The sequence below is a fragment of the Cyprinus carpio genome, unplaced genomic scaffold (genome assembly GCF_018340385.1).
Source record: "Cyprinus carpio isolate SPL01 unplaced genomic scaffold, ASM1834038v1 S000006762, whole genome shotgun sequence".
NCBI classification, from domain to species: Eukaryota; Metazoa; Chordata; class Actinopteri; order Cypriniformes; family Cyprinidae; genus Cyprinus; species Cyprinus carpio.
The window spans coordinates 428,591-500,679 of record NW_024879359.1 but is presented as its reverse complement, the minus strand read 5'-3'; the positions used below and the strand labels follow the sequence as shown (position 1 = coordinate 500,679).

The window sequence follows — 72,089 nt, the reverse complement described above, 5'->3', positions numbered from 1 at the left end:
AATGTCACTAAAAAAGTCAACGGTCACAATTCACTTTCATTTCTAAAACGGAAAAAAAAGCAGATTAAAACATTGTACTACACTCGATACCACTGAGTTTTCCCTAAAAAAGCTTTCATGGAACAGTTCTCAGTATTCTTAGTGTAAAAACATTTTAATAATTGAATGTTTTCCACTATAGAAAGAACCACCTTTTTTGTGCAATGGAAAGATTCTGTTGATGTTCAAAGTTCTTCATGTAGTCACTGATGGCCAATAAGAGAGTTTTTATTTTTTAAGAGTGTATAACTCGTTTCAAAACAGTTTCAGTTTCACAAAGACAAAAGTAACATGAGGGGTGCATAATGGTTGATAAATGCGACACACACTTTTCATTTATGGTCGAACTAACCCATTTAAGAAGCTGTTTCTGTCTTCTGAATGACATTTGGGATTTGTGACAGTGAAAAAGCAGTCTTTGTTGAGGTTAAAATTCCTCTTTTTGGCTGAGAGCTACATCCGTAGTCCATATTTAACCCGATTTACCTCCTTTTAGGTCAGGATAAAAGTTATAGTGAGCTCTTACATCTTTGCCATGGATTTATGTATAAATAATTACTAGCCAGGCGACAAGGCAACGAGTGGCGGGGAGCCTCAACATTTTCAGAGGATCGCCCATCTTCCTTCCTCAGGGTCTACTATCGATTCATTCCCCCTTTTTTAATTCTGTCATTTGTGACTATGGGGCAGGGACAAAAAAGGATAGTAGCTCCCAGCTAAATAATTGCCATTAACTGAAAACGCTAAGCCAAGGGGCATCCATTTTATTATGGTTTGGTTTCTAATTCCGTCAGACCAGCTTGTTGTGCATCAGTCGCCAGCCTATAGCATCACATAATAAAACAAAACAAATAAAAAAAAGACCAAGAAAGTTAAAATTTTAAGTATCTGGCTGCAAAGGCAACCATAATTTATTTATATATATATATACAAATAATAATATCGACCTCAAACCAAACCCAACACAGCCATACAAGTGAACCGCTAAGGGTCCAAGGGTTCAACAGTAATCAGGCAGCTATCTAAACTAGATTTTCAACTAATCCCAGCTGGATGTATGGCAACAGCCTGTTAGATTTGCTTCAGATGAATCCTGAGAGCTGTGAATGGATGAACAAGAAGTAAAAAGTTCTAGTCAGAACAGCGTTTTAAAACTGTAATCTGTCTGTGGCCGATCAATCAATCTAAGCTCTGGCCGTCGTGCGTGTGGGCTGTAAGGGATGTGAAGAGGTGTGGGAGCTGCCTATTACCACTGTGCGGAAAGAAAAAAACTATTTGTTTAAACACTAAGAGGAAAAAGGCTCAGAGGGCGTGAGTGATGCACACAGACAACTTCAGAATAGTGAGTACCAGGGATAAGCTGTCCCTGATACCATCTCATAGTGACTGCCAAGATCCCTTAGCCACAATCCAAATACGGTTTTTTGAGGTGTGCTTGATTCGAACGCTGTATTGGTTTTGCCAGTAACCATGGATGCCGATATCTTAGCAGTGGAACAGTGGTCAGGCAGAGGACACTTACCTCCAGAGCATGTGTTGGCAAGCTGGTCGATCTTACCGAACCTGTAGGGCTGTTACTGCTTTTGCAGAAGCAATGAATCTCCAATGGCAAGAAAAGGGCACAGATAAAAGCACTTGCACATCGATTTAGTGCTCGGCAACCATTTGGACGTACGATTTTGTTCTTGTGTCTGAGGGCAGTAAAACACAAATAAACTGGCTTGGTCTGATTACACACAAATTCTAATCGAACATAACGCTGTTGGTCATGTGACTACACACTAGGATCGAAACTGTTGCAATAGGGATTATAATAATAAATACTTGTAAAAAGATCACTACTCCAAAATCCTGCCACAACCACTTTGGACAGGACTGAGAACAAACAGTTGGCATAATAACTGGCATGTTGGCAGATGTTCTTCAACTCAGTGTTAACTGATTTTTTTTAAGTAATATAATCGATTTGTTAATTTTTCCAGAATGTAATATAGATATGCTTTTTCTTAATAATATGAAATTTAAACAATTAAAATAAAATACATTTGAACCAAGTAAAATGAGATACACGACTAAAGTCTCTCACTTTGTTTCAATTTACAAGCAAACACCGCTCAGGATACAACAAAGACGTACAAAAAACAGGAAAAAAACAAAAAAATTTCCATTTTCTTGTCGCAGCACAGTCCAGGTGCATTTGGAATAATTAACGCCTAATACTCAAATCCTGCCAAATGTAGCATCGTTGAGAAAATGCAGACACTGACAACAAGGAAGTTTTTTTTCTTTGTCTAACCTCTACAGCCCCCCTCCACTGCACTCCCAAGTCTTTTCCGAGGGCCTGCCATGTCTCTTTCTGAAGATGATGGCAGCTGGACTCCACAAGTTCTGTCTTTAGTCTCAGATTTTAAGATTCTTGGGAACAGCAGAATTGTTAATACTCGTATTTTCTTTCATGATGTGCCAAGTGCTTGAAGATTCAAACTCAAACATTTCGTTGCATGTTACCAGAAAAAAAAGTTCAGTATCAGTGATCGAACGAATGGCAATTCCTTGGAGAACTTGCCATTGTATCCTAGCTCCCATTTTTTTGGAAAAGTGGCTCTGTCTATTTCAATTTCAGCTGTACAAAAGCTGAAGCATTATCTAACCACTTTCACTCAACCAGATGCAAATAAAACACAGACTATCTTTGACAAAAACCGATGGCATCAAAGAGAAAACAGAGTGTTTCAAACCACACCTTGTCTCTGAAACTGTGGAACAAATAACCACTATGATCATGATGAACAAACATAAATACCATATTGACTTTTATTTCCATCACAACATTATGCTGGTCACCAAAAACACATGTCGAGCAGCCTGGCAGAGGTTTCACAAAAACCTAGGTTTATGGCATACATATCAACGACACACATTCCTGAAACGATAAACCCACATTAATTAAACAAAGTGCATGATGGCAATATTAAATAAAATTAACAGGACAGCATTAATCTAAAAAAAAAAAGTTCTTATCTTCTTTTTTGTGCAGTTTTTTTAAGTATTTTTTTTCTGCATAAGTGTGTAGCACCCAATGGTGGTAGCAACAAAACGTGGGTGCTAGTTGAGGCAAGGGACAGATTTACGCGCTTCTTCGTGAGCTTGTCTATTTAAAGTTAGTGATACAAGTAATCGTTTTTTTGTGGGCTATGTTACTTTTCCAAACAGTTTTTTGTTTTTTTTTTTTTTTGCGGGGGGGGTTTGTCTTTTCTTAAAGCGCGCTTGTCTTTTTTTTTTTCCCTTTCCTTTTTTCCATCTTTTTTGTTTTTTCTCCTTTCTTTCGCTTTTTTTTCTCTTCCTTCTTTTTTTTTTTTTTTTCTTGTTTTTTCTTTTTTTTTCCTCCCTTTTTTTTTTATCTCCTCCCTGTTCCCCTACTCTTCCCCTTTTATTCTTTTTTTTCCCTGCTCTCGCCCAATCCTTCTTCTGCTCACAGGGAATTGGAGATGGCGTGCCCTGACCCGCTGGCAACAGTGCATGAGTTTGTCACTATTAGGGAGCCTCGATCCTAGAAATGTTTCAGATGTGTTTCCCTCCTAAAAATATTTGGATTATCTTTGAACGAGCACATCATCATGTAGTTCTGTCTGAACTTTGAATGCTGAGGGTATGGTAAACCCCCTTGCAATAGGGGTGCCATATCGCAAACGCAAATGCCATGCCCCTGATCTCGTTGTCGACTTTGAGGCACTTTGTTTGCAACATCGCTGCTTTCAACATTTCCGGTCCATATCATTTTCCCTCTCATATTATTTTTTACCATCGTCTCCCTCCCATTCCGCAAATCAAATCAAATGTGTCTTTTGGCTGCTTGGGTTTCGCTTTCGCTTCTCAATTTGCTGCTCTTTATTATGCTTTAAAAAAACCAATTGCAGAAAATGCTGAACCTCTGGACAACTGTAATCCCTGTATCGTCAGCTTTTTATTGATTCAGATACACATATTTACACTAAATCCTACAAAAGATTTGGACAGGAGAACAGTCACATAAACCTGCACTTTGGCAGATGTTTTTTCCATTATTTCAACCCATCTAACTTATTTGTTTTTGAATTAATCAATTTTAATTTCCATTTATTGTATATGTATATCTTACTTTATATGATGTAGTCTATTAAAACTATTTATTTATATTTATTTTTTTTCACCTTCAAGATCCAACAGGAGCACGAAACTGATGCATAGAATTGTATGTGAGACAGAGAGAAAATAAGAGTACTTGAAAGTGACGTCAAAGTCATTCAAAAGGTGTACGTTTAAAACAGTAGTTTTTATGATTTAGAATTTAAAAATAAATTACAATAAGTCCATAATTATTGTAAATACTATATTGTTTTACTACTTATACAGCTTATTTGTTTTTTAAAGTTAATCAACATTATTTTCAATTAAATATTATACTTGCCTTGATTTACATAAAGCTCCTGTTTCATTAAATAACGGGGAAAAAGACAAAAATAAAATTAAATAAATAAAAAGAAAAAAAATTATAATAGTAATTGGAATAAGCCGGGGATAAGATTGAACTACAAAACAACAATAATAAAAAAAGTAAATTTTCAATAAATAATTACATAAATACTAAAATAAAACAATGAGATGAATATTCAAGCAAAAGAGCTAAAAACCATTGAGCAATAATGGAAGAAGTTGCTGATGGAAGCAAGAGACTACTCTGCTTCTGGGCTTCTCTGCAAAGTGCCCATAACCTCCGGCTGCACAGATGACTGTCCATATTTCCCCCATTTCAAGCTTTGGCTTTTTTTTTCTGCAGAGAGACCTGCCAAACAGCATTTGCGGCGTGACGGAAGGTTGTAGCTAAACATCAAACACTTAGCCGGGTCTTATTTCCACTTTAAAAACTGGCGCTGTCTCTGTCTGTCACACCAAATCTATCTATCGATTTCTAAAGCCCTGCGACAAAGCAGTGCAGATCAAGGGCTATTTTTTTTTTCTCTGTCTTGTGATCTTGTGGCACAATCATGCGCTCAAGCAAACAAGAGATGAAATACTACAAACTACGAGCTCTGCCAGAAGCACTCTGATAGCTATCTCCAGAAGAAAACAGAAAACTCTCATTGAACAAACAGGGCTGCAGTCCAAAACGGCCGCCTGTGATGGAATGATGGTGATGGCTATTGTTTCAACATGGCGAAAATGTACGACCACCCTGGGCCTCTGTAGATTTTCTCTGTAAAACACAGCAGCTTATTTGCAGTTATAAATGATCTATAGACATTGTAGCAATCCTGGGTTTGGTAAAAGCTAGGAAACATGACCTGATGCATGCTGACATTGGCTAGATTTGATTTTTTTTGTTGCCATAGCAATCATCATTAAAGCGCTCCCATAAAGGCTGCATATCTGGATGGTAGTTGGTTAGCTGCAAACAAAAAATGCTGTGCTGTTTTTTCCCTCCCACTTGGCAGAAAGATCTAAAAGGAACTTAAGGTTGAGCAGCCACTTGTTTATATTTTTGCAGAATATACCTTTTTTTTTTTTAAATAGTGCCTAGGTCAGTGGAATATCCCTGAACGTAATTGGTTTTCAAGAAGCCTTATCCTTAGCATTATTACACTGGTGTGTAGTTCACATATTATCCCGATGTGACCATTTGAAAAGTTGGCTTTTTAAAAACACAATTTTTTGTAAAAAAAAAAAAAAAAAAAAAAAAAAACATAAAAAAAAAATATATAATAATAATAATAATAATATAAATAATCTAATATTAGTATATATAGTGATATATATATAAATATATAGATATATTATATATTATATATATATATATATATATACTATAAGTTGAAAGCATTTTACAAACAAAGAATTTGTCCATAGTTTTTCCACTCAAACAAGCATTTTTATAGTTTTATATTTTTGTCATTTTCACCTAGTGCCTAGAATTTTTCAGTTTCAACTGAAAATCACTACATTTCTAAAAAAAGGCAGAGGAAGCTAAGATCAATGCTAACAATCGCTCCATCAGAGATCACAGGCTGGCATTAAGCTTAAATTTGACTGAATCATTACCACTACTGAGTCACACTGGAAAAAGATAGAAAAAGATAATGGCGAGGCAAGGCAAAAGATGATACAGTAAAGTCATGAGCGATTGAAACCCAATTGCACCGAGTTTCATTGAAGATACAGCAAAAATCCTTTGGAGGCCCGTAAACAGAGTCAAGTCACCAGATAAAGACAGGACGCATCCATATTTACAGACTGTCAAAAAAGCATGAATAACATTTAATCAGGCTTTTAGGAGAATAACAGTAAAATAAACAACACGGCTCTTGGACTTCAAGCTTTTAGTCAGGAACATCATTACACCATGAGTCCTTAACCAAGAGCTATGCAAAGTTCCCAGCAATAAACAATTTGCCTATTCACACTGAATGTGAAACTATTGCGCAAGACAAAACATAATCACAGCCAATCAGAAGATAATTAATTTTTAAGATACAGTTGTGAGGAGCAATATCTTGAACCAATGAGATTTCATAATGAGCTGGGCTATGAGAAATAAAAACCAAGCGATCAACAAATACTTTGGGACAGATTTACTAAAGAGGGCAGATTACCTAATGCTCAAGCTAAACAAAATAAATAAAAATAATAAACAAAAATGAAATTTTATGTGGTTCTATATTTTCTGATTAGTCTGCAAAAAACTACATAGATTCAAACAGATTTGGACAAAAAATATGATTTTTTTGTCGCCTGTCAGAATAATTGTTAAAATATCCTGTTTAAACGCTGGGGACAGAGCTAGTTGGGACAAAATGATTTTCATGCAAGAGAAAGTTGTTTAGTGCACATCACTTGGTAGCCACACTATCTTTTTGCTTCTTTCCTGAGGGTGAATGACAGAACTGCCATAAGCTTTGAAGGTGCATTCTGAAGTCAGGCCTTGGGTAAAGTAAAGTAATAAGTTGGAAACTAATAAGGCATCCCTCTCAAGTAATTGGGTGTCCAAGAATAGAAGCAGAGAGGGAATCCATTCATAATGAATGAGTTGGTTTGGGGAACGTATAGGAGTAGTGTTGTGTATATGTGAGCGAGAGACTCAGGTAAAAAGCCCAGAGGAAGCGTCCTGCATCCACCAGCTGCTTCTTCCGATTTCACACTTCATTGGTCTCATTAATGTGGAGCTGAAAACCGTACGCCTGTGGAGACAAACGGCGAGATTAATTCCTCCACCATTCTCCTACTCCTACTCTCTTCTCACTTTTCCTAATGGCGTCTCTCAATCTCACACTTCTGCCTTTCTTTTCGCTTTTCTCCTTCCATGGACGACCACCATCGCGCTTTTTGGAGAAGAGAACTGTGTTTGCAGCCTGTGGAGAAGATCATGGTAAAACATGTGAGCCGGCTGCACACAGGCAAGTTGGCCATTATAGTGAGAGTTGGAGGAAGATCATGCCCTATATACGATCTCAAAAACAACTGCTTGAGAAACCATTCTAAGCAGACACCATCCACACATATTAAGCCACATAGAAATACAGAAAATCTTTTAAAAATCCAACTCTGTGTCCTTAAAGGAATGGGTGTCTCTACAAACTCCTATGACTTTATTCTGTGGAACATAAAAAGGAAATAATAAAAAAAAAAAAAATGTTCATGCTGCCTATCGTAAAACATTGGCATGGTAGCTACCAAGATTCAAAAAAGTACCACAAAAGTGGTCCATATAACTTTAAGAAGCCATTTTTCACACTCAAATCATGTTTTAATGGTGTTTTTGGAGCTGTAACATTCTTCAAAATATCTTTTTGTGTTCCACAGAAAAAAAAAGGAACTTATACTAGTTAAGTTTAATGATGGCAATTTTTCAATTTTGGCTTCTGTTTAAAAGTTCGTAGTCTGTAAGATTTTTTTAATTTTTTTGAAACAGTCTGTTATGCTCATCAAGGTTGCATTTATTTGATCAAAAACAAAGTAAAACAGTAATAATTTGTGAAATATATTACAAGTTTAAAAAAAGCTGTTATATTTGTATATTTGTATGTTTTTTGTGGAAACCATGATGCAATTACTTCAGGATTTGCTGTTGAATAAAGTTCAGAATAACAGCATTTTAATGGAAAGAGATTTTTTTTTTTTTTTAGGTAACATTATAAATGTCTTTACTGTCACTTTTGACAATTCGACAATCAGTTTAATGCATCTTTGCTAAATAATGTATTAATTAATTTATTGTTTTATTCATTTATTAAATTGTAAAAAAAAAAAAAAAAATCTTACTGGTCCCCAAAATTTTGAATGGAAGTGTTTTGCAATTGGTGAGGTATATTTGGTGATATTTTGACATTTTCATTCAAAGCTTCAGTGGATTTAGAAATCAGTCAGGGCTGCTTCAATGGCTATAAACGCTGACACAAGATAAACAAATCCAAATAAACTCACAAGTACAAACAGACATTTTTCCTGGGAGACACCAGCTTTGTCAGCACAACTAATTAGGAACAACTCTTCTTGCAAGTCTATAAAAATACAACTGGGATAGAATTAACAGCGTATATACGTTTGCTTTTCATCTCATCTCATCTAGTCTGTCAGTCACACTTGGACCCCCCAGAGACTGCTGAAAAACATGTTGTCAGGAATAATTTTGCAGTAATGAGCATTTACACAAGATTCCTGATGGATCGATAAAATATGTTGTTTTTTTCTTTACAGGGGGACTTGACCTAAACAAACCGCAAGAAAACCCAGAGCAGCGTTTCCGAGTAGGAATCCTGACGTGATGCTGACCGATGAAATAAAAACACTAAAATCTATAACCATGATGACATGGTGCATGATTCTGAATCGCAGAGCAAAAACAGAATTTTTTTGTCAGAGCGAGCATGTCAAGAAATGCAATGAAAGCGAAATGAAGAGTGGCCGGCTATTTTCAAGCGCAATCACTATAGGTAGCAAGAAATTGTTATTTGCGGTTAAATTCAAAGTTCAATGTCAGTATGGCAGATACAATATATAATACACATCTGAACGTCTTTCAAATTCAGTTCATACAAGTACTAGGAATTCAGAGAAAGCCTAGGTATATGTGGTGGTAGACGGACAATGCTGAAAAATGCACACACACACACACTCAAACAAACCTCAGGCGCAGCAGTGGTTTCCTCTGTACGCTTGACCTCAGCCTCTGGTCCTCGCAGAGTCTGCAGGAAAGAGGGCGGCTTTCCTCTTGCGTTCAGCTTGAAGCTGCCTCTCTTTGGACTCTTTGGAGGCCTGGGCGAGCTTTTCTCTCGCAGCGGCTGCTAACCGGTCCTCCAGCTTCTGTTTGGCTGGAAGAGAAAAGGGAGGAAAGGTCAGACACACACACATTTGTCTTGATACACACCATATGCTCTGACAACTAAAAGCATAGGCAAGGGAGCACATGTCCACAAGTGCATTGTGTTTCTGCTACTAAGCAAATGCTTCTAGACGAGGCTGCTCATGACTTACCTGGTTTTTGTAAGCCAGCGCGCCTTATAAAAACTGCATAGAGCTTAAAAAGCTACAAGATAATTGTGTGTGACAATTTTAATGTTTCACATCTACCGGGATAGAATTATCCCTTCTGACATTCACTCTCTGCTTAGGTGTTAAAGGCTGCCTGGCTACGGATTGTATAACGGTTGATGGTGTCTCAGTTTAGCTAGCTCAAGTAGGCAATGTACTCATTATTTATGTTTTTCAGGGTTTGCTCATGGGAACAGAAATAACAAAAGGAAAATGGGGAAAAAAACAAGTCATTATATTCTACAAGAACAAGAAGAGGGCCCTGTCAGTGTCCGCACTAAAAATAGGCCCCCTGCCACGGACAATCATGTATAACTCAGAAACAAACACAACTGGAGAAAGAACAGAGTCTTCTCCTTTACGTCACTGCAAGTGAGATAATGCTATGTGTAAAGGCCTTTCCACACTGAATCACACATAGCACTGATTCACTGAACAACACTCATTAACTTCCATAAAAAACATTAATAGGATGTAAATAAAACAAATCACTTTTTGTGGTAGACTGAAGGAATGAATTCATACAAGTGAGTAAATAATGCCAGTTTTTTTTCAGAATTTATATATTCCACAAGGTTTCACCTAAAATGCTGCCAAATTTAAAAAATCTAAAATGATTTGCCATTTTTGCATGTTCATGTAGTTGTTACAAGAATTCAATTAGTATAAAATGCACTGAAGTTGCAACCAAATCAAGTCATGTGTAAATCATTTGTTTTTACATTATTGATCACTGCTCTTTTCAAAGCTCCTGTGCGCATCCCTAGATAAAGGACTTCAATAACGTTGCAATACATGTGTGACAAGCCTTTTCAATGCAACCCACAGCACTTAAAGGGATACTCCGTAAAAGCTCTGTTCGTCTTCGGAACACAATTTAAGATATTTTGGATGAAAACCTGGAGGCTTGAGACTGTCCCATAAGCTCCCAAGCAAATAACAGTGTCAAGGTCCATAAAAGGTATGAAAGTTGTCAGAATACTCCATCTGCCATCAGACGTGCAATCTGGGTTATATGAAGCGACAGAAACACTTTTTGTAAGTGAAGAAAACAAAATTAACAACTTTATTCAATAATTCCTTTGTCAACGGTCTCCTCTGTGTCTCTTCATATCACTGTATGCTGTGTATGCTCTTCTGTGTCATCCGCACCACAATGATGCGCTGTTTCTACGTGTATTTAGCTTTGATTTGAAATAAAACAGTGCATCCTTGTGGCGCGGATGACACAGAAGAGCATACACATAAAGTGTTTCTGTCGCTTCATATAACCCAGATTGCACGTCTGATGGCAGATTAAGTATTCTGACAACGACTTTCATACCTTTTACGGACCTTGACACACATATTTATTTGGCAGTCTATGGGAGAGTCTCAAGCCTCCAGGTTTTCATCCAAAATATCTTAAATTGTGTTCCGAAGACAAACTAAGCTTTTACAGGTTTGGAATAACATCGGGGTAAGTGATTAATGACAAAATTTTCATTTTGGGACAGAGTATCCCTTTAACACCTGTAATTTGCTTGTGGCATTTCTAAAAGCAATGACTCTAGTAATTTTCTGCATTTTCCTGCAAAGAAGGACCTGCTTTTGAGGTCCTTCTTTTTCTCATGCATAATTTCTCATCTACACACTTCAGAAGTCAATCTGCAATTGAGGCAAATAAAATTTTGAAACTCCAATTTTGCAATATAAACACAGGTAAGCTCTAACAAATACACAATGGGTGTACATACTTTGCCTCTGCTTTCGAAACCACAAGAAACAGCAGAGATTTGACCCAAAAAACTTTCACTCATGATCATGCAAACTCACTCCATTCAGTAAATAAACTAAATGTAACAGATGGACACATGAAAACAGACTGAGCGTTTGCTGAATCGTGCATCTGTGATTCTTTAACAGCTCATCAATACAGATTATGTTCCTCCGACGAGTCGATAGTCATGCAATCTAAGCTAGTTTGCCACTGAGTGAGGCCTTCTTGGCTGCAGTGCCATTTATTTCACTTCCTCGTGCAGTAAACTTCCTCTGGGCATCTAGTCTTATTACTGTAATTACCCCTGCGTTCCAGGAGCATTACTGCTCAGCCGGAGAGTGTCTGACGTGTGCAGTCCAAAGTCAGTGATGAGATTTAACTAAATTCATTTTTAATGGGGAACAAGAAAACCAATGCAAAGCACACGTTATAACGAAAGGTGCATCTCTTGTTAAACGAATAGTTCACCCGAAGTGAGCATCTGTCATCATTTCCTCACCCTTGTGACGTTCCAATCTCTATGACTTTCTGTCTTCCATGGAAAATGAAAAATTGAACAATATCCTGGCTCTACTCTTTCACATATAATGAAAGTAAATGAGGACTAAGGCTGTCAAGCTCAAACATAAAAAAAAAAAAGTACCATAAAAGTGGTCCATGCAATATCTGTGTACTTATACACTTAGTCTTTCCCCTAGGTGACGATGTTTGGTCATGTCGCATTGTCAAGTCAAGTCACCTTCATTTATATAATGTTTTATACAATACAGATTGTCAAAGCAGCTTCACAGTGTTACAGCACAACTGTTTTCAATATTAGTAATAATAAGCATATTAGAACGTTCCTGAAGGATCACGTGACACTGAAGACTGGCGTAATGGCTACGAACATTAATCTTTTCATAACACATTCTGAAATGTATTTAAATAGAAAAGCATTACTAATAATATTTCACAATATTACTGTTTTTACTTTATTTTGATCAAATAAATGCAGACTTGTTTCAAAAATCTTACTGACCCCAAACGTTTGAATGGTAGTGTAGTTGGTCAGAAAATGTCCTGTTTTTAGGCAAAAACACATTTACAATCTCTCACGCACATCTGCAGATCTCATTTCCAGTTTAGACGTTGTTGGTATCTTTGACTGCGAGGTGTCCTTCTCTTTTTATCTGTGTGAAACACTCCCTCTTAATTACAGGGGACAGTTATTGCCACTAGTGAGCGTGGCCCATATGGGCAGATCTATTAAATTAGATCCCTGGCCATCGCCGGAGTAATTTTAATGTGCTGCCAGTCATCGTGATGTGACAACGATCAGATCAGCTCACTATTTTAAGTCTCTGAGGGTCAAAAGAACAATGAAGTAGTCCTAAAAGTGAAGCAAAATCCGGTAACTCTCAGCTTAATGTGATCATGATAAACTATCATTTTTTAAACTTATCTTGTTACAGTAAAAGATGTCTAGCTTCTGGCAAGTGAGGAATTACATTTGGGCTGCAACAATTATGGTGAGAGAAATCAGCACGAGTTATTTTCGTAATACTCCACAAATGGACTCATCTCTTCTGTTTGAACAATTTTTTCAGAACATCTACAAAAGAACAGCCTTGAAAACACTCAATTACAAAACTTAACTTCTGAACTCTACAGACAGTGAGTCAAATCTAAAACTTGCTAATATGCTTGGCATTTATAAAGACGGACAATAGTCCAGAAAAGATTCTAGTGGCATTAAAGGGACAGTTCAAAACAAACAACTGACTTTATGTTCTCCAAACCCCTTTGACTTATACATTTTGAGAAATACTCTTGCCACTCTTTTCCATATAATGAAAGCGAGCGGCGGAGACTTTGAAACTCAAAAATATTCAAAAGAGCACCATTAAATTTGAATAATCCTTCCTTCTTTTTCTTAATCCATCCTACCTGTCTTCATTTCTTTTCATGCTTCCTTTCTCCTGCCCTTCATTCTCATTCTTCAAATTTTCCTCTCTTCCTGATCTTAATTTCATCCTGTCTCTTCCTTCATTCTTTGATATTTCATATCTCCTTCCTTCCCTTCTTCCTATCTTCCCTCCTTAGCTCCGTTTATCTACCTTCCTTCCTACCTACTTTATTTCCCTCTTCCTGTCCTTTGTCCACCCCTCCTTCCTTTCTTCCTGACTTCTGCAGATTTAAATCTTAGCTAATTTGTCATTTAAATCTATTACATGGCTTCAGACTGTAGCACATTATTCAAATGAAACTTTTTATTGAAGGATGCAATTCCCAATTTCACATTTTTGAGTTCCACACAGTCAAGTCACAGTTGATCAAGCGGGTGAGTAAATGCTGACAGAAAGTTTATTTTTGAATGAAATAATCCTTTAGTGAAGATGTACCTTGTTTGGCTTCTATTTCTTCCTGGGACAGTACTGGTTTCTTCTCCTCGGCCAATGGAGGTTGAGGAGGCTCTCTGGCTGCTTCGACCAATCCGATCGCCAACTCCGCTCCCTCTTGCACCTCCCCCCTTCATCCCGTCCTCATCTGAGTCGTCGTCCAGTCTCACACGATTCTTCTCCAGAGGCAGAAGGTCATTTTCTTTCGACTTTATTGCGAAGCAGATGGGCGCAAAGGATGCTGTGAAGTGAGCGATAATAGACAGGTTTTATCTAGTGACTGTCGTTAACCTTCCTCACTTAGCACAAATCTGCTGCATAGGTACAGTCATTATGGTCAAAGATGTGATTATTACAGTCAAGCCCATTAGCTCATCTATATTTACATCAGCGGCGACACAGGGGTCAGCACGCCATTTTTAAACACTAAGTGACACAGCCTGAGCACAACAACAGCAATTAACGGATGGAGAGACATGGGATGGTGCTGCTACATAGGTGCATGAGGACACTGTGAAATGTTAGTATGGCTGACAAGGATGTTCTGAGGGTCAGGTGGTGGGGGACTCGATCATGGAGCACAGAGCTGTCTTACCTTTAATGAGCTTGCCCTCGTTCTGCTGCTTGTCAGAAGAGCAGTTTGCTGTGCTGTCCCCCCCACTGTTGTAAAGCAGCGAACCCTGTGAGCCCAAGACAACAGGAACAGAGAGAGACAGGGAAGAGAGAGACACGAAGTTACTTTACTTTGCAGACACAGGTTAAGGATGAAAATCCTGAGCTCTCAGTTTTCAGACAAAGGCTCTCTCAAGAGCTTGACAGTATTTTAAAGGACTTTCTTTGTACTGAATGTGTGGTTATTCTGAGTCAGTAATTCCTCTATACTGTTCACAGGTGAAGAAAAGGAGGCACAGGGGGAAATGGAAGGAGTTCAGGCTACAGGCAGAGCCTGAGAGACAATCCATCTCATCCTTAAAAGGCCACATGTGTAATATTTTGATGTTCAAGTTCATTCTATGTCCTCTTTCTTTTTCTTCCCTCTCCTTCCTTACTGATTTCTTTCCCCTTTAACCTTCTTCCTGCTTGTTTCCTCTTCATCTTAATTTATTCCTCTTAATTTTTTCCACTTTCTTCCCTCCTGCTTTTTTCCCTTACTTTCTTCTTTTTCTTTTTTCCTTCCTGCTATCGTCTCCTTCCGTGCCTCCTTCCTTCCTTTTTTACATTCATTCTTTCCTTCCATTTTACATTCATTCTTTCATTCCTTCCTTCCATCTTACATTCATTCTTTCATCCCATTTTACATTCATTCTTTCCTTCATCCCTTCTTTCCATTTTACATTCCTTCATTCCTTCTTTTCATGTTACATTCCTTCCTTCCTTCCATTTCACATTCCTTCCTTCCATTTTACCTTCCTTCCTTTCTATTTATAGAATCAAATAAGTAAGCTTTGTTTGGAAACTAATTATTTTTGCAATTATGTTTTATGCCACAGAAATGACTTCACCTTTAAATAAAGAAAAGTGAAAAGAGCATTTCCCACTTGCTATATGCGTTTCGGTTTGAGCTCTATTAGGATGAGATGCAGGCTTTGAGTATCACTCTGGGAGCTACACTGATGGACGAGTATAATCTCAGGAACGTTCTGCAGCGGAGAAAATCACGACAAGATCCTTCACGGTCATGCAGCCTGAGAGCAATGCTGGCCTGATGCTCATTTGTCAACCATCTGCCAGCAGATTACATGCTCAAAAATGTCTCTCTAACTCCACCTCAATACATGTTGAAGACTGGACTCCATACTGTGGGGTGGTGAAAAACTCATTAATGAGGTACAGTGCTTCCACACTAATGAGATGTTTGTTTTCCTTACTCTGACACAAATCTTTGTGTTTTATTCTTTTGTTTGAATCAGCGGAATAGTACAAATTAATATTCTTCACTGCTGTACGCTAATGTGCATAGCCACTAATAATAAAGCTAATCACACACACTGATAATCCCACATAATCTCACTGCTAGGGGTTTTATATAACAAGAAAAGAAAAGAAAAAAAACTGACAGAGTGAGAGGACGAAAGAGAATGGGTCTGAAAGTTTAGTGTCCCTAATGGAAGTTTTCAATATTTCACAGCTCTATTAAAGAAGTGTCTGTAGACCCTCACTGTAGCCCTGGGTAAGATGAAGGGTCAGGAGGACATTAAACCCAGTTAGAAATCTCTCGCCCAAAGATGAAAGACAAGATGAAGGAATTAAAGCAGGAGATTGGATCTGTGACCAGACACTCGATAAAAAAGTGAAGAGAGACTGTGGGGAGAGTGAATGTTTCAAGTGTAGTCTGTACTCTAACCTAGTGTTGAGAATTAAGAAGGTTTTCATATTCAGGTGTTATTCAGATTCCGTTTTTAAAAAATACCAGAAGGAGAAAAAAAAATTGGTGTCCAGTACATGAAAGAATAGAGCTAATTTTAATTGTTAAAAAAGGGGAAAAAAAAGAAAAAAGAAAACTGTTGTGAATTACAATCGCTCTCCTGAGCAGTCCATTTGTTTCCGCCTGTTTGCTCTGCTTTAAAACTTCAGTGTGCATTGGGTTTCCAAAGAGTCTATGGTTAAAGACCTCTGCTGTCTACTTACATCACCAAATTAATATCAACTGAACATTAATAACAAATCAAGGGTTGTTCTATAGTCTCCCCCTGAGAGGGACATTACTTCTTCAGCCTTGGGATTCTTTATACACATTCTCCCCTGCAGAGATGGTGCCATACAGAATGTCTTCATCTTCTCATATAAAGGCAGTAATCCCTTAATCCTGTTTATGGGTAAAGCCAACAGAAGAAATGCATGCTGATGGACCATGCCATATGGAAGTAGCTCTATAACAGCAAAACACGGATAAGCAGAGTGACTATGGGAGAGTTAGCATGCTGTAATTTAGAGTATGATGGTAGGTGTCATTCATGAAGGCTTATAAAGAGATGTGATGCCATTAAAATATGTGATTCTGCCATTATCCGCCAGAAAAAAATATCTGCCCATAATCAAATACACAGTGATTTGTTAAATCACACAATGTACAATGTACATCTCAGAATATTTTCATTTCTGAGTTCACATTTCAGCCCCAGTCCCCCTGACACCACAGATTCCTTTTTCACACTGTAATAATTGAACAGCGGTATGGTTGCGTCATCAGCACAGACAGCCGTTTAGATCTGTAGCTAGGTAACAAATGCAAAGGGAAGGCAATTAAAAATAGAATATATTATTCACTTGAGTTTTTAAAAAAAAAAAAAAAAAAGTTATAACTCATGTTTTTCTCCATTTGGTGGAGGACTGAAACCTAAAAATCTGAACAGAAATCAGCTGAAGGTTGACCTGAAATTCAATTATCTTAAAATAAAGTTGCTGTTAAACAACAGGATAAAGTTAACAAATGGAAACCGTTTTTACACAGTGATAAGTGAGCACACTAAACAAAAAATTATTAGTAATGGAAAAAAAAAATAAAACACTTTAAAGCAAGTAATTAAAGTAAGTTTTAAGTTTAGTTTATTTACTTATTACTGCAATTTAAGAAAGAAGGTGATGCTTTAAAAGGCATATAATTGTTAATTATTTGTTACACAACAAGCAAAAGATAAAATCAAACCAAAAATGCTTCTTAACACTCTTCCCTCACATGAGGTTACACACCGCCACTCAAAGCAACATCAATTGCAAGAAAACAATGGTAAGTGTTTAAGCAACAATATTGGTTTAGTTTATCTTATTTGAAGAACTGACTGCATTACATTTCAGTCAATATAATCAGTTAAAAAATCTGACCAAAGTTCAATATTATGTGTTAAAACCTGTTGTGTCAAATTGCATGTTGTAAGAAAATGTACACATGCAAAAGCAAATGGTTGTGACCCGCATTACATGGTTACTGCATCTGTTTTGCATCAAAGATACGAAGAACGCTAGCTGTTCACCTAAGGCTGTTTCTGCAGAGACAAGCAGCAATGGAAAAGGCTTTGGCCCTTTGGGACTGATGCTCCGTTTAAGTGCGGTCGTCATCATATACATAATCAATAACGGTTCACTTTGGTAAATTAAACACGAATGTTTTCCAAAACGAATCCGAGACTCTTCAAGCAGACTTCCTCAGTGAGGTTTCCTCACATCCTAACTCAGAAAGTAACTTTCATGCAAACCGAACTGAACAACAGTCAAACAGACTGAAAGCACTAGCGTATCTTATACTGCGAGTACAATGTTCACAAAACAGACTTTTTTTCTAAGCAGTGGCAAAACCACTTTTGTAACATGTTAGGATTGTTGAAACAATTTCAGGTGGCAGAGAGCACAGAAACTGAAAAAAGAAAGAAAAAAAACCCCTTTCTTATTCCAAAAAGTCAGAAGTAAAATAAAAGTACATTCCAAATAAAAAAAAAAATGCTTTGAAGAAACTGGTGACTTGTTTAGTGATGCAGCCTCTGTTTTCTTAATTAATCGGTTTTAAATGAGCTGTTGGAGGCCTTGTGTACAGTTTATTCTTTCCACTAATCAAGCCATCAACGCACTGGCCTGAGGTTATCTGACGAATCCTGTCAGAGCATTCCCCTCCTGCTCACAGAAAAACAGGGCACTACAACAATGGATAAAAAAAAACGACAAAACAAATTGGAATAACAAGGAATGGAATGGTGAGGGAGGAGAGGTGCAACCAAGGATCATTTCCCCAGAGGAAGATACAATGAAAGGCGGCAAACAAAGAAAGCAGGGTGACTGAAGTGCTCTTTGGCACTTCCACCTCTTCAAAGGCGGACCGAATGAAGAGACACAGGCACAAATCAAGAACAATGGCTTTCAAGCTGCAAGCGCAGAGCTAACTAGACTATACATGTAGATATGGTAAGGACGACAATGAAAAAGAAAGACTGGTAACTGACAAGAGCGAAAGATAAGAGATAGAAGGAAAAAAGAAGAAAGAAAGAAAAGACACACAACACATCCCTCAACTTGTATGTGAAACATAAAAACATGTCTACAGCCATGCAATTACAACTGAAGTCTATGGGGCAAGGCATTTACAGTGGAAGTCAATGGGGCAAAGCGTTCACAATAGACATCTATGAGGCAAGGCATTTACAATGGACGTCTACGTGGCAAGGCATTTAAAATGGAAGTCTAGGGGGCAATATATTTAGAATGAAAGTCCACAGGGCAAGGCATTTGCAGTGTAAATCTACAGGGCAAGGCATTTACAATGGAAGATATGGGACAAGACATTTTCAGTGGAGGTCTATGGGCCAAGGGAGGCAGAAATGCAAAGCTCATATTTTTGTTAAAGCACTTCAGCAAAAAAATATGCTATTTGTCCATTAAAACATGCTTTCAGTTGTAGGACTACTGTTGTAGGCGGATGGTCAAGACAAAGTTGAAAAACTAGATATGCACAGATAATATTAGCACTCTCACTGCTCTGGTGTTAACACACATAATAAATAGAGTTTGGTGGATAAACTTTAGGAACAACTGTAACAGTGATTTGCATGACTGTACTGTTAAAGCATGTTAATAGAGCAACACCTCTAAAAAATGAAAATAGTAATGTTACAATAAGGTTCCATTAGAACAGTTGTTAACATTCGAAGATGAATTACGTATAAGAAAACTAGAAGCAAACAATACTTTTATAGCATTTGTGAACCAACGTTAATTTCTACATGTAATACATTTTGTAACATTTCAAGTTGTATAAATCAACATTTGACAATGTATTATGAATAAACATGGAATAGATGAATGAGTGTATTTATAAATTAACAATAATCTTAATAAAAGCTGTAAAAACTTAAGAAAGCTGCTGCACATTAAAGTAAAAAAAAATAAAAGAGTAATCCATCGTTACCCACCTTTACAAACTGAAGGATGAAACTAAACAATTATTTCAAAAATAACCACAGAAACACTGGGGCGCTCATACTGTAACACTGTAATCAACAAGGCTTCGATTAAACACACTGGATAATTCTCTTTACAATTAGGATAGACATAATAAAGGAGGTTATGGAGTACAAAATGCTAGGATTGACGGAGAGACTAATTACAGATACGATCTATAATTGATGAAGCAGACACTCAAAGACAAAGACCTCAGCTCACAGGCTTAGAACAGAGGTTGGGGTTTGCAAATATGCCTGCTTAATCACCACAGAAGTGAACGGGAAGAGCTGCTGTTTGTTCTTGCACTGCCACTAATGGCCTGCCAGTTGCAGTAATTACAGACTGTGCTTTTAAAGTAGGTTCAGGAGAATATGGGAGTCTTGGGATTTGACAGAAAACAGATACACTTGCACCTCAGTTGGTCCTTAAGTGAACTATGTGAGACGTGAGACAGGACAAGATGAGACGCAAGCATGTTGCAAGAAAGTGTTAGGAGTGGCACAAACAAAAATGACAACATCCATGCAACTATGCGTTATACATGTGTTTGCATGTGAATACACATGACAAGTCTTCACATTCATTACAATTAAGGCCATGTCTACATGTACATGTGTATTTTTATAAACAGTTTTTCCTTAATTTGCTTTAAAAAAAAAATCTCCGTCCACATGAAAATGCTAATGCTTGCTATGATGCACTGACAAGAGCATGCCAAGCCAACAGGTGGCGATATAATCTCAACCGTAAAGACATGTTGGCTCCAACGCCACAAGTCAAAAAATGTCTGGTTTCACTGACCTGGTGCTGTGTTTGCGTGTGGACGACCGCCAAACCATGTAGCAAAAAAGCTGCGGTTTTTAAAAATAACTGCGTTCGTTTGGACAGGGCCTAAATAAATTAAAGTTAACACAGAAGACTTCTTTCAAAAAACCTTTCAAGAAACCGTGTCTTAAGCACCAACTCAGCATATTAGAATGATTTATGAAGAGTCATGTGACACTGAAGACTGCAGTAATGGCTGCTGAAAAATCAACTTTGCCAACACAGGAAAAAAAAATCAAAATTTTACATTTTAAAAATAGTTTCATAATACTACTTTTTATTATTATTATTATTATTATTATTTAAAAAAAAAAACGCAGCCCTGCATAAAATACTTTTTTCAAAAACTTAATTTTTCCAAACTTTTGAATGCCAAAGCACAGAAACATGTAAAAAAAAACACAAAATCTGACAGCTATGGTATTCAAATTCAACTCTTTACCAAATCATTCAAATATACAGTACTCTTCAGGTTAGTCCAACACTGATAAAAATGATTTTGTGGTTAAGTAAATACTACATAAAAACAAATGTAATTTATATACATTATTTTATTTCAGGCAAGAAATAATAAAAATATAGTAAAAATTCTATATTACTACTCAATTTAAGCTTTGTAGAAATTAAAGTTGAAATTATAAGCATATTTTACTTGGAATTGTTTTTTATGTTTACAAGGATTCTTTAAGTAAATATCAAAATTATGATTCCGTTTTTTCCCATCATGCACTGGGGCATGAATAATTAAAAGGGTTACAATTTTCACTGTTTTCGAGTTGTATTTACACTGTTTTATGGTTGATTTTGTTTTTAAGATTTAGTAACTTACTTATCTGGAGTAAATTTTCTACTCAAAATGACCCATTTATACTCAAACACTATCCACTGATTGTTACATCATTGTGTATGGTGTACCAAGTATTGAGGTCTCTGTTCATTTGGGTAATAATTATATTGAGTGGATATATTATCTTTGAAGGATAACAAGCTGTCTACTTGATTACTCACATGTTTGCAAGTGAACCACATGCTTTAATAGCATGGTAGTTTTCCAGTGCTATCTTGTTAGAGTAAATTTTATAAACTGTAACTGAGGGAAATGTGAGTATTGCATTTAACTAAATAACTAGTAAAAATATGTACTAAAGTATATTATAATTCATTCAAACTCTTAACTGGTCAGTTGAATTCCGTTGCTCAATTTACCTAACTTAGTTATAGTAGATTTTACTTGCAAACTGGGCAAATAAAAATTTTCAGTGTAATATCCGCTTATACCGCAAAGACAAAATAAGGCCTTTACAAATAAGCGAATTGATTGTTTTACATTCCAAGGAATGCTTTCTTTCCTACACCCACTACACTGAGTCACAGCAACATTCTGATTCATTTTTCTACAAGTGTTCAGTCCTCCTCCTCCACATACTGTCTGTAGTCTGTACTCATTTCATTCACTTCTCTATGCATTGTAAGTAACCAGAAACCAAAGGGAAGCTGCAACCTTGCATGTACATAAAAAGAGAGAGGGATCACTTCTCTATGCATTTGGTTTAGCTGAGGAAAAAGTGCCCCAGAGGGGCTGTTAAAAGTGGCACACTGCTAGAAATGTGCAGACAGCCTTTAAGCGCCACTGTTGTAACTGAGATACTGGAGCTTGAAGGCGTTTCTTTTCCAAAGTCACGTGACATGAGCGCACATGCCATCTGCCAAAATAAAACATGAAGAGATTCTAACGCCCTCCATTTCTTTTAACCACCTCCAGATTTACACCACTAATCCATCAAAGTATTTATAATTCTTTTGATTAAACAAAACACAAGTTTAATTAAAATTAATACTTTTTTTTTATATTTAAACGTTAATTTTCAGAACTATAACAATTTGGAAGATATTTTGAAATATTTACAGAATACATGCAAATGTCCTATTCCCTTACTAAGGCCCGCAAAAAAAACAACAAAGATAATTCCTGTTTTTTCAATAATTTCATGTTTTTATAAGTAGTCTGTTGGATTGGAAAGCATGCCCTCAAAAAGAAAAAAACCCAACTTGGGGCAGAGGGTAAAAAAATACACTTCAAAAATTAAAGCTTTACTTTAATTTACAAAAAACCACAAATAGTGGGAGAGGCAAAAACTTGGAACTTTTTTTTTTTTTTATTTATTGAATAAAACATGAAATGTCCTATGGATTAAAAAATATCAAGTTATATATAAGGGATAATGCCATTCCTTATCACTCTTAAACCCGTCGACAGGCTGATCTTGATGCCAATGCAAATGGGCAGTTCTGTAATAACATTAAGGGGTTTTCTTTGTGAAATGACCAAATGAACAGTTCATTATATGTGCTTTGCCATGGCTATTTATAAATAAATAATAAAATCAAATAAATAAATAAAAAAGGACATGGAAATATTGATCTAAGTTGAAATTATTTTCACATCAAAAGAATGCACAGTCCTATGAGAGAGATGAAACTCAGCTCTCTAGGAAATTGGCTCCAGGGACAACATTCACAATATAAATTTCAAGGGTATCCGTTATAGAAAAATATCAGAATCAAGTATTCAAGAGAGCAAGTGTTATAAGCATAAGATATGCTCTATTGAATTCCATACTGAAACTGTGCAGTTCAAAATCCTTTAATGTATAAAAGTAGTCGCTCAGAGTGGAGGATGAAATGTAGTAGTGTGAAAGAGAAGCAGCGTTTTGATCAATTTTTAATAACATGTTATAATATTGTGGAAAACTATATGTGCATTAAAAAAGAAAGCTAAAAACCTTATATGCAAAGCTCAGTTACCAGAGGTCTGAAACTGCAGAGAATGTTTCCATTTTTCATTAAAAGCAAAACCGTTGATGGCGTCAGCTTTATGTCCTTAGGAAAAAACTCACAAACTGCAAAAGCCTTGATTAATTACACGGAATATGTAACCAAGGGACTTCACCAAATCAAGCAAACATATACTCCGGCACTCGGGGTCTAGAAAGAATGCCACCCAAGAACAAAACTTATCAATTCATTCCAATTAACTTAGAGAATCTGACTGAACATCAATAATTAGACATTATAAGAAGAAGAAACAACCTGTCATGCTATCATCTGACATACTCACCAACCTTTTTTCTTGATAAATACATTAGTGTCCACACTAGACTTCTTTAATGAAATGACATATAAGGCTTGTTCTGCGAAAGGTCTGATAGGAGGAAATAAAACAGGCAATGGGCTCCTAACAACCTTCGCCCATCATTTTCAAAAGACCTTATTAAACACAATCTCTCTTCAAACATGGAGGTAGAAGGAGTAAGGGAAACCGCCCGGAGGGCGGGAGAGCGTGAGGCTTGAGCGGGGCGGAAGAGCCGCGACGGAAGAGGGGGACCGGGACACGGTGGCCAGGGGGGTGAGGGAAAGAAGAGAGAAGAGAAGGAAACGAGCGAGGAGGAGGAAGACGATCGGGGGCACACAGTGTGGAACCGTTTTGGGTCTCTTTTGCCTCGGGTTCCTGTTGCCCCCCCCCCCCCCTATTTTTTCGCTTTATTAGAGAAACCCTTTTTTCGGTTGTTCGCGAGAGATTGTGCAATTAAAAAGAAACTAAAAAAATTATATGAAAGCTCAGTTAACAGGAGGTCTGAAACTGCCAGAGAAATGTTTCACTTTTCATTAAAAGCAAAACACCGGATGCGAGCGATTGTATGTCTTATGAAAAACTCAAAAACGCAAAAAGCCTTGATTAATACCCAGGGAAATATTAACAAGGACTTCACCAACTTCAAGCAAAATCTTACTCCCCACTCGGGGTTCTAGAAGAATGGCCACACAAGAAACAAAACTTAGTCAATTTCATTCAAATTAATTTAGAGGATCTGACTGAACCATGCAAAATAATTAGACATAAGGAAAGAAGGAACAACCAATGTCAGGCTATCATCGACATACTCACCAAACCTGTTTGCTTTGATAAATACATGTAAGTGTCAACAATAGGACTTGTGTAATGGGAAATGACAGAAGATTTGTCTGAGAAAGGGTCTGATAAGGAGAAATTAACACAAGGCAATGGGCCAGAACACCATTACCATGTTTAAAAAGACCTTATAAACCACAATGACAGTTCTCCAAAGTTAGTAAACACTTCAAGAAAAACTGTTGATGATGGCCAAAAGCAGGACCGTTTTTAAATACGAGAATGGGTGCAATTACAAGAATCGGACTGTAAGAACCTGTCAGCTTTAAGGTCAAAACTCCTCACCGACCGTAAAAATAATTCAAAGCGCCCGACCGAACCATTCCAGGGACATACATTACCCTCTAAAAGTCAAGCAACAGCAGTCCCTGAGAGTCTCAAGACACCATTCTGCACCTTGTAAAAGCTTTTAACAACACAAGTTTCTCACCTATATTTCCAAAAAAAAAAAGTGTATCTAAGGGGGGACAAACCCATGAAAGGTGTGGTGTAAATATAAGCTGACTTAAAGCAGTCAGACTTTGCTGAGATGGAGAAATCGTGAAACACAAATGTCGAACTCGCTTTGAAATAGCGATCCCAGAACATCACAAGTGTAAATGCTGGCTGAGACTGACGAATTTACAGGGATGCTGAACTTTGCAATACACTGTCAAGGCAATCCCGGCGTGGACAGGATGCTGTGAATAAAAGTAGAGGGAGGGCTAAAGGAACGTCATGCAATACCATATGACAAAAAAAAAGAGATAGGTTGAGATATCAGATTGTGGTGTCTTCTGAATGCCGTGCGTTGGGAGGATTATTGCTGCCTTTTTATTGATTTGAAACTCTTTTATTCACCCATAAGCAGCATAAAAAAAAGCTTTCAGGCACTTGGTGCGGACATGGGTTTTAATGAGTGCAGCGGGTGTTAGTGAAATATGACGAGACCACATAACTCCCCATGTGTAGTATGATGCTCAAAGCACTAGGTTGTGGGATGGTGTCCTTGCACACAAAAGTTACAAGAATAAATTGATTTTCACAGGCTTTGAGGCTTCCTCTGTCCACTCCTCCAGATTTTCTATCCTGACCGTGCTAAAATAAAAGTCCTCAAAATGAGTCTTAAATGAAAAAGCAGTGACAGTGTGCATGAATGCAGAGGCAACTGCAAACTGCGTTTCATCATGACAGACGCTTTGACAATTGGTTCAGTTCTTTCTTATCAGTTTTGCTCTAATGACGCCATGATACAAACACGCACAATTTTTAAAGATGATATTAAACTAAAAAATACTCATGCAGCAGGCGAAAAGCATAACTTTCTGCAACACCAGCCTTTGAACTGAGAGAAATTTTACTGGCCATAAATATTACAGGCCATGAAACTGTATTTTGCCTAATCTTGTATTTCGCATAAAAGAAACTGGAGCATTAAGCCACATATTAAAAAATAAATAAAAATTAAAGAAAAGTGTAGTACTCTTAGCATTATTTGCTTGCATAAGCCACTTGATTTGATACTTTGCTTGATCTTATGTAATGATATTCAGACATTTTAAAACTGATTTAAAGTTATATTTGAAATTTACTGCTTGTTTTTTAAAATACCTTTTTTGTGTTCCATGAAAGAAATAAACTCATAGACATTTGGAAAATTGACATGAGAAGTGAGTTAAATCTGACAAAACTTTGATTTTTGAGGACGTGAGCAAAATACTGACTCTAAGCAATCCAAGTGTGAGTTCCAATACTTCTTGGGTGCATAACTAATAATCGCTCTTTCAGACATATGCTAGCAAGCTCGAGTCCCAAAAGTGAGCTAAGGATCTCCAGAAACTCTCTATACCAGTTAATTTGGGGAATGCCATTTCGAATTTTATGCACCCAAAAGCAAAGCCAAAGATTTAAGAGTATTTGGGACCCTTTCATTCAGCACAGTTCATCCAGCAGCTGGAATGATTTGACCAGACCCAGTTGGTACTAGTACAAATAAGAGTGGAAGAACATTCAAAATGAATAAACAACAAAAAATTGCACCACTTATAATGCAAAAAAAGTTCGGAAACAACTGAAGGAATTAGCTAAAGCCATAGCCCACACTCTGTCTGTGGAGACGAATATTACTGGCTGGGAAAGAAAATAGAACATCAGATTCTGCTGTGAGACACAGTGCATTGTTGAGTTGACTGCCGACAATGGACATTTCGTCATAAATTTTTCTTTCTAGAAAGCAATTCTCCTTCCTCTTTTTCCTCAATGTTACAAGACTACTTATTCCTTTCATTCCTTATTACTTCCTACCTCCATATTTAGAGAGCTGTAGGCTCCAGATCTAACATCTCTTTTGATCCAGTGATACGCTCCTAAAAATAAAGCTTCCTAAAGTGAGTTTTTGGAGTGATTTTGCAGCGAAAGAACATTTTTCCACTATAAAAGAACCTTTTCCATACTGAAAAGTTCTAAGATTCTTGATTGTGCAATGGAACCCTTTACCACTGCATAAAAGGTTCTTTAGTGCCCTTTTTCTTTTTTTTTTGGGTTATTTGCTCTTTTATCTATGAAAAGCCCCTTTTAGAATCTCATTTTTAAGAGTTAACAACTCTACATGAAACACTGTCTTATTCCATATTTTTCTTTTTCTAACTACATGTAGAACAACCCCTACAGCTAACATATATGACCATAATACAAACCAATAAAACCGTTCAAAGAGGGCTGTCAATCAGACTTCTATTGTATCACAAAATAAGATTAAATAAAAACTAATAAAATAATCACAATTTAAGTACAAATCAGAAGGCATAAACATTTTTTTGAACGCATAAATTTTAAAATAATTCATCATACTAAATTAACATGTTCACTGATATCCCTAGTTAGCAAGAAAACATTAAAAAGTAAGACCTCTAATCAATGAGGTGAACTGGCCAAACCAGCAGCTATCTACCCTAAAAAAACACACTGAGGTATCAAAACAGCCAGAGTTTGCAGGGCAATGACTATGTCATGGCAACAGGGACCAAAAAAGAATTGATTTCATCTAAGCTCCATGCAAAGTCTCTGTGCCTTAGCCCTAGATGAAGCAGTGCAGCACACACAAAACCACACATTTCTGACCTAAATACACACCGACAGAGGCACACAGCCAAAGCTTGCAGCCGGCGGTCTCATTAAGGAAAGGAGGATCTTCAGTCAAACTGTTAATCTTAATCACACATTGTGGAAAAACAGCAGCTACAGACTCAACTCAATGTGTGTAAACTTGTCTGATACCAAATCTTACAATACCATCATAAAAACTCCTTAACCTACGCAAATTAAATTTCACACTGTGATTGGCTGCTTTTTGTTACTTTCTACCCAATAAAAGGAGTTTAAGTCGGCCCCTATTTACAATAAGTACGTCTTCATTTTCATGGATTCGCTCTTTGCTATTTTATTATGTTATGCTTATGTTACCTCATTATGTTTATATGCCCATTAAATTCAAGGTATAGTGAATATTCATTAGGTCATGCAGAAGTTGCCTAGCAACCTTCCACTCATGTCCAGTCAAGTAACTTAATAAATATTCATGAAAGACCCTTTACAATAATATGATTTTTTAATTGTCACTTGATTGACACATATTTAATGTCTTCCTATTAGCCAGTAAGGTAATTCCCGTGGGCAAAGGAAACATAATTAATATTCAGCAACTCACATCACTGTTAAGGTCTTAGAAAAAATAGAATGTGCTCTTTACATTTACGCATTTGGCAGACACTTTTATTTAAAAGCAACTGGTATTGCATTCGAGTTCTGATTCATAAAAAGTGGTAAGTTGTGTTGATTTGTTTTCAGGGTTTTAAAGAGGTTGTTTTTGGTTTTGAGTTGTGTGAGGGTGAGTAATTTAATGACAGAATTTTCAGGTTTTTTTGGTCATGTGAACTATCTCTATAAACATAAAAGCCACATTAACACAACTGAGGAAAACAGTCTGATTACTGCAAACTGTGAATTTAGATCACTTCAACGTTTAAAATGCACACATGGAATATCAATTTACAGCTGAGAAAGGGTCCATTAGCAAAAGATTGATTTATGGAGATCAAGGTCAACGATTACCTAAAGCATGCATGCATTCTACCATACAGATAATATGAGGAATCCTGTCTCCTTTCTACTATAAACATTATCTATCATATGCTTACAAAATTTGTATTAGCCTGCAGCATGCGTGGGAGAAATACAGAAAGGCCACTCTGAGCACTTACAGGCAGATGTATTCATAAAAACCCTCTTATTCTAATTCAATTCACTGGAACGCTCCTTATTTTCAATAACGCACAGCTGCACAGTTAAGTCGATCTTGCCTCTCAATCCATTAAGGATGACCAGTGAGTTAATAAGCAGTAATGACAGTCAAAACAAGTACCATAATGGATTTGCAGCATCACACACACCATTAGAGACAGTATACACATGACAACAAATAAAGTTAAAAAGAAAAGAAAATATGCAAACAAAAAAAAAAAAAAAATGATGGGAATGGAAATTAATAACCCTAATTATTCATTTCCTTCTTGACATCTTTTTTAAATCACCATGACTAATTGACTGGTAAATATATCAAGATGTCATTTTCTGGCAATCAGCGGTCAAGATTGGCGTCATTTGCTGTTTACAGTCTGAAACCAGTCACTAATAAAACTTGGATTAGCCGAATACACACAGCGATGTTAAAGCTGGAAGTGTATAATTGGCTTTACCAAATGGATTTCCAAAAATAATTTGGTATTATAATTTTCCATTAGGCATCAAACATATAGTCCTGCCGTAAACACAAACTACTGGCTGAGTGCATAATTTAGATCAGGGTTCCTCAATAGGCGGCCCGCGGGCCACATCCGGCCACAGAGAATTTTTTTTGGCCCGCACTAATTTAAAATAATGTGGCATGAAATTTCAAACGCAGCATCAGAAAGCGACATTAACTTACATCGTGTCTACAGAGGATGCAAGCTGCGCTATGCAACGCAACAAAATACAATAGAACTTATTATAATCAGTGATGCTGTCTACACTGGATGCGTTGCAGCTCAGTGTGATCTCCCACAGAAAACTGCTGACTCGTGATGTGCAGACACAACGTTCAAATGATTTGCAATGCTTTGTCGCGTCCAGTGTAGATATACGATGTGACCGCAAAAACATGGCAAGTGTGAAGTAAAGAAAAGTGGACACTGAACATAGATTCAAATGTGAATGGACTGAACAGTTTTGAGTGAGTGAGTGACCATCTTTATCATGGATGTTGGTTCGCAGTGAGTTCACAGTTTTAACGTAAGTTTGCTTTAGCCTAATTTATTTTCAAAATCTGAGGTAAAACATCTATTGTTGCTTTCACTATGGCTATAAAGATCACGCAAAATAATATTCAAACTCACATTAGACACTTTTAACACTGAATAAAGCACATAATCGTTACCTGAGATTATCACTGTCATATTTTATGTGTTCCTGCCACGACGTCACAGAACATAAAAACCATTTCTAAAATAGAATTCTATTTCGCTTATTGTCACGTGCCGCTGTCCCGGGTGGTTAGGACAAAAACTACATGGAAAAGATAATTTTTATCGCGTCACGTCATGTCTGGTTGGGACACACGGTGTTACAGTTTGATCCCCCCCAAAAAAATCTAAGTATAAAAATATTAATGCTGACAGATCTAATAATTGAATCTGCAATTAGGGACAGTAGAGAGAAGAGATCCAGTCTGGAGATGAGCAGTAACAGTTGATTTTCATGGCAGAGATTAGGTATGGGGGTTTGAGTTTTAATATTTAACAGGCAATTTTTTTTTTCTGTTTCTAAATGCAAAAATGTTCATAATTGTTTGAATAAAACAGACTACTGAGTGGCGGGGGGAGGGGGTCTGAATATTTATCTTGTGACCGTCTTTTGATTATTTAAAAAAAGCAACAATAATATAATAATTGGAATAATAATTTTATATATATATATATATATATATATTACTATATATATATATATAATATAATATATATATAATATATATATATTATATATATATATATATATATTATATATACACACACACACACACACACACACACACAAACACACACACACACTTATACACATATACACACACAGTAGGTCAGTGGCCCTTGGCTTGGTTTTTTTTGGCAGACTTCGGCACTCAGCGAAATTAACTGAGGAACCCTGATTTAGATGGTTACACATGAAACAGGCTAATGGGCTAATGTAAGACTGAAAATACTAATAAATTCTTAAACATTTTTATTTAAATTGCAGCAAAAAATTTACAACTACTGTAATCATTAATTTTTATCAACTAATCACTTATTATGAAAAATCTTGAAAATCATGATTACACACTTTAACTTTAAAGATTAATCAATGATTAATTCGATGTTAATTTAATTGATTAAGCTTATCAAGATTTTTTAAACATAAGCTTAATTTAATATAAATTTTATTTCAATTAATTATTAAGATCAGACTAAACACACACACAAAAAAAACAGCCAACTATAGCCCCTTTCACACTGCACGTTGGTCCTGGAAAATTGCTGGATCGCCTTCTGTGTGAACGCAAACACATCCAGGGATTGATTCCAGGATCCCGGGTTGGGGACCTAGTAACATTGCCGGGTTCAGTCCCGGAACGAGCTCTGTGTGAACAAAAGCCAGAAGCAATGCTGTAAAGGGTGTGTCGTAGTCATGACGCACATCATCGTGCGACTCTTTCACCAGGTGTTCTGAAGGCAGATCAATGTTCATGACGAAAAAAAATGTGCAAACTGCAATGAAGCGGAGATCAGTTAGCTCCTCACTATCTGTGCTGAAGCTGAGATCGTTCGCCAGCTTAACTGAAAGTTAACGTGCCTAGCGTTTTCGGCTCGTACATTACATGTCACATTCTGATGTCACGTCATTATGGGACCTTTACAGGTTGTGTGTGAACTCACGCACATATTCCGGGAAATCACTGGCAGTGTGAAAGGGGCAAAATCTAGCGACCTGGGAACAATTGCTGGGACACATTACCTGTGTATGTTCCGGAATTGCAGTGTGAAAGGGGCTTATGAAAATTCTTCAAAATTCAGTCAAATTAAACTGAGAAGCATCCTATATTACATCTGCTGAAAAACAGCTGCCAAATCTCTCTATAGTACATCAGTGTTAAACTAGAGCAAGGATCAGCATAAACTGCTTCTGAGTTGACTGCACAAAACCTCTACTGTTTACTAATTGCCCTTATATTACACTCTTTACACTGTTCTGAATTGCCTTATTGAATTACCATTCAACTGAATGGCATTATTGTATTGTACTGCACTGTTTCTACATTACTAAAGAGGACCATAAGGCATTAATCGGCCTACTGCACTGACTTATAATATGTCTACATTAAGCTGGGGTTTTTTTTCTTGAAAAATTATATTTTAGGCTTTGCATCCATATTACAATTGTTTTATCCTACCGGTACACAAGAAACCATCAGTCACAGAAGTTACAGTCTTGAACGGTTGGTAAAACACTACATTTCTCTCAAAATCCATACACTGCATTTGGAATACAGATGATTTTGAATATTTTTACTGATGCAAGTCATGCAGCAATCTCAAATCAAGGCTCTCTCACTGAAAATGTGCGAAATTAATGAACAGAAATATACGGGGGTGAATCAGTGATGCAGAATCCGCAAAAGTGGCCTTGGAGAAGAGCCACCAAGTATTAACAACCTTGGAAATTATGAAACGTGATTATTTAAGTTGGTAAACATCAATTTCTCAAACAAAATGAGTAGTTAATGAGATGCTTAATATGCCATATTGTTTTATCAGCATCTCATAAACATGCAAAACCATTTGTCAGTATCAAAAGACAATTGTCCTATGCCTACTCAGAAGCTTGGTTCACACAGGGACCCACGAGGCTGTTTCCTGTACAATAAATGTATTTTAAAAGAATAATTTGCCTAAAAATGTAATTTAGCTGGCATTTGATTCACCCTAAGGCCATCCAAACTGTAGGCGGGGCTAATTTTGTAGAAATTAGAGAAATTTAGCATTACATCACTTGCTCACCAAGTGCATTTCAGCAAAATTTAGTTTTTTTTTGGGTGAACTATTCTTTTAAATTGACTCTCAGATACACGCATCTTGCTCAGTGAATATACTTCAGTGTTCTTAGGCAATACGAATTTAAAAGAAACAAAAAAAAAACAGTGTGCGAGAAAGGAAAGAAGGAGAAAATAAAAAGAAAGACAACAACACATGAAACTACGCTCTTTTGCACGCTCCGGCCTTCTTTTTGCGCATGAAGTAGTGCTTTTTGAACTCGTAATAGGAGTTGTACTGGTGCCTGGACTGCAGGAAGTCAAACCTTTAAGGTGCTAGGACGACACACACCATCACACATGAGAGAGGATTATAGTTATTACATATTTACAGTGATCTAACAGGAGTGGTGAGACCTTCGTCTCTGAAGGGTGGCTGTTAACGAGCCAAAGCAAAAATTGCTTACCGCGGGTCATTCTTGGCACGCACGGCTGCTCTCGAAATTTCACCCCGTTTCTGGCCACATAGCTCAGCTAGTTTGTCAATGACCAGGCGGATGTCAGGAGGCGGGGGGAATGAGGATGGCTGCGACAGGGGGAGCAGCCGCCGGCACCGTCGGTGCAACGGTGGTTTGAGTAGGTCGAGAACGACTGGACCAAAAAGAAAAATAAAGAAAAATATAGGATTTTTGAAAATGTCAAGTTCTGCAGAAAGCAAAGACAGTATGGTGGCACACCTGGAAGTTGGAGTGGGGCAGCAGGAGTGGAATGTGAGAGCGGAGCAGGACGACGCAGGAGCTGACACCGTGACTTGGACCTGCAGCAGGGGCTGATGGGATTGCAGCCGCAGGATCCAACAGAAGGTGTAAGCTGCCATTGTGGAGTAGGAGGAGACCCGATGCAGGGAGGAGTCCGGCATCATGCCATGGGATTCGAGGTGTAAAATTCGCTTGTCCTCAATCCCAGGAGGCGTCGTGGCAAGGCAGTATGTTGCCGTCCGGGCGCATACATTAGCCATAGTTCATTGCTGCCACCTTAGTTGTGTGAAATAAACCACCACACACAAAAAAAAACACACACACAGAGAGTTACTAAATCAGATGCACACCACACAGGTACTTGAAACTGGTATCACAATATAAAAATTTTTTTTTTTAAATGTCACCCATCTTTGTCACCCAAAAAAAAAAAAAACATTAAAAAAAAAAATGATATTGTGAAAATACTGTGAAAAATTAACTTGTTTCTTATTTCAAAACATTTCGAAAAATGTACAGCTTAAAGATGAATTTTCAGCAACCATAACCCCAGTCTTCATGGTCACATGATCCTTTCAGAATCACTCTAATAAACATAAAAAAAAAAAAACTTGCTGCTTATGTTTTGTGGAAAACATGGAGATTTTTTTTTTCTGGGTTTGTGTCATGAATAAAAAGTTAGAAAGAGCTGAATTTACTTGAAACAGAAATCCTTTTGGAACATTATATATCTTTACTGTCTACTTTTTATCAGTTTAATGCATTTTTTGCTAAAATAAAATATTAATTTCGTTTAAAAAAATATAGATTGGTAGTGAATTTATTTAACAATTTTTATAAATATAATTATGTTTTGTCATGTCAGACTGGCTCATTTTAATAATTCTGAGTCAAAAACCCTTTTTCTTCTTCTGCCCCCATTTGAAAATGTAAGGCAGAGCTTCATTCATTCAAGTTTTTACTTAATATATTTTTGCCGACATTTTGTCGAGCTCTGCATTAAACATCATCAAAAGCTTTTGGTTGGTTTTATTTTTTCTGCTTTGTTTAAACAGCTGGGAGAGTACACTGAAGAACTGTTGCACGCATTAATTAAGAAGGACAAATAATCTACATTTGGATCACTGTCCGCATAATTCAATTTCCTTTTCAAGTAGAAGATAAAAAGCCAGCTGTGGAAAAAAAAAAATTGCAATTTGTTTTGTTCTGCTCCACACACAAATAATTAGATCAAATTGTCCTCCATGTTGATGATGGCAAGCATGTAAAGACATACAGTTCTTGTGAAAAACATTAATATAAAGACTAATTACAGTCAAGCACTGCTCCTCCCTTCAGTCAGCTGTTACAATGGCAAAAAGAAGCATTAAACAAAGCAGCTTACTAGGAAACCAAAAGCAAACAGAGCCGTGAGTTCAAGCTCTGTTCTATTATGCAAATACAGACAAATATCTGTTACATGCATTTTTTTTTTTTTTACGGTTTAAAGGTTGAGATGAACCTGCAGCACTCTGACAATGACGAAACACCTACAAAAAGAAAAACAATAAAGAAATTTAAAAGCTAGGGGAAATTAACTTTTTTTTTTTTGCAATGCCAAAACTGCGGGGTACTTTTGAAAGACAGGGCTGGTTCAGGACCTAGAAGAGACCAATAGTCCTGTTCGTTTTTGGCAGAGTTTAGCATTCTGTCTGACTGCAGCCACACATCAAAGAGAGCTGAAGAGGAAGGGAGGGGGAGGAGGGAGGAGAGGGAATGGCAGGATCTGGATACATTTACGGTCATGACTGACTGGGGATGTGTTAATGGGCATGTGAGTGTTGGGAGAAAAAGAGAGGGGAGAGAGAGTTGAACGTGCGTTTGGTGGAAAAAAAAACAAAAATTATATATATATATATATATATATATAACTATATATAGCATATATATATATATTTATATATAAATATATATATATATATATATATATAATGCAGAAAAATATTAAAACATTACATTTAACTATAATATTTATTTTAAATATACTATTACATAAAAATATATTAAGACCATAAAACATTTAAATACAAATAAATTTTGGAAGTTTTTGGATGTGGAAGTCACAGTTTACATCACAATTCCCTGCAATTAGAATCTAATAATCCGAATGGATGATAATGAAATAATTTTTTGACAGGCCGCGTTAACATCGGAGCCCATCCTTATGTGTTTAACCATATAACTGATTTCATTGCCATCCCTGCTCAATAAAACCCCCTGCAGAATTCACATATCTCATAAACTTTTTGGGTCCTTACTCCACCCTCCTCGCTTAGCAGGCTTCATTTTCATGATTGGATATCTAATCGTTTATGACGTCTTTCTTATATCCCTGTGGAGATAAAAGATGGCAGAGAGCTGTGGAAGATCTGGATCGAACGAGCGTATGTGCTGCTGGATTGACACGAGCGCTATTTAAGAAAGATTAGTCTGAAGAATCCAGAGACACTCCTCAATTCCTCAGGTAACACGTCTCAAACGTAAACCAATATTTAATGCTTAATCACGCAAATAATTGTCTGTGATGTGACTTCTCTCTCAAGGAATTACGGTGTGAAACTTACAACACACCTCAAACTGGCTTAAAAGAGCTGTACCCCACTATTATACTGAGACTGGAACGAAGCATGACAATGTCATAGAACAGGTTCAACTGGACAAGAGCTAATTGGCGTAGAAAGGTTAATGGACAAGAGCTAATGGAGTGGGAGTCACAAGAAATGAAACAATTTTATTTATGAGATTTGTAAAATTTGGCAATGATTTATTAAAATATATACATAAAAAAAATAATTCTCAAATGCATTGTTCATTTGAACTTCTATTCAAGAATCCTGAAAAAAAAGTATAGTTTCCAAAACAATATTAAGCAGCGCAACTGTTAAACACAGATTATATTAATTTCTGAGCATCAAATCAGGCATATAAACAATGATTCTGAAGGATCACATGACACTGAAGACTTGGCAATAATAACTGCTAAAATTCACAAGAATAATTACATTTTAAGATAAATTCAGATAAGAAACAATTCGTTTTTAATTGTAATCGTCTCCCTTATTGATTTCTCAACAGTATACTGTTTCTACTAATTTTTGATCAAATAAATGCAGCACTTCTTTAAAAAAAAATTCTTCAAAAACAAATCTTACAGACTCCAAATGTTTTAAACAATAGTGTATACATACAAAGAGTATGGTAATGAGTAACTTCATTCAAAACCCATTTCAACTGATTCAATGAGAGAGTCATCCGTTTTTGGACCTAGTGAGTTTATCTTTGACTTGTGATGTGGTCTGATGCGTTTAACGAGGAACTGGCTCCGAAGAGTCATTCAACTGTAAGATACCCCAACCCAGCCAAACAATTTCTGCTTGCTGTACAGTAACACTGTCAGTGTAGGTTCATTAAGAGGTGTTCGTATAACAATAATACATTAACTCAATATGCAATTCCTACAGACACGGTTCTAACCACACCAATCATGCCTCATTAAACTAAACAGATAACTTCATTCCTACTGGGATTGCAGTTTTGGCAGCAGCTTAGTATAGTAACTGAGCAGTTTGTTCAAGGGTCCCATCTCTCCCCACTGTCACATATTTATCCAACTGCATTAGTCAATGGTTTCTGATACGGATGCGGATTCGACCGAGGTCTACTGAACCCTGATGAAAACTAAGTGTAAGACTGTAACTGTTCTAACGTGACTTTGAAATGCGAACAGAACGGCACTGCTCTTTTCCGCAGAAGAGCAACGTTTTACTGGAGTTTTGGGCGGAGGGCGATGGTCGCCATGGCTGTGGTGGTGTGGGTTCCCGGGGAGTGACTTACAGGCATTCCTCGTTCGCAGCTGCATCCCCTCGAGCATTCTGGGATGAAGGAGCAGAACAGCGTGAGTGACGCAATAAATCTAGAGTGCTGCTTAGCTATGGGACTGTAAATGAGGTCTTTCCATATAAAGGCATGACCCGGGTGTGTCTACTAGCCATTGCTATGTCTTCTCAAGCCCGCTGAGTGTGCACTTCACATGAGCCCCCATGTGCATCCTGCCGCCAGTAACCAAAGAAATCTGCTTTCATAAAGACCTTTTTGTGCTTTCTGGTCGTACCACATGGTTGGATCTCAGGCTGGGTTTGTAATCTATTCTTTACAACCAGTTTAAAAATTTATCAAGAAGGGGTAACGAAATTCAAACTTGACTCAGGCAGAGAGGGAACAAAGTTTAACCGTACTGTCAAATTTTGCGCCAAGCGTCCCTCAAAGACCCAAATACACAGCAAACCCTCAGATACAAGCCAATGGCCTTGGGAAAATAACCCTCACATTTGGATAGAGATTTTATAGGATGACTGTGGTTAAGCCTACAGAACCCCTTTGTCATGCTGTTAATCCTAGAAAATACACATTTGCAGTTCAAAGTAGCTTTTCTTTTGAGAAACTGGCCCACTGAAGCGCCTTCGGGCAGTGTAATCCTGTGGCACTCACTTCCCTCAAGAAACCAGTAGAGCTCCTCCAGTGAGGCTAATTGAGACAAATCAGCAGTCCCAGCTTGAGTGTCTCACCAGTTAAGTGCTAAATTCTCTATTTCCAATAAAAGGCGAACTGTTTGTTCCCCACAGTACCTTAAATCCTTGCGAGTTAAAGTAAGAGTACCAGCTAACAGAAAATGGAAGTTTTAGCACCATGGGATTCTGGAGGACAAAAACCTGTTATTCTCTTAGGTCAAAATAAATCTGCTGGCACTTGCCATCATAACTTTGGATGGGCAGTTCCAAGTGTTTTATTTATTTTTTTTTTCTGTATGAACAAGTGCAAGGATAAAGCTCTGAATACGTAGAAGGGCAATCAATAAATCAATAATTATGCATTTTTGTCATAAATCGGTCCTAAGGTCCTCTTACTTATTATCAGTTCACACTTAGAACTGCCCCAGACAAATAATAGAAAGAAAGAATGCAAGTCGAAAGAACGAAAGAAAAGAAAAGAAAGAAATCAGAAAGAAAGAAAAAAAAAGAAAGAGAAAGAAGTACTTAAGTACTTAAAATTACATAAACTATGCTGAAAATAACTAAAGCCAAATGTAAAAAAAAAAAAAAAAATGTAACTTAAATAAAAAAAATAAGGAAAAGATGTTGTTGATGGACTAATTTGAGCACTGGTTCACCACTGAATTCAAGCACACATCGAACATGTCTGTGATTGGCTATGGTGTTCAACAGCTGGAAAAAATCAGAGAATGTAGTGAGAATCAGTCAAGTACTGAAAGAAAAACTGCCTTTTACATTGTAAAGTTGTTGAATTAGACACTGACTAAAGATAAGGAGGGCACGATGGCAGTCTGCCCACTTTAGTACTTAATTAAATGAACTTTACTTGCATTGAAGGGTCAGCTTCATTGCCATGTACACTCAAGGACACCCTGAAAATCAATCATCCTAAAAATAATTCAATGATTTGCCACAGTCTTTAAAGAGCTGGAATTGTAGTCCTCACCCACTTCCTTAAAAGGCTCTTCTCAAGAGGACATATGTCTTTGTTCATCAGCATGAGACACGCCAAGAACGACTGACCTCTGAATCCAAAAAAGACAAACAGAACTCCATCATGCTACAGTTTCAGATCGTGTCAAGCTTTATGGTGCATTTTAAGTTTCAGCTCCCTGCAAATGTCAGGCCCATTTATGTTCGCCATGTGTTAAAACACAATTCTGTTCTTTCTGCAGAGCAGCCAAAATGATTAACGGTACACGACGCAGGTGAAATATTATAAAGCATGTCATAAAAGTGCATACAGAAATTTCCATGAATAAGTTAGCTGAGTAAAGGAAAAAAAAATTCTCTAAGTATGCACATTGTGCCTGAACTTGAAAGGGTGTTTTTTTTTTCAGTTACTAATCATATTATTATAATTTTTTCATAACCAAGTCATGTTAATTATTGTCATAGCTTTAATTATTATTGTTGTTATTCACCGAGCTAGGCACAATTTGCATGATATGCATGGTTTTTGGATTTTTTGAACTTCTTTATTATTGTGATTATTAGTGTACTTTATTATTGCGCTGGTCTGACCTGTGCTTTTTCTGAGCACCGCATACACCCGAAGCGCACACGCTAAAGTCTGTCAAACAGTCGCTGACTATTGAACTAAGTTATCTTTTGCGCTAATACTGTCAAAACACACAAGGTTTACATGTAGATGCAGTTGGTTAGGTCTAAAATTAAAGTATATCTAGTTGAGAGAAAAACATATGTGCCTGTATATTAGATGCGTGCAGGTCTTAAAGGGACAGTAGACCTATTAAAAAATGTGACTTGTCATTAAAGGGATAGATCACCCTAAAATTTCATTTGTCATTATTTACTCACGGTCATGTTGTCCCAAACCTGTATTAATTTCTTTCTTGTGCTGAACACAAAAAAAGATATTCTGAAGAATGTGGGTAACTAAACAGTTGCTGGTCCACATTGAATTTGATAGTAGCAAAAAATACTGTGGACCAGCAACTGTTTGGTTTTCCACGTTCCTCAAAATAGCATTTATGTTCAGAAGAAGAAAAACTCATTCAGGTTTTTAAAACAACTTTTGAGTGAGTAATGGTGGTATAAAAAATAAAACACCCATGACATAATTGACAGAATTTTTCACTTTGTATTTTGGGTGAACTATTTCTTTAACGTTAATGGAAAACAACAAAACACAGAGACAATTTACTCGCTGCTCTTGACTGATCAAGAAATTTAGGAAGGAATCAGTTTATATAGTGTTTTATTTTTATATTTGTTCATTCAATTTCTTGGATGCTCCTGCTAAATACACCTATTGTACCTGAAATTAAAGCACTGTTTGTTTTATTTGTATATTTTGTGTAGTTGTAATGTGTATCTTTGTCATTCTTTTATCTTTGTTATTAAAAAATAAGAACAAAGATTTTTATCTTTGCCCTCATTGGCCTAAATATCTGCCATTCTTTTTCTTTTTTTTTTTTTGGTACCTTAAAAGGATTTGGCTTTATAATAGAGAAATTAGTTTGTAGCTGTAATGCTCAGACAACTTGCAAAATAGTAAAACCAACATGACAAAGAATCGTGATAAAATCATGAATCGTGATATTTCTATAAAAAAAAAAAACGTGATGATATTTTGACATTTTTTCCATATTGCCCAACCCTAATTATTATTATTTTATTATTATTATTATTATTATTATTATGTGCACCCATGTGCACATGCTGCACAAAATAAAAACAAAACAAACAAAGAAATATCAATCATCATCATCATGATTCTGATTTTATATTTTATCAAACTGTGCATCTTTTGAGTCGCTCTTCTAGCTTTCTAAATGTTGCTCCAGGACCTTTTTTAAACCATATAGATCACATGTTGATTTTTGCCCATTATACTCACGGTCAGATGAATATTCTGTCTGCGTGGTTATTGCCGGCAACTGATGCTCTTCCTCTGCTTTGGTCGCCATTGCTGCAGCACCATTATTCTCCTGCTGGACTTTTCGAACGAGCGCAGCCAGCGGGTGATCTGGATCAATGACCTGCAGAGGCTATAACACATGAAAACATAAGGTCAATGGGCTGTGCAATACTTCCTTCAGTATATATATCCCACCCACAAAACATGTGTAAAGCTGTTTAAACAAAACAGATTCATGTGCTTGTAAAAACACCATATGAAAGAAATAAGTCAATTAATCAGGTTTTAAATCTACACAGAGCTTTGTGTGGCCCCTTAGAAGTAATTCATTGCAGCACACTGTTTAGTAGTTTTTTTCAAATGGCTCTGTGGCAGATCCTTCCAAGCTTCACGCAGAGTGTTTGGCTGCGTTTAGGTCTTTCCCTTGTCCATGTGATCAGACAGAGCTCCAATTGTGTGTGAGGTAGCCAGTATAACACTGTAAGAATCAGATGTCTGACATATTGGGACGTCTATGTGAAAAAGATTTTTAGTGTGTGCTCTATTTTCTTCTGTGTTTTTTGTGACTGTGTGTGTCTCTATGTTTTTTATAGTTTTTTGTGTTGTCTTTCATCTTCTGCTTGGTGCCGTCCTGCATGAAAAAGGTTTTCTTTTCTCTAAACCCTGTTAGACCACTTTGGTTTTCGATGGACGTGCTGGAACATGCACTTTACTGGATTCCCTTCTGTCCCCTAAGGAGGTGACCTTTTAAGTACCGTTCACCAGACGCAGCTTTTTCAGTCTTCCAGTGCATTTTCTGTCTAGTCTCTACAAATGTAGGTATTATGACGCCATGCCTTTAAAATCCAATATGCTGGACTGTTGCTTACTGAATGACAAACTTTTATTTTAGGATACAACATAAGGGTGAGGACATGATGACGGAATTTTCATTTTTGGATGACAAGCTTTTGCAGCTGAAGCTGAAGTACTGCTTTTCACCACCAGGTGTGCAATATTTCAAGTAAGAGCTCTTGAATATTCATCACATCAGCAGAAATCATTCATCAAGGGCTCATATTTCAAGCTTAATTGAATGAACCCTTTGGGCAAAAAGGTCTACCCTAAGGGTATGAATCTGGCTTCATACCTTACATTTCCATTCATACAGACTAAAGAAAATGTATGAGAAAGGACAAAAGTATTCATATGAAAATCTTTATAGGACCAAGCTCTAAATCAGTAAAAGGAATAAAGCAACAGTTTGTTGATCTTGTGTTTTTATGTATGCTTTACAAACCTAAACATCTGCTTTTTTTTGATATATTGAACATTCACATTGCAATCTCTGATTATTTAAATATGTCAAGGAAGTCATTTAGCTGGCTAATATAAATGAGGTCTTGTGGAAACTGCGAAAATGATTTGTGATAGCCTTCAGTAATTTCTTATTTAAAAATGGGTGAAAATTGTTCTGAACACCTGTAAAAACACACAAAATTATAAACAAACAACCATATGCCATAATATTTCCAGCAAGTCTGTTTATGAATTTATATTTGTTATGGATTTTTATTTTATTTGTATTTTTTATTGTTAATTTAATGTTATTAATGTATGTTATATATGTTTTTTTTAAAATAATTACATTATGATACAACTTTTATATTATAATTATTCTATATATTACAATTGATTACATCACATAGATAACTTTCAAATTTTTATGAAAAATACATATATACAGTATTTCTTAGAAAAACAATGGTTACAATGCTGCATTAATATGCTACAATGTTATGGAAAATATTTTAATCAGTTTCAATGAGATAGATATTTATATATAAAAGCAGCACAAGTCCCAAAATCTAAACTACTAGCCTGACCGACCAAAAAAAAAAAAATAATAACAATAAAAGATAAGATTTTATTATGTTTTTTCACATTGATTCAGGTACTTTTAAATGCCCCTGCCAAAATGCAAAACTTGATAAAGCTGCCTGTGTCATTTAAAAATGCATGAATGGTTATTTGAGCTGCTATTAAGTTATCAATCCACCATAACATGTGGAGGGCATAAATCCTGTTCTCTGGAAGAACTAGAACACACAGGTTGACTAAGCTACAGAAAAACATGACACGCAGAGGGATCTCAAGCGCAAGACCTGAGATGAATGTTCAACAGTCACTCTTCCTTTAGCATCAGAAAACTTAGTCTAATAATTTCTGACAATTCTGGCAGTATTTGACTGTAATAACCACGAATTAGCTCCTTTAAATAAATCAGATGAGTCTTGCAAATAATCGTAATTTTACTAATATTATAAAGTTCATGATTGAAACGCAAACTTTATATGTCAAGGCGAGAGCTGAAGACATCTATTAAGAAGCCAAAACAGATAACATTAGCTTATTTTACAAGCTTTTATCTCTAATGTATCTCTGTGACACTCCAAAAATGACAGAGCAAGTAAGATTTAAGATTTAGAATTTAGTTTGTTGGATGAATAAATGATATATATATATGTTTGATACTTCATATTCTTATTCGAACAAATATATAAAAAGGGAACACTCTGATGTCAGATGCTTTCATATCAGGCCCAGTTCTGCCAAGAAATATAACAACTTAAGAGCAATTTGACATTGATTTTAAAATGTATCGCTTTTGTACACTTATCCATCTAAAAAAAAAAAAATAAAGTATGTTTAAGCACAGTATGCATAGCAGGGGGGTAAATTACATGTCATTGCTCTTTTAGCTATTAAGACATATGATTAAAAAATGTGATTCAGGGTACACGGTACATAATCACAGCCTGAAAACCATCAAAAGTGCATATTATTATTCCTAAGCAGCATGGGGTATGTTTGAAGCCATACCTTCATTATTTCCTCCAGACGAGAGCTCCTCTTGGATGCAAACAAACTTGGGTGCAGGTAGTTTCCTTCCCCATCATCATCATCGTCATCGTCATTAGAATCGTCTGACTTTGATTCTGTTTCAAAAGGGGCAATTGACTGGATTGTTAACTGACTTCAGCAGAGCTCCTCCATTTCTGTTTATTAATTTACAACTGTCAATACTTGATTTTGATTCAATTCAACTTGTTAAACTACTACTCCAGTCTTCAGTGTCACATGATCCTTCAGAAATCATTCTAATATGCGGATTTGGTGCTCAAATTCTTATTATCTTCTTATTATCAATGTTAAAAACGGTTGTGCTTGCTTAACACTTCTGAGGAAACGGTGATACTTTTTTCAGCATTTATTAGATTATTTTTTTGTAAGAATGTGAATGTCTTTGGGAGCAGTCATGACGTAACAGTTGTAACCCAAAGGTCGCGGGTTCGAGTCTCAATACTGGCAGGAAAGACAGTCCCAGGCTGGCAACAAAAAATGCCTGCCTACTCACTGCTGTGTGTGTGCACTTGGATAGCACAAATTCCGAGTATGGGACACCATACTTGGCTACACGGCACATCACTTTACGTTGACATTTTCGATAAATTGAATGACTCTTTGCTAAATAAAAGTATTCATTTCATTTCATCTAGCAAATTGTATTATGAAAAGTGGGTGTTCTATACCATGAATTTACAATTTACAATAATCAAAGATCAATTAAAGTCAAGCTGAAGAGCATCCTATGATTTTCTAGAATAGCATTCGCCCCGAAATAAACTTTTTTGGTTTGAAATGGTGCGCACAAATGAATTGCGGGGAAATAAAGGTGGCCAAAATTTTATGTCAAATTAATAAACTGTAACACGTGAAAAGATTACCCTGTTGTTGGTCCTGCTTGCCCTCTGATGCTGGTGTGTATCTCCCCTCCTTCATAGCTCGTAAAATATGTTTGTAGTAAGGGTTCAGGTAGTGGTCGAACCGCAAGAAATCAAACTGGGAGTTCCCAGCCTGCTTTGCATTCAGCACAATTTCAAATTGAGCCCCCTGCTTGCATACAAAGATGGCGGTGCGCTCAATAATAGCGTGCGTATTGGTGGTCGCAGGGCTGAAATAGATGGCAAAGAAACAGGGGTAAACAAGACTGAAATTCTGATTAAGCTTATAAGAGAATATGCCATTTTAAAAAATAAAGATTAGAAAATTTGTATAGGGAAAAATGGGTATAGAACATTTATCATCAATGACTCCGGGTACAGGATTTTCTAGCTATTGCAGTTCACACACAAACAATTTATGTGTGAGTGTGGGCTGGCGCGCCATGAATCTAACCAGGGATGTCATTTATTCATTTCTAGCTACACATGCAGATTTAAAATAGTCACACATCTTTCAAGCTGCAGACAAAATCATATTCATGTGCTGAGCTGATTTATGGCCATGCCCTATTTTAAATGACAAATGGCACCAATAGCGCTCCAAATGACACACATCCTTCATTAGACGGAAGCATGAATATTGTATGAGAAGAACTTTTCGAAGGGCTGCGCTTTAGCTCCAATGTCCAGGTAAACAGAGAATCTATTGCTTTCAAAGCCCCAGAGACCAAGAGAGTCAAATAATGACTTGCTAATTTGAAGATAAACAACCCAACGTTTGTCTTCAAAATCGGATTCTTTTGTTGCTTCAAGCTATGTGCTGTACAATAAGCAAGGTAATCAGAGCAGCTGAAGATTAATAATTCACAAGGCTCCTTCAAAGAACTTCTCAGACTCGAAACTAATTGGGGTTTCCAAGCCTGAGAAACTGAAGGTTTCAACTAATTCTCCAACCTTGAGACAAATATCACTCCCTCCACCAAAAAAAAGTGCTGGTTGGGGTATGTGGCAAGTGGCTCACTGGATGATGAAGTATTTACATTGCTATATTTCCAGTAGGCCTTGGTGGGAAAGCACTGACAAATCCCCGGTTTAAGAGGATAAAGGAGGAGCATCGAGACTCCTGAGCTTTTAGAGAAGTATAATTTGGTGGGATCAACGTGCTTTCAGCTACAGGCACTGTAAAAATGATCAGTGATTGTGTGGCTCCCAAACGAGGAATCCTGTGGAGATAAATGCCCATGTCTGGTTTGTATAGATTGATGTTTACATCCCACCGTGTGCACTCTGGTTACACAAAGGAAGATCTTTATATCTAGATCAATATAAGTCAGAATTTTGTGTATAGAAGAGAACAGGGATTTGGTTTTTACTTTTGACACAGTGTTATATGACCTCTTGCAGAGTGCAAATCAACAATCTTTCCGGATTAAGTTATGAGTAGGGATATGCCGGTATGCATGTGTCTTGGATGCGGAATTGCTAATGTTAACAGTTTAACAAAGTCTGTCAACGGTCTTTCGGTATTATCACGGTATGGAAATTAAGTTTTAAAAAAAAGTGGTCATAATACAGTATTTTCACAGGTTAAATAACTTTTTTTCTTATAACAAAAATACTGAACATTAGAATACAATAAAATCACATGAGCAATAAATTAAAAAGTTTAAAATTTTACAGTTACACCTTAAAAATCAACGGATGACCCATAGGTATACCTTTAATGAATCAAGACCTCATTGTTAACCCTTAGTCTATGCATTAACACTTTCACAATCTAGGACAATGTAGTCCAGATTAAAATGGAAAAAACATTATGGAAACAGAAAAAGTTACTAATCTTTGTTAGAAAAAATTTACAAGGTCTTAGTCAGTGTAGCTCATTCAATGTGAATGCTGCACACAAAGTTGCTCACGTTGGGTTCCTTAAATATTTAAGTTGATTGGAAGTATTCCTAAATGATTCTGAATGAATTTCAGAAGAATTTCTCATTGGCAGTTTGCCCACTATCACAAGCCCTAATGTGAAAGTGTTAATAACAATAAAGAATCAAACAACACTTTTACAATAATAGGAATGTTGTATTCCAGATTAAAGTGAAAAAAATAGGGATGGAAATATATAAAGATATTATTTTATATTATTGAAAATGTTTAGAAAGTAGCAGCTGGATTTTATATTTATCTGGTCATTCCCAGGGTAAGGGCGGCACTTTTCTGCAGTTTAGCGCCATCTGCTGTCCAGAGTGTGAATGTGCTTTAGCAAATTCAGCGCATCTCTCACGTGTTCCTCATAAGGCGATCTACATACTAACGGTGTTGTGCATTTTGATCCAGTTGATGGGAAAAGTATTCTTAAAATGCATTTCAAATTCTGAATTTATATAATTATTTTGTCGTGCATTATTGGAAGTGCCCACGTATAACCAATATCATTGCATATTCATTACGTGATATCGCATTACTGAATATTTTACTACTGGGCACAAGTCTAGTTATGAGTAACATGCTCAAAAATAGAATGCAATCAATTACGGATTCAATCAAAATATGCAGTTAATGGTGATACAAGTAGGGATGCACAATACTACTAAATGAATCAACACAAAAAGAGTTTTGCTATCACACACAAAATATTCATTTTTGAGTGAACACCCCCTTTAATTGAATCTTTTTTTGCCGATATTGGAATCAATAGTGTGTGCTGCAGTCTTTCCCAGATTCTTAGTCGTTCAGCCCTTAAAACTTAAAAGTTAATCTTCAAAAAAGGTGTTATAGTAATCTTTAGCAATTTCTCTAAATGAATATCCATTTGGGGCTCTTCAATATAATGCTGTGATGCCTAAATTCAATTTAGCTCATTTAAAAAAATGGGTTTTAGCTTAAAGTCTCCAAAAGAATCTTTAGCAAAATCTCCACAATGAATAGGCTTTTTCATGCTGTACGTTGTGACGCCTAATTCACTTATAGCATTAAAAAATGATTGATTTTAGTTTTTAGTGCATTATTTTAATTTATTTAGACAAAATAGTATTGAATCCATAGAAGCCATTGGCCATTTATTTATTAAAGGCTATAAAATGAAAAAAAATTACTGTTTTATGTGTATCGACCAGACTTTTACAACTGGTGCATCTCTAAGTGAAATTGTGTAAAATATACTTTATAATCTGCTCACCAGCTCAACATCGGAAGGGATGAGGAGGCCAGGGGGCGCCACAAATGGCTCCTCACTCTCTTCCTCCTGCTGTTCTTGATCTGAGAGAAGAGCAAAGGTGGGAATAACAGAATGAGCAAACAATATCAGATCAGCAAGGCAAAAGAATCACAAAGAAGCAGAGTTTCTGGAGCAGGAAGAGAATCACACACACACACACACACACCCCAATGCAACTATGAAGCTTTTTTTAACTAAGGGCACTTTAAAAGAACCGGAGGCACTTTAGATTTCATTTATAAGTTACTACAACTTTCTGAGAGACCACAAGCCCCGTCAGCTCTGTTTACTACTGCTGCTGCCTCTATGCACCCTTCCACCCTCTGCCTGCACGAATTGGCCAAGACAGTGACAAGCAAATTAAAATTTTATGCTGAATTCAGTGTGAAGGGAAATGGGGGCAGAAGATGGAAACACATTGCTGGTGCATTAGTGTCCAACGATATTTGGGAAATAATGAAATCTAGTAGTTACAAAGTGCCACATTAGTTGCTCTATTAAATCTCTCTATTTTTTTTTTACATTGATTGTTACAAAAGACAACCTAGCAATCTAATCATCTCACATAGTCTCAGAAAGCTCTGAGTAAATGGCATAAGGTCTGATCCTAACTAAAGACTATTTTGGCCCACTTAGAGCCACACGCTTAGATTCAATGAGATCATCAGAATGGCATCTAAATGGTTTGTTTTGTTTTTATGTTTATGTTTATACAACAAAAATAGACTGGCAATAAAACATGGCATTTGGTTGTAATATAACAATTAATTTACAACAAAACATCACTTTTTTATTTTTTGTCAAATAAAATGTTCCACAACAGAACTGTATAAATGAAAACAAATCATAACATATTGGTTATAATGATATTCCTTAATATTATTATTACTACTTTAAGAAGTACATTCAGTACACACCAGTAATATATTTATGTCATAATTTCTTCAACCATACTTTTATTTTGGTGGTTTGTCACAAAGATCTTTGAGTTTCAGTGTGTATTTAACTGCAGTTTTCCTGAAATTAAGTGGTGAAAAGCTTGTGAAGTAGGTGAAAGACTGGTTAAAGCCCAACCGATATATTGTTTTGCCGATTTTACTGGCCGATATGAGCCTGTCACAGATATATCAGTAATGGCAAATATGCTGATACCGACACCTAGGGCTGAAGGGATCCCCCGAATTTGGTGGAGATCCGATGCTGTGTTCGCGAGATAGTGACACCAGCCAACACTTTCACTTCAGTAAGGAGGTCTCTTGTTCAGGAAGCCGCATTCAAGTGTTGTCTTATTCGACCGTAAGTGTCCTGCGAAGTGGACTTAACATGATATTCCGCCATGATTCCAGTTCCAAGTGAATGTTCACGTTACATTCAAAGGGCATTAAAGTGCGCGAGACATGTATTTAAATTTTTTTTATTAACAGAGGTATATTATTTCACACTTCTCTATTAAGTTTCATCTGTGTGAAGACAGTAGCCCAAATCCGTGAATGAATGTTCCGAAGTGAAATAAACTTCAACAGAATAAAGTTAAATGGAATTGAATAAAAGTTGAATAAACATTAACTTCAACTTTACTGTTCAGTGCACTGATGTCAGACTCATTTTGGATAATATTTGGATTGGTTTAATTACCACATTGAGTGATCATTGCAAAAAAAACAGAATTGTTTGTGTGTATACTTATCCTTATATATATATATCATTATATATATAGTTATATATATATATATACTGGTTTTTCGTTCCCCTCCTTGTACTGTATATAGGTGATATCTGTGCAGAACATATATATATATATATATATATATTCTGTTTATGTATATAATGTATTCTATATACAGTATAGTACCAGACAAACGAATGGGAAAGTGTCCTAACTTTTGACTGGTACTGTACTATAATATACACAAAAAATATCGCCGAATATATCGGTATCGGCCCACCGATTTTTTTTTTTTTTAACAAAATTTATGACTTCATCACAGTCACAGTAAGAAAAAGACATCACTGCTACTAGTTGACTGTGTGTGTGTGTGTGTGTGTGTGTGTGTGTGTGTGTGTGTGTGTGTGTGTAATAAATCAGTGGATAAAGACTTTGCGCCGTGGGCCAAGTCTTGTTATCTGCAGAGTGCTGTTGTGAGCAGGTGTGAATGAGTAGTACAAAAGCATGTGGGGTGATTACTGTTTGTTTTAGAAACTCATTTGTCACCAAATTTCTGCTTGAGACAAGCTCTGGGGACTCAAACTAATTCCAGGCTCCTGTATTTATAAAGCAATCAGCCATGGAGTGTGATGTTTTTGCTAAAACCCTATAGTGGTGCACCGCTGGAGCTTGCTGGTCATTAATAGTGCCTGCTTCGCTCAGTCTTTAAAGGGGTCATATGATGCGATTTCAAATTTTCCATTCTCTTTGGAGTGTTACAAGCTCCAAATGCCGCCCAGATGTTCACGCAAAGAAAGAAGGCATGCTTTTTATTCTTGTTGTAGTATTGTTGTTGCCGCCGCCAGGTCGTATAGACACTGTGTGTTTCACTGTAATAGCGAAAGTACTTTGTTTGACCTTCCAAAGAGGACATATCCGCTTCGTCATGCCTGAAGCTGATCCGTGCTGGTCGCTAAGGAAATACATCAACTTTGTACTGTGGTTCGCCAAATCGGCTTTCACCGTGGACGAAGCGGCGTCCAGCCAGGGGTCACACATGTAGTTGCTGCAAGCCCAAGGTGGTTTCTTTAAGACCATTCGCCTGCCGCACCGTTCTCAAGCCGCCCGCCTCTGCTCACTCTAGACCGATGTTGTATATAGGCTGTGTGTTTCGTTGTGAAAGCGAAACCTCTGCTTACTCAAGCCTTCCTCCTCTGACTCTAGGTCGTTGTTTTGACTTCCAAAAGAAAACACGACTAGAAATCATGTTTATATCATGTTTATAATGGGTTTTATGTTTTTGTCTCGTCACTCTGGCCGTACAAGGCTTCACAATATGTTAAGAGGCGTAACATTTCCGTCTCAATCTTGAGGCATTCGGCCAATGACAACGCGCTGGATAGCTGGCCAATTAGAGCACACCTTGCTTTTCAGAGAGACGAGCATTGTGAAAATCGTCGCGTTTCAGAAGGCGGGCATAGAGGAGAAACAATAATGTACAGTATGTGGAAAATAATGTGTTTTTTTAACCTTAAATCGCATAAACACATTTCATTACACCAAATACACAAAATAGTGTTCTTTTTAGCAGCATCATATGACCCCTTTAAAAATCTTTGAGCTTTTCAGTGCCTTGAGGCTCAAAAATTATACTTATTTGACCTAAGGGAAATGGCCTCTTTTCATCCCCAAGGCATTTTGAAGTTCTTAGGCTAAAGCACGCACAGAAACTTGTCTCATAACCCAAATCTCCTCAGGCAGACTTACAAGCAGCATTTCAAAGTAAGTGCGTGGGTTTTGAAGTGTGTGGTTACTAGACTTTTACAGATCCCACCTGCTTCTTTGTTGGCCTCATCTTCCTCAGTGGGCTGGGAGGGATCATAGTAGTCAGCGCTGTAACGGAAGGCCACAGCATTGTAGGTGCCTTCATCTGCCAAGGCTTCGCTCAGCCTTTTATACTCCTCCTCTGCAAACAGAAAAAAAAAGATTTACAGGGGAAAGTCGTAGCATAAAAACTTAATTTCTAAATTAACTGCAGTGCTTATTGTCCTCCAAAATTCCCTTTCGATTTTTCTCCACAATTTTACAGCTGTTGGATTAATGGATTTATGTTAGAAAATATAATGGTTGTTTTAAAACTGATCCAACTAACAATAAAAGGGCTAATAAAAAAAAAAAACTGATTAAACAAATTATTACTGAACTAACCTAATTCAAATAGATATGGCAAATTTTTCAAAATATTTTTTCTATTCTTAGGTAAGGTTTCTATTTTTGTTTTATACACCATTCAAAAGTTTGGTCAGATTTTTAATGTTTTTGAAAGTCTCTTACATTCACCAAGGCTGCACTGATTTGATCAAACACACAAAAAACAGTAATATTGAGAAAAATTATTAAAATTTAAAATAACCATTTTCTGTTTAAATATATTTTAAAAAGTAAGTTATTCCTGTGATGGCAAAGCTGAATTTTCAGCAGCCATTACTCCAGTTTCAGTGTCACATGATCCTTTAGAAATCATTCTAATATGTTCATTTGATGGTCAAGTAACATTTCTCATTAATTATTATTATTATTATTATTATTATTATTATCAATTTCTGAAAACCATCATATCTTTTGTAACACACACACACACACATTATATTTTTATATTATTCATTAAAAATACTACTACTACTACTACTACTAATAATAATATTAAATAATAAATGTGATTGTTTAAACAAAGTGATAGTTTTCTGTAATAGTTTAATTATGTTATTGTTTTTTCAAACTTGTGTTGTTTAAAACCTTTTACGGAAGATAAATTTCTTACATTTTATATGTAATATTGTATGTTGAATTAAATCATATTTTTCTTTCTAAAGTTACTTTTGTGATATCTACTTGTAATCACATTTTTTTTTTTCTTCTCCTGTAACACAATAACGGTTTTAAATGATCTTTAGTGGTATTTTTCTTCTCCTGTAACACAATAACGGTTAATTAAATAAATTAACCACCACAAATAAAATAATTAATGGACAAAAAATGGTAATTGACTGACAACATATCTACACATATATATCAACACACACATATAGATACATATACATATACATACATATAGATAGCATATCAATTCCTGGGTGCAAAGCCATCACTACAATACTTACATTTCTCTTACTTACATCTAGATCATCTATAACAAAAATGAAAACAAGGTATGTGCTGACGACATCGCCAAAGCTAATCTGTTATGGCATTTCATTTTTTCACAACCCAACACTAAAACAGTAACCTTGAACCTAGTTATCTAAAACTGCAAATACGGTCTAATTTTAGTTTATCTTTGCCAAAGCTGCAGACCCTCGTATATTCATACTAATCTGCACATCCAAACAGCCACAGAGTGTTCTCATCATTAACGATCTCACGACAGAATCACAGCTACTAAAACTGCAATAGAGCACAAGGACAGTCCAATATTAAACAATCACAGAATGCTTTATTACAGTTTATAGGATGTTAATGTAGATAAAACAGATTGATCCACAAGTTTATTGAGGATAGGTCTGACACCCCTCAAGGGCATCATAAATCCACATGGTGACTACAGAGATAATGACTATGGCGTACTGACAGTGATAATTTTCTCCATTTGATTCATCAGAATAGTCTGAAGACTAAGAAGTCACAAAACAACATTCTGAAAATGTTTAAAAACATTCCAAACAAGATGAAACTGAGATAAAACCCAATAGTTTCAGCTCTAAAAAGTGATTTGAATGAGCCATGATTGATGCCCTTAATATCAGGTCAGTCATTACATAAATGTGCCTCACTGAATTAAGCGGTTTAATTGATGGGTGTAGTCAAGGGACGAACTTGATTCTGAACAGCGTTCTTGAACATAAACATTCCAGAACAACTTTTAAACCACACAATAACCACATCTAACATAGTACTAGCTAGCCAGTCTGGTGACCTTGTATAACCCGACAACAACACTTTCACATTCTTTGGACTTAACTTATTTGATTTATACCAAAACAAACTCAGCCATGTCAGTTTTATGCTCTTCACAGTGTACAAAACAAGCATAGGTACCTTTTCCTATTCTGGAAATCTAATACAATCAAAAGGATATTAGGGGAAAGCACTTAAAGCCTGACTGCACCAGTCTAAAGTCGATAACCATGAAAAGCAGTTTACTGAAGAGCTCTGGTTGTCCATCTAAGCGAAACAAGCTAGATGAATTATTTCCAACTGAAAAGGTCAGTTTTTTTTCCTGTGAATGCCACTATGAAAGGGGCCTCTTCATGCTTTTCTACTTTGTTATATACAGTATATGCCTCCCAATGGAAACAATCTCTCACAGGGACAAGAAAGACATGTTGTGGTTTCAGAATATGTTTTCTATGGTTAATAAAATAAGTTTATAGTTTGAAAAGTCTAAAACCATCAGTGAAAATGCTTCTATTTTACTTTTTTTTTTTAATTAAATAGGTTAACAGAACCTTGGCAAAAAAAAAAAGTTTATAGTTCATGAATTCATAGAAAAAAAAAATTTTTTTGCCATTGTGTTATCAGTATTTCAGTCTTTCATATTTTATTTATATTTCAGAATTTTTTTATTTTATTTATAAAAAGTATTTATAAGAAATTATATATAGAAGAAGAAGTATTTTATTTTATATTAGTTATAGGTATTTTTTTTTTTGTTGACAAAAAAACAAACTGAAAAAGTAGGATTTGTATTAGGGCCAAGCAATAATAAAAAAAATAAAAACCATCTCGAGATTAAAGTCATTTATATTGCGAGAATTACAATCTTGAGAATAAACTCATTAAATATCGAGAAAAAAGTCGTTGTGTTTCGAGATTAAACTCGTTAAATTTCGAGAGAAAAAGTCGAAATACAATCTTGAGAATAAACTCATTAAATATCGAGAATAAAGTCGTTGTGTTTCGAGAAAAAAAACTTGTTAAATTTCGAGAAAAAAAGTTGAAATACAATCTTGAGAATAAACTCATTACATTACATGCCATTAATGGCAATGCCCTACGGTTTTAATTTATCATAGCTGTCCAAGTGCCAGAGTGCATTTGGGTGAAGCCAGCGATAACCTTGCATTTGTCCTCTGGTTGTCATTTCATGTTGGACAAAAGCGAGTAGCCTATATCGCGCAAATTGGACTGATTTTTTCTTCTAAAAAGACCTAGCCGCTTACAAATTCTCTTTAAAGTTCGTATGCTAATTATTATTCTGTCATAATTAGCTAAAGTTGATAGTATTTCTTTGTTACTGAAAGAAAGTCTAAAATATAGCTTGACTAAGTGATCCAACTCTGCCATGTCCTCTATCAGTAGGCTATAGGCTATACAATGAAACACGACTTGATTCTCGTTATTCTCTACATTTCATTTCGACTTTTTTTTCTCGAAACACAACGACTTTATTCTCGAAATTTAATGAGTTTATTCTCAAGATTGTATTTCGACTTTTTTTCTCGAAATTTAATGACTTAATCTCAAAACACAACGACTTTATTCTCGATATTTAATGAGTTTATTCTCAAGATTGTAATTATTTCGACGAGTTTTTTTTCTCGAAATTTAATGAGTTTAATCTCGCAATATATTTGACTTTTAATCTCGAGATGGTTTTATTTTTTTATTATTGCTTGGCCCTAATCCTCTTCCATCAGAAAAATGTGCTTTTTTTCTCGTGACAAATGACTTAAGAAAAATTAATTAAAGTATTGCCTGGCCCTAATCCTCTTCCGTAGAAAAATGTGCATCGTGACAAAAAAAAATTAAAAAGCACTGGTATATAAAAAGAGAAAAATTAAAATTACTTCATGAAAATATATCTGAAAAAAAAAAAATGTTTTAAATAAAGTTAGTAAATAATTTATGTTGCACCCAAACATATCCTAAACCAGCAAAAAATAAAACACATCCCACTTGAGTCGAGAGTAAAAATGACAACAACAAAAAAAGCCAAAATCAGCACTGCACTTGAGCTGACATGAGATTCGAATTTGAATAATGCATGAAGATTTACTGAGCTGAAAGATCAATGTGCATTTACCTTGCCTGGCCTCCTCTTCCAGCAGATCCGTGTGCATGGCCAGGTACCTCTCCTCATCACACAGAGCCTCTATCCTGGCCTCCTCCTCGGACAGCTGGTAATCGTGATTCCACGAGCCTGCGTCATATTCCGAAAGATCATGTAAATGACCGCGGCCATCGTACCTGCAATACGAATCACATGGTTAAAGGCGAGAGGAAATTAACATCGGATTACATACAAGAAATACTCACCACACTGAAGAACCCTAAAAGTAAAGCCAATTTATATTCACATATATGCTTTTGTTTCAAAATGCTACTTCGCTTACAAGATTTGCATGAGGAGGTGTGAGAACTGATCAATGCCTGGGCGGCAAAAAGCAGACGGCCTTTGTGGTGCGCTCCAGATGGTATACGTAGCAAGAGGTGAGTGTACTTGCATGATATACTTACTAAATCCATCTAATTCTTCACTAAAACCATAAAAAGACGCAACAGGCCTGAGTAAAGATCGAATAAAAAAACAAATAAAAAAAACGCAAACAACAACTCTCCTCTTACCTTACATGGTTCAACAAACAATTCCAACTTTTTGAGACAACTGCCTTCATCATTCCTACATTTACTGTAAAAGAAGTACATCCACACAAGCCCGAGTACATAAATACCTATCCGTAAGAACCCATATGGAGGAAATTTTCCTGCGCTCGCTCCTGTATTCCACTTCTCAGTTCCAGTTTCTTCGGCAAAAGAGAGAAGTGGGCGATGAGGTGGCAATCGGGGCCTGGCGGGACCCCTTAGCCTTAATTGCTGAGGAAATAAGTTCTGCATTACGTGATAGAGAGACACACACATACACATTGGAAACAAGAAAACAGATCCATGCAGATTAAGGTGGCTCAATGCAACCCCCTGCCTTTCAACACACTCCTGGCTCGTTACCAATTTTCACAATTTTTTAAAAGGACTGCAGCTGAACTGGAAAAAGTGTGGAGTGAGAGAGAACACACACAAGGAACGCAACATTCGACTGACTAGGTGTTAGAAGTGCTTTCCTGCAAAAGAACAATGTTAGACTTGGGATCTACAGTATGCAGAAAGACAAAATTCATATAATGGGGTTCAAATCATATATCACTTCATATGAGAGAACCACCTTAATGCACGGACTAATTTACAGTGAATTTGCTGTGGTTTGCATTTAATCGAATAAATGCAACACAAATGTGACCACAGCAGATTCCCCAAGTACTAAGAAGCAGAGGCATCACATGACCAGTACATTAGGCCCATATTATGACTCATATTCACTTATTGTAACATTGTACAATAAATCTGTAATTCCTATTTATATATCAGTCATATTTATATTGATTTAGATTTTAAATTGTATTAAGCGAGGGCCAAGTGAGAAAGGACTCTGCTTTGGATTTCAAACATTCCTAACTTTACAAAAAAAAAAAAAAAAAAAAAAAAAAAAAATTCTTAAATCAGCCTAAGCTGTTTTGCTGGTCTCCTGAATGGTTTTAGAGGGGCCTGGGCACAGACTGGAAGACAAACTGAATATCAGCGTGGCCAGACTCCGAGACTAGCTTAAACCAGCTAAGACCAGCAAGCCACCTTAGGCTCATTTAAACTTATTGTTGAAACATTTGTCATCGCTGTCAATGCATTGAGCTTACAAATAATCACAATCCAAGCAAGTTATCTTAGATCTGTCAATGTCAGGTTTGTTTTATTCGCGTTTGGCCATGTAAACATCACACAATGCCATCAGCTCCTCCTGTGCTGCAAAACAACAAATACATCCAAGGTCCCTTTGGAAGACATTAAGTTGGTTAAGTAATAATTCCCATTAGGTTTGTTTAACCGACCTATCGATCATGATGTTCTTGTCCCCCATCCATGGGATAAGGTGTTTGCCCTGATCGTGGTAGATGGCCCTCTCATCGTCCCGGAACATCTTGCAGGCGTAGCCGAACACCAGCAGCTCCGCATACTTGCTGCTGTCGCTCTGCTCCTTAGTCGCTTTATTATGGTCCGTCTTGCTTCCCCCGCGCCGGTACATTCCAGAAAATATCCCCACAACACACGAAACAAGCGATAAACTGCTAGAAATGTATAACCATTTCTTTAAAGGTGGGAAAAGTGAAATCAAATATGTGTGCTAACAGCTACTCCAAAACATATCAACACACACTGAATCAAATATGGCGTGTTAAAGAACGTTGGGTTTCAGAATCGCATATTCGTTGCATTGTGTTTCGTTAAACTAAATGCGTTGCTGCTGTTTTAGTTTGGAAAAAATATATTTAAATATAATATGTGAGCTTTTATAGTATTTTAACATTTTTGGTATGCACTTAGACAGGAGAGATGGATACCATTATTATTATTCAAGACGAAAACGTCAACGTGAAAGTGTAAATGATAGCGCAGCTTTGACCGTGTTAAACCTATGTGTTAAACTTGTGCTGGACACAGAAACAAAGTCAGGGAAACAATAGACATTAATAAATAAATAAATAAACATTTAAACAATATTGTAAATAAAAATTTAACAGAAAGAAAGACACTCATGCATACGAGTCTGTTTTTAGTTACACATTGGAGGAGAAATGGGGTGCAGAACAGGGACATTTCCTTTTTTTTATGGTCAGTGAGAAGAGGTGCTAGAGTGCAAACTAAATTTTATATGAGTTGTTTTATTTTCTACGAAGCTTTAGTGGGGTTTGCAATTTAATTTAATTTTGTTTTGTTTTGTTTTGTTTTATTTTATTTTATTTTATTTTATTTTTTTGCAACAGTGACCAGTATAGGACACATCAGAATATAGCTAGTATAGTATAGTATAGTATAGTATAGTATAGTATAGTATAGTATAGCTAAATAACAACCCTGAGTTGCGTTATTTCTAGCAAGAAACAATTTTCTGGAAATAGTAAATAGTATATAGGTATAAGATAAGTCCAAGGAAGTTGTTGCTGTAGCTCTCTGATACTATGGCTAATTAGGTGTTCTTTATTAGTTTCTGGAGCACCAGTAGACCACTTTTTAATTTCACCTTATGCCTTTTATGTCACTTTAGGACTCTGAGAATTTTCTTAGGGTGTGTCAGTCTGTCAGTATTATCTTTATAATATTATAGATTTATTAATATTTTGAATTATATTTATTGCTAATTAAATTACTATTATATATTAATCCCAAATGTATATTTCAGATTTATATAAACCATGAGATATTTGAGATTTGTCAGATATTTGTCAGTGGCAACCAAAAGCATGTTACAAATGCTGTTAATAGAGCTTAATTTGATTTGGAACCACAACATTCCTTTAATAACATGATTTTTGAATGAGTCTATATTTATGTCTACAGACATGACACCTGTGAACATGCTTACCCGGACATATTACAGATCATGTAGCACATCTGAAATATTGGCTATATTTGTCATTTTTAAAGACACATTTTATTGTGAGTTCACATAATGTTAAGAGCTGGATCCCTAGCTGGGACAATTCTGTCTGGTACTGCAAATAATAATGATTTATGACAAATGCAGATCCATTTTAGTGGAGTAGAAACTAATTTCAGGTAAACAGTTGACATTCTGAAACTATCTGTAGATTATATTTTTGGATGATTTCCTTAATTAAAACTGAACAAACATAATTAGAAGAGTCTACATTCAAGCCAATATATCATATTTCTTTATTTATTTAGACACATAACCATGACACACAGACATCTGATATTTAAATTCCTCGTTGAACATAACCTGTATTATTGTTATTTATTTATTTGTTTATTCTATATATGTATTTAGTTATTTATTGTACTATAGAATGGTAGAAGAGGCCTGGTTTAACATAAAAAAAAAACTTCTTTTGAAAAGAAATGAACTTCTAGTTGTACTGGTCTTGTGGTTTCTTTTGTGTTACTTTGATTTGCCTTGATTTGTCATTTCTGTTAACTTGATTGTTTTTCAATACCTGTATTGTATTTCAGTCCTGTTTGTCGTGTGCTTTGTCAGATCTTGCCTGGTTTTGGTACATGATTCACTTGTTTTTCATTATCTGAAGCTACTATACAATAGAAATTGCCTGGAAAGCTTCTGAACAGAAATGTATTCATGTATTCTTTAATTTACTGCATCTCTCTTATACTTTATGCTTTTACTAATGTATAGTCAGTTTTGTTGACGTTGTGATAACATACAGATCCTATCTATTGTTTTTTTACATTTCTGCCAAACAAACCCATACTGGTAGCTTAGTTAGGTGAACCAACAGGTTTTGTGATTATAAAAAAGACAGTCACACCCACATTTTGCAATACATTTAAAGACAGCCCCAAACTGGTGACCAAGACAGTGGACTTGAAGTCTTGAAATCTTAATGGTAAGCAACAGTTTTGACAAAACTGTTGCTTATTTACTTATTTACTTTAACAGATGTATAACTTATCTATTACAATAAAACAGGCATACTTTTCCTCCAGAGCCATGATTTCACTGGCATTATTCTCAGGTATGGAACCTTTTTACTTATTTCGAATCCTTATCTTGGTTATTTAAAATATCTGGGGGGAGGGGGTCTGGCAGTTAATCACTACAAAATACTTCTGTTTTTGCATTATTGCTAAATTTTATGATATTTTTGTATGTGTTTGTGCTTCAATAGTATAAGACCTTTCTCGTTGTCACAAATGTGCTTATTTTATTTGTGACCTAAAAATTGTGGAGAATTAAGAATTTTCCTTATTTCATGTCATCAGTTTCTTTGATTTAGATTTAGATTTAGATTTCCAGTTTATTTATTATACTTTGGTAGGCCGTTCCCTTGCCGTTCATGTTATGAAGTTTTGTATTTATGTTTTTTGTATTTTAGAATGAAGTTGAAATTTAAAATTTATAAGTTATAATTTAAATATTCATCAACAATGATAAAGATCCTGGTGCATTTATTTATTTAAAAAGGTAGTGTTGAAATTTTTTTGAAACTTTCACAATATGCTTTTAATAAGGTAATCTTGATAAGTTTGTTGATGTTAAGTTCTGCTTTAAAAAAGGTGTTTGGTTAATTATATATAGGCCACCTGTCAGGTTTTGTGATGTTAGGCAAGGCAAGGCAAGTTTATTTATAACACATTTCATACACAATGGTAATTCAAAGTGCTTTACATAAAAGTAAAAAAAAACAAAATCACAATAATAAAAGCAAGGAAGTAAATTCTAAACAGTAAATTCATTATTTATATGAGCTGCCAGTAGTAACTGTAGCAGAATTAAATTGCCATCAACTAATCTGTTCGTCCAGCGAACATTTAGCGTAATTTCATATCAACTCTAAGAAAGGATATTTTCGTGGCCACAGAAAATACTTTCATACAGTATTAATGCTTTAGAGCATATAGCAAAATCGGAATCGTAAAGGGACACTGATTTGCAAGGCAGAATCAGAATCTCATGTAATTTGTGCACAAGAGTTTTATTGCCTACAAACTAGTCTAACAAACAAACATACAATCACTCATACAGGGGAAAGGGTAAATGAGACTTGGATGAAACCACCAGGAAAACCAGAAAATGAAGTTATGAAAAGAGTCAGTTAACCACCTGCGTAAAACCATCAGCACCTTTATAACGAGGTCTATAGCTTATACTAACCTCTGTTTCATTAAGTTAAATGTACGATACTTGCATTGCCTTGGCCTGGAACGAGTGTCTGGATGCAGTTTAGGATGAAAGTCTTGATGGTTTGGAGGTTCGGTGGTGTAGGAGTCGCGATCACGTTCTTCCTGGTTTGAAGGGTGATGAATTCCAAAGATGTTCTGACTCGATGGTGATTGTGAGTTTCTTCCCAGTGGAAAGTGAAAAAGAGCTAAGAGAGACATCAGCTGAGATCCTAGGATCTTTGGTAAATGGAAAGTCAAGGAACGAGGCCTGGCGCAGACTTAGTGGGTTGCAGAAGCTTTCTAGCTCACATACTCATCTTCTCAGAATCTAACCGAACTGCAGACTGGGTGAGCTATGTGTTGGAGCCCAAACGTAGTTCATAGAACACTTATATATTGCAAATGTACCAACACATAATTAAGTTGCTGGGGTATATTTTTAGCAATAGCCAAAAAAACATTGCATGGATCAAAATTATCCATTTTTCTTTTATGCCAAAAATCATTAGGATATTAAGTAAAGATCATGTTACATGAAGATATTTAGTAAATTTGCTACCATAAATATATCAAAACATAATTTTTGATTAGTCATATGCTTTGCTAAGAACTTAATTTGGAAAACTTTAAAGGCGATTTTCTCAGTATTTTGATTTTTTTTTTTTTTTTTTTTTGCACCCTCAAAATTCCAGATTTTCAAATAGCTGTATCTTGGCCAGATCTTGTCAGATCCTAACAAACCATACATCAATGGACAGCTTTTTTATTCAGCTTTCAGATTTTGTATAAATCTCAATTTCGAAAAATTGACACTTAGGACTAGTTTTGTGGTCCAAGGTCACATATACACTCTTGTTTAGATCATCAGAAGATGAACTCATAGATACCAAACATCTTATAGATGAGGTTATATTAACTAGTGATCTATCGTAAGCATGAATAAAACATAAACAATACACAAAAGACAACATACACAATGCCCTGAAGTATATGTGTGTTCATTTAAAGAAAGGTTTTCCTATGAATTAATTAGAGAAGGGTCCATTTTGCTGAGCAATATGTGTCTTTCCTATAGAAAGTGAGACGAAGTGAGACGAAGAACTCTCAAACATGCCATTAGGTCGTAAAGGTTTATCTGATCTGGATGAGGGGCCTTGTGTCGTTTACAGGCATCCTGGCACCCAGTATGTTTATTTGGTGGTAGTAGTGGGGGTCTGTGATCATTTGTTAATCTAATGAATAATTGATTTGTTAAATCAAATGACGAATGGAGTGTCTGATTGGTCCAGATACTACAACTGCAATGTCCGAACTGTCCTGAGCGCGTCCTGAGCGCATTCTCAACAGCCGGCGCCTCATGCGTCTTCTTCTTCTTCTTGCTTTACGGTGGATCGCAGACTTATAAGTGCATTACAGCCACTTACCTGTTCTAGTTTTGACCTCATATTTTGAAACCTTTTCACATTAAAGAAAGAGATTTTTTTCTTTATTGTCTTCTTTTGAACATACAGATCATTTATGGTGGTTAGTGGTTTGGACCTTATATTGATACCTATCAGGGTAATTAATGGTCAATTATCATTACAATTATAGAAATAGACTTTCTAGCTGACTTCAAATGGCTGTCTTGTGCGCATGTCCATTAAGTTCATGAGACTGTAGGCAATTTTCCGGGACCAACGTGGAGTGTGAAAGGGGCTTAGGAGAAAACTCTACCAAGTCAGAATAACATCTTTTGGAGTTCATCACTCTTCAAACAAGGAAGACTGTGATAGCGACTCCAACACCACTGAACCTCCAAACCATCAACACTTTCATCTGAGACTGCATCCAGATGCTCGTTCAATGGCCAAGGCAATGCAATTATAGTATTTTACTAAACGAAATAGAGGTTTAGATTAAGGTGTAGACCCTGTTGTAAAACGGCACTGATGGTTTCACTCAGGTGGTTAACTGACTCATTTTCCATAGGTGATTGAGGTTTTGGTTTTGGTGTAGACCCTGTTGTAAAACGGTGCTGATGGTTTCATTGTTTGTTCAGATTAATTATGTGGTAGTGTTTAGTTAATAAAACCTTTGTGCACAAATTACATGAGTGTCTGGTTCTGTCACCATTTGTGAATGGTGTCCCTTTTACGATCCGATCTAGCTATTTGCTCTAATGCATTAGTACTATAAGGAAGTTATATTCTATGGCTACGAAAATATCCTTTCTTAGAGTTTATATGAAATTACACTGAATGTTCACTGGACAAACAGATAAGTTGATTGTAATATTAATTCTGCTACAGTTAATACTGGCAGCTCAGGTAAATATTTGTAATTAATTGTAATTATTTATAAACATTTCCCTTCTGAGCTAATTTGCTACATTTGAGACAGGGCCTCTAGTATCTGATAATGGATATAACTGAGTATCATGTGATGTGGTCATGTGATCTCAACATAAGGCAAACTTTTGTGTTTTCAACAGGTCTCTTTACCCTCACACTGTGTGCCCCTCAGTTTGTCTTTGTAAATGAGTCCAAGACTTGGGCAGAAGCTCAGAGATACTGTAGAGATAAATACACTGATCTGGCCACCATTGGAAATGAACAACAGACAGTCCAGTTGCTTGACACAGTGAATGATGATTCCATTGATTTGGCCTGGATTGGACTCTATGATGATCTGAACAGTTGGAAATGGACTCTAGAGGACAGTGATTTCTTCAGTGTTGGAGAGAAAAACTTCAGGAACTGGTATAACCATGGACCAGGCAATTCTGGAGCACAAAGTCTGTGTGTTTACATATATTATGGGATATGGTATGCAGCAAGCTGCTCCAATAGATTTTATCTAACGGTCTGCTATGATGGTGAGCTGTTCTATTAAAATACATAAGATGGTGAACAAAATTGAAACTAAACCATCCTATCCCTGAACTAAATAGGATATTCATTTTTTTTTTCAGGAAGAGAAAATGCTAGCACAACTTATGTTGTCGTTTACCAGTACAAAAACTGGACTGAAGCTCAGAGTTACTGCAGAGAACATCACACAGACCTCGTCAGTATCAGAAATGAGTTTGAAAACTATAAGATCCTATATTTATTACAAAATTATTATTATGCAAGTGTTTGGATTGGACTGTACAAAACTGGATCTTGGTCAGATCAGAGTAACTCTTCATTTACTTACTGGAGCACAAGGCAACCAGATACTGCAGGATCCTGCACTGTAGTCTCATTCAGTGATTCTGGAAAATGGAATGGATGAAAACTGCAATTATGCATTTCCTTTCATTTGCCACAGTGGTGAGTAGATCTTAAAGGCTGTTCACACCAAGGATGATAACTATAACAAAAGACATAAAGATACACAGCAACAACAATAAAAACTATAAAAGTTCACAGCACAACTATAACAATGATAAGGAACGATATTGTTAGAATCACTTTTAGAACGGTGTTTTTTTTTTTTGTTTTTTTTTTTTAGCTGATGGGCGATAAAACTTTGCAAATTAGCCAATCAGAATTCACTTTTCTTTAAAAAGCTTGAGCATTTAAAGTGGTAGACAACATAACTGCAGCATGCTTATAAAAACTGAATTTTATCGTGCATTGGTGTGGAGGACTAATACAGTTACTGTACCATTATAGTTATCATTCTTGGTGTGAATGGCCTTTTAAAAGGTTTAAAAGGTTAGTAGTTCACCAAAAAATATGATTTCTGTCATCTATGGAAGTAAAATAATGACAAAAGTCTTTGAAACAAAAAAGCATGTTGAATTGCACTAACTGAAAAAATAATGAATTGTATTAACAGTGCTTGTGTGGCACCCAAAGGATTTGTTGTTTTTATTCATTTGGACTATAATTACAAAGGTAGTGGATTCCTAGAAACCACTGGAAATCTGACCCCTTGTAACACTGACTACACCACCCTGGGAATTTCACCCAGGGAAATAATGGTCCGATAAGGACACACAGGTTCGTTTCACAGGATGTTACAGCAGAGATGGGTAGGGGGTATAGAAAAAGAAAATGATACTTATTTATAAATAGTATAAAAACAGTTCCACACACACACACACACACACACACACACACACACACACACACACACACACACACACACACACACACACACACACACACAAGCCAAAACAAGAGGAATGAGTTTGGCTTCAAAATAATGACATAACTAAGGGGCAAATTAACCAATAAGACAGTCAAGAACACATTTCAGATGGCGGGTAGAAATAACAAACCCACCCAAATTCCACTTCACGGCGCACTTCAACTGTACACTATTGTACTCACTCCACACACCACAATCTCAAACGTAAAGCCATGTTGGCCAATCAGGATCCTGAAATAGTTTCCAGTAGGCGGAGATAAACATCGCAGGCTCCAAGCCAAAAACTTACATGGTTACTAACGTAACCTCGTTCCCTGAGATATGGAACGAGTACTGCAGTGAATATAAAACAAAAACCAATGGCAAAGGTAAAGCCTGCCAAAGCCAGCGCCAGAAATGGGCGGGGGCATGTGGCTATATAAGCGGCACATCACCGTAGGATCCTCAGGTTACATCGACTAAAGCGATGACTGAGTCGTGCAGCTAACTAGTAACAAAGTACACAGTACTCATTCCTTATCTCAGGGAACCAAGGTTACGTTAGTAACTGAGTACGTTCCCGGTTGATACTTCACTGATCGTACTGCGTTTTGTTAAAGATGCTTATGGAGAACCAGTTCAATCCCGCCATGCAATGCTAGAGTAACGACTAATACTTGAACTTGCATTAAGCAGCCCAACGGGGCCCAGAGGAACCAAGTATTCTGCAGAGAAACCCCGCAAAGAGGGCAAAAATAGAGGCCAAACTCAGGAGAGGTCGGCCCGGCCTTGTATAATCGGTCCAGAATAACAGTACAGCCTGCGAACTCACTGAAGGCCAAGAGCGTACTTGAAGGAGGCAAACTCCAAACTTGTAGTCAAATGACAAAGTGCCCTTGCATGCAAAAAGGACCCGCGCCTGTAAGGTCGGGACGTCCAGACTGTAAAATCTGGTTAATGTAGACGGGGAGGCCCAGCCGGCCCCCTGCACAAATTTCTGCAATGGACACACCGCTAGACCATGCCCAGGAAGAGGCCACGCCTCTAGTTGAATGGGCTCTTACTGCCATGGGGCATTGAAGGCCCAAAGAAGAGTATGCTATCCTAATAGCGTCAATTATCCATTTGGAAATTCTCTGCTTTGTGACCAATGACCCCTTGGTGTGGCCACCAAAGCATAAAACCGCTGATCAGACCGCCTGAACGGGGCGGAATGCTCAACATAGACTTTCAGTGCCCTAACGGGGCATAGTAAGTTTAACTCTTGGTCTTGCTCTGAAGGAGTGCCGAGAGAGTTATTACTTGTACTTTAAATGGAGTCGAGAGTACTTTAGGTACATAGACCTGCCTTGGTTTCAGGACGACCTTGGAGTCGTTGGGCCCAAAAACTCGAGGCAGGTGGGGCTCACTGATAGCACCTGCAAATCTCCCATATGCTTTACTGATGCTAATGCTAGCAGCAGAGCAGTCTTAAGCGTCAGAGAACGAAGGTCAATGGATTGTAGCAGCTCAAATGGAGGGCTCTTCAGAGCCCTCAAACACTGTGGGCAGAATCCCTTCAGAAAATGAACAACCAAGTTGTTCCTGCCCACCGACTGGCCAGCTATATGAGCATGAGAGGATGCTATGGCAGCTATGGTACATAGAATTTGAGCGTGGAAGGGGAACGGCCCTTATCCAACAGCTCTTGTAGGAAGGACAATATCAGAGATATGTTGCATGAGATTGGGTCTGCTCCGCGGGCTGTACGCCAGATGGAGAAGAAAGTCCATTTAAGGGAGTAGAGATGCCTTTTAGATGGAGCTCTAGCCTGAGATATAGTGTTTAGCATGCTCTCGGAGAGGTTCACAAGCACCCATCGAGAGGCCAAAGGTGCAGGGCCCACAGCTCGGGCTGGGGGTACCATAACATCCCGTTCGCCTGAGAGAGGAGATCCCTCCTCAGGGGAATGGGCCAAGGGGCTGCCGAGGGCAGCTGGCACAGCTCCGCAAACCAGTGCTGGTTCCTCCAGAGCGGGGCTACCAGTACCACCTTGTGTTTCTGTTCCTGCTTGATTACCTGTGGGGATCAGAGTGATCGGGCGGAAAATGGGGGGGGTTGGGCCAATCGTGGGCCAATGCGTCACTGTCCTTTGAAAAGTAAGTTGGGCAAATGAGAGTTGTCTTCTGAGACGAAGAGGTCGACCTCTGCCCTGCCAAGATCTCCCAGATTTCTGAACTTTGGGGGTGGAGCGTGCCACTCCTCCAAGGAGCGTTTGCTCCGGGACAGCATGTCTGGCTCCTAGGTTCAACCTGCCCGGACCACCTTCCTCCTGTAGACCATTCACAGGACACACCCCGTTCCATCCACTGAGGATCTTTCCAAGGGCCATTGGGCAGCTATACAGGCCCGGTCCTACCCTGACGTGAAGCGCCAATAACGCCAGGCGTGGAATGGAACTCATGGTTTCAGCTAGTACTGAAGGGCCCGCATATGGGAGCACGCCGCAGCTGTAGTATCAGAGACACATAGTCCATGATGGCCGAGCAGTTTTCTAAAACACTTGTGAGGCCAAACTGGTCCCAGAAACAATATCCATTGGCTGGGAGACAGCGAGCTCTTGGCAAAATTGACCCTGAGTCTCAGGCACTCCAGGTGGCTGAGGAGGAAGGGATCTTTGGGATAGTAGCTCATTCCTCCGGACTGTGCCAGTCGTCGAGTAATTCAGAATAAGGATTTCCATCTGTCTCAGCGGGGAAAGATACGCATCCATGCACTTTATAAAAGTGCGAGGAGCTAGTGACCAGCCCAAAGGGAAGGACCAGGTATTGATAAGCCACTCCCTCGAAGGTGAATCTCAAGAATCGCCTGTGATGTGGGGGCTATCTGGATTGTGAAAAGTAAGCATCTTTCAGGTCCAGAGAAAAGAACCCAGTTTTTTTTTTTTTTTTTTTTCAGTTAGTGCAATTCAACACTTGTTTGGTTGTTTGTTGTTCTTGTTTGTTGTTGTTGTTTTTTTTCAACGACATTTGTCATTGTTTTACTTCTACCTTGTCATCATTTATGTTCGTCCCCTCATGTCATTTCCAAATCTGTATACATTACTATCTACTATGCCTATAGAATGGGGGGGGGGGGGGAACTAAAAATTTCATCTTTGAAGTTCTATAGAAGAAATAAATCAATATAGATTCTTTGTTACAACATGAAGGTGAGAGTAAACGATGACAGAATTTTTCTTTTTGGGTGAACATCTTTCACACTGTCTTTAACATTTTCTAGCTTAGATAGACTAAATTCATGACATCTATCCGCCATATTGCCTCAATGTGATCAATCCTCGATTGCAAAAAAGTACCGACGCAGTTTTAATGAGGTTAAAGAGTCTAAACTATATTGAAACTCGGGTTTCAAAGTTTATAGTTAAATCTGCAAATAAACTAAGCTTTTGGAACTTACAAATGTAAAATAAATGTAGAAAGTGATGTAACATTTTCAAAAAATTCAGCTTTTTTGACCAATTGATCAGCAATAATAACAAATTTGGGACACTGATTATGTTGAACTCCTTTGGTACAAAAAGCATATGCTTTTTGAATCATCTGAAATCAGCATTGTAGTTCAATATGCAGTTTGATGGCTGATGTCATTAAAGGACAAAGGAAGAAAAACCACATACTACAATATTTTGAAATCTGTTGTCCCATTTTTCAATCAAACTTTTCACTAAATGCTGCATACACCTATAATTTATATAGTACAGAGATTCATTACATGCTAAAAAACTGATGAGTCTTTGGTAGAAGTCAATGAATTCAATAGAAATAGATACGATACTTTGAAATATTTAACAAACACAACATGAATACCCACACATTCAAACTTCATTGTTTTTCCTATAAGTGACAGCATTAGCAATCCATCTCGCGAGTATGACTTTGTCCGAATGAGTCTAAGACCCTGGACTGAAAGCGCCACATATATTGCAAACAGACATTTACACTGATCTGGACCACCATTGAGAACATGGAAGGAAATGAAAGACCAGACTGATTAAACACCGTTAATGGGAGTTACGGTGGTTAGCCTGGATTGGACGTTATGATGATGTGAACTGGAGAGGGTCACTGGAAGACAATGATTTCTAACTCGGAGGGAGAGCGAGATTCTCCGGAAACTGGTACTCATAAAACAGAACAACAGATGTGGGAACCAGGACGTTAGTGTTTACCATGAGTAATGACATGAAAAAATGGTTTTGCTCGCGTCCCTGTTAAGCACACAATCAATTTGTTTGCCTATGAATGGTAAGGACATTTAAATTTTTTTTCTAATCTTAGGCCATTTTAGTTTCAGGCTAAGACGAACTATACAGTGGATGTTCATATTTCATAAATCCTCAATGGGTAGAGATGAGATCAGAAGACCGGCCACACAAGAGAGTTATTATCCCGCAACTCTCAGTGACTGGGAAACACCTGGTAACAGAATGGCTGCGGAGATAACTGCAGAGAGCATTATACAGATCTTCGCCAAATGTGAGAGCAATCAGACTGGAAAACCAGATGATCCTTGGAGAGGTCAGGTGGAGATGGAGTCTGGATCGGCCTGATACAGAAACAGGATTTGGTCTAAACAGTCAGAATACGCAGTTATCATAAACCTTGGAACAGGCCTCGAATTCCTGGGTTGCCTGGCACAACCAGATAATGGTGTTGACTATGTTGGTGCATATGGATATCAGCACTGTACTGCAGTGTCATTCAGATATTCAGGCCGATGGACAGATGAGATCTGTGTATCCAGTATGCCTTTCTTCTGCTACAGCAGTAAGTGAAGTGATGTGTGGTGTCGCCATACTCAGGAATGGGTGCTCTGCATTTAACCCATCCAAGTACACACACCACACAGTATTGCACACCCACTACCGTGGAAAACACAAACCCGGCACGGTATGCAGCCATATTGCTGCGTTGCCCGGGGGGTTCGATGGGTCTCAGTTGTGGTATTGAGAGTGGAATGGAGAGCACTGGTTTATTCACTCCCCCCACGCGGCAATTCCTCCATAGACCTGGAACTTATATCCTCAACCTTCGGGTTACAGTCGCACGCTCTAACTCATTAGGGCCACGACTTGCCCTTTTATATCACTAGGTCCTCCCCCATCGGGAAATCAAACCCCAGTCCTTCCGATTGACGGTGGAAATACTGTCCACGAACAAAGAGTTTTAGCAGGAATATGAAAGGACTTTAATAATCCTTTCTCCAAACATGAACGAATTTACATTTGGACAGATATAATACATTTGCATTTGGGTATACAATCATGGACAGGAAAATAATCAATTAACTACTAATTTGTACATAGACAACTTGTTAAAAAAATCATGATTTAGTGGTAGATCAGATGACCCGGCTCATGGCAACTTTTTTTTTTTTCTGCTGTAAAACAATTCACAGGAACCTGCACACAATATTCATGCACCCGTCAAGTATCCACTTTGTGAATGAGAATAAGCACCGGACTGAAGCTCAGAGATACTGCAGACAGAATTACATTGATCTTGCCACCATTGAGAACATGGAGGAAATGAACAGGCTCATTCCAAACAGTACGTGGCACTTACTTTGGATCACCTTGGATTGACTCTATTGATGATCTGAACAGCTGGAGATGGTTCTCTAGATAATGCAGCATTAGAGGGAGGATTTAAAAGCTGGTTTGTTTGGCTAGCAAGTGAACTCAGGTGGACAGAGTCGCTGTGTGTGTACGTGTCATATTATCGGGGATGGAGTGATGGCCTTTTGCTCCTATAGATATCCTTTTGTTTGCTATGATGGTGAGAAACTGGCTGTTGGTCTCTTAAGATTATCACACAAAATATTAATGATTAAATTATATATCACAATTTTATATTGCTTCCCAACAGGAAGGGCCAAACGCTAGTTACAAGGTTTATGTGTTTGTTTAGGAGTACACAACCTGGACTGAAGCTCAGAGTTACTGCAGAGAACATCACACAGGACCTCATTAGTATCAGGAATGAGACTGAAAACTCCAGAGTTACATCATTAATTCCATATTCTTCGGTTGTTTGGATCGGACTGTACAGAACCAGATCTTGGTCAGATCAGAGCAACTCATCATGTCAGTAAGTGGAGAACAGGACAAAGCCGAATAATGCTGGAAACAGTGAATTACTGCACTGCAGTGTGTCATTTAGGTGACTCTGGGAACTGGACAGATGAAAACTGCAACACCGCATTACCTTTCTTTTGCTACAGAGGTGAGTAGATCTCTAGCCTGAAAAAAAAAAAAGAAAAAAAAATAATAATAAAAAACCCAACTATATATATATATATATATATATATGTATGCATCATTACATTTTTCTCTGCCCTGACAGCATTCGCATCAGCCATCATCCCGTGAGTATCACTTGTGAATGAGTCTAAGACCTGGACTGAAGCCAGAGATACTGCAGACAGAATTTACACTGATCTTGCCACCATTGAGAACATGGAGGAAATGACAGACTGATTAACACAGTTAATGGGAGGTACAATGGTTCAGCCTGGATTGGACTGTATGATGATTGTGAACAGATGGAAGTGGTCACTGGAAGACAATGATTTCTATCAGAAGGACAGAGAGATTTCAGAAACTTTTATCATGAACCAAACAGATGCTGGGAATGAACTGTGTGGTTAACATGGATTATAATGGAAAATGGTTTGATTATGTATGTGACATTCTTACACCATTTGTCTGCTATGATGGTAAGACATTCTAAATGTACATTTTGAGTTTCCTTTCCGTAAAACACTAGTTGCTGAGTCAAAGCCCTCAACAAAAGTTACTGTCAT

At 36.9% G+C, this 72,089-nt stretch overlaps 2 protein-coding genes and 2 long non-coding RNA genes across 5 annotated transcripts; 1 reads left to right on the top strand and 3 right to left on the bottom strand.

Annotated features, from left to right (window-relative positions):
* Window positions 1–8,931: 8,931 nt before the first annotated feature.
* On the bottom strand, window positions 8,932–14,489 carry LOC122144801. The gene is made up of 3 exons (XR_006159841.1): window positions 14,336–14,489; window positions 13,744–13,981; window positions 8,932–9,380 (listed from the first exon to the last, which is right to left on the bottom strand). It is a non-coding gene; the product is annotated as an uncharacterized LOC122144801 (long non-coding RNA).
* Window positions 14,490–32,798: 18,309 nt separating this feature from the next.
* Window positions 32,799–33,045, bottom strand: LOC122144802. Its single transcript, XR_006159842.1, has 2 exons — window positions 33,008–33,045; window positions 32,799–32,866 (listed from the first exon to the last, which is right to left on the bottom strand). It is a non-coding gene; the product is annotated as an uncharacterized LOC122144802 (long non-coding RNA).
* Window positions 33,046–34,781: 1,736 nt separating this feature from the next.
* LOC122134600 (splicing factor, suppressor of white-apricot homolog) lies at window positions 34,782–57,693 on the bottom strand. The gene is made up of 8 exons (XM_042755982.1): window positions 57,335–57,693; window positions 55,480–55,643; window positions 51,232–51,363; window positions 47,714–47,793; window positions 44,539–44,764; window positions 43,634–43,749; window positions 40,738–40,901; window positions 34,782–34,827 (listed from the first exon to the last, which is right to left on the bottom strand). The coding sequence occupies exons 1-8, from the start codon at window positions 57,526–57,528 to the stop codon at window positions 34,782–34,784; spliced, it is 1,122 nt and encodes a 373-aa protein (XP_042611916.1). The 5' UTR covers window positions 57,529–57,693.
* Window positions 57,694–59,817: 2,124 nt separating this feature from the next.
* Window positions 59,818–64,412, top strand: LOC122134232 (secretory phospholipase A2 receptor-like). Of its 2 annotated transcripts, XM_042755978.1 has the most exons (4): window positions 59,818–59,866; window positions 59,950–59,995; window positions 63,616–63,999; window positions 64,096–64,412. In XM_042755978.1, exons 1-4 carry the CDS (start codon window positions 59,864–59,866, stop codon window positions 64,398–64,400), a joined length of 738 nt encoding a protein of 245 aa, XP_042611912.1. In that variant the 5' UTR covers window positions 59,818–59,863; the 3' UTR covers window positions 64,401–64,412. The 2 variants fall into 2 exon arrangements, with proteins under 2 accessions (XP_042611912.1, XP_042611911.1); XM_042755977.1 differs by having other exon boundaries at window positions 59,860–59,995.
* The last annotated feature ends 7,677 nt before the right edge of the window (window positions 64,413–72,089 follow it).

Bases quoted from the DNA above. Each gene is read 5' to 3' on its own strand.
- LOC122134232 (XM_042755977.1), top strand. From the start codon at position 59,920: ATGTATAACTTATCTATTACAATAAAACAGGCATACTTTTCCTCCAGA. The intron at 59,996-63,615 runs GTATGGAACCTT...TGTTTTCAACAG, and splicing joins TTCACTGGCATTATTCTCAG to GTCTCTTTACCCTCACACTG. The intron at 64,000-64,095 runs GTGAGCTGTTCT...TTTTTTTTTCAG, and splicing joins TCTAACGGTCTGCTATGATG to GAAGAGAAAATGCTAGCACA.
- LOC122134600 (XM_042755982.1), bottom strand. From the start codon at position 57,528: ATGTACCGGCGCGGGGGAAGCAAGACGGACCATAATAAAGCGACTAAG. The intron at 55,644-57,334 runs GTCGGTTAAACA...TTCGTATTGCAG, and splicing joins AAGAACATCATGATCGATAG to GTACGATGGCCGCGGTCATT. The intron at 47,794-51,231 runs GTGGGATCTGTA...CTCTTCTCTCAG, and splicing joins TGAGGCCAACAAAGAAGCAG to ATCAAGAACAGCAGGAGGAA.